The following is a 72,089-nucleotide window of genomic DNA, read 5'->3' on the forward strand; positions in this document are numbered from 1 at the left end:
CATTTCAGAATCACTTTTAAGTGCAAACTCAATATTTCTGAACTTTTTAAGCACAGCCATATTTTAGATTTTGTAAACTGTCCAGAGAAATTTGCACTTTCTGCCCATTTACATAATGAACAGTGAAGAATACAGTATATAGTGGCTTTTCAACAAGTTGTAATATATATCTACAGGTGCTCAATGTCTACATATCAATTCTCTCTATTGAGGCAGTTATAGAATTCATTCCTTAAAAGCGTCCAATTAGGTCATCCCACATGTCCAATAAGGTCCTACCACACTAGTGTGGAGTATGTAGAGTGTGGAGTATGTAGACCACTGACTTCAAGTGTGTCGGACGGAAATGGTCCTCCAAGAGTTTCTCTGTCAACGTGACACAAAAGACATTTGGTAAGGAATAGGAACGTTGGCAAAACCAGCCATTCTGGGGTAAATATCGGAGTCTGTAAACTGTGTCTGTGATGTCAGAACAAAATTTTGAAGAATGGATGTAAAGAACAGGAAGAGTTCCATGCGGGCCAAACCTTCTCCAATACATAATCTCTTCCCTGTGGGGAGAAAGAAGAAATAGCATCAAATATGCAGAAGAACTTTGTACTTTGTTATGTATAAAATATCTCATGACTCCTAGCATTGGGTCATATCCTTGTACAATTGACCACGGCCAACTGCCATATTTTGCTGTCATCGGCATTGTCACACATGGACACGTGACCATAGAGGTCAAACACCGAGTTATTCCACAGGGGGGACATTCCTCATGAATTGTTATCACAACTCTGGCCCTTCATTGACCATCACGGTCACTTATCCATCCAACACTTGAGCCGAGAGGTTTCCTGTCAATTCAGTGGACAATATCTTATACAGTATGTAGGATTTTATAAGCTATTTCCTTTGTTTACCAGCAATGAAGGAGCTTTATTAAAATGTGTACACATGACAGGGTTGCACTACTGTATCTCCTCTAAGAAGGTAGCACTTAGATCATCAACTGTGTGGACCTCAGCTAATATGGGGGGGTGACAAGTTCCCTTTAACTACTTTCTTTATAGCCCATAGTCATACATGTATATAAATGCACAGCCCATATTTATCCATGTAGCATTATGACTATAGGCACCATGTACTCACTGATTTAAAATTAAATAAATACTCACCTTGCTTCTGCTCCTCCTTCCGTGTGATGTCATCTTCAGAAGCTAGCAGCTGACTTCACCGTGCAAGCAACGGGAGCGTATGATGTCACTGCCATGCACCCCCAGTCAGATGCTGCCCTTCAGGGCCAGACTGGCCATCGGTTATTTCTGGCAAATGCCAGAAGGGCCTGTCTGGTCGTGAGCCACATTGTCTGCTACTTTGTTAACAGAATCGGTGTTCTCAAGACACCCATACTGCTAAGAGTTGTGACGGGAGTATCTTTAGAAATACTGGTTTTGTAGTATATTTTGCTTTCCTCCATGCAGGGTAATATTAGTAATATATCCCATCTGGTGCTTGGGGATAGGGACAGCATGGGTCTGTATGGTTTTAAATGCCAGGGATAAATTTCTACCTCAGTCCGTACCTGCTACCCTCTGATTAGCCGGCCGCGTGTATTGTGGCGCACAGAGCTGATGGGTCTGTGCACTGCAATATACTCCAGCTGAAGGTTCGTCTGAGGACGTGCATCCAGCTGAAGTAGGAGCTGGTGATGGCGGGTCCCTCACACCGGACTAAAACAGATTTGGGGATCAAAATAAATTAAAATGGATATGATGGTGTATAATTCTTACAATGCCCCCTACCCTTTTTTTTGCATATTCCATATGTCTACTTATTTGTGTGCTGCCATTTTTCCATTTTATAAGTCAGAAAAACAATTAGTAAGAAAATCTTGCCGATTCTGCATGGAAAGGGAGAAATATGCCGTACATTTTTTACTATTCAGCAAGAACATGAACGTCCTAAGAATTGAAAGTCTGACGCATGATCGTGTGTTTGTGCTGAATGGTATTTTTTAATGTAAAGATGGGATTTTAGAAACCATAGTCTCTTGCGTACTTACCTAAAGAAAATGGTACAAAGGCCTCATTTCTTTTAAAATTTCCCTCAGAATCCAAGAAATGGTTAGGATTAAATTTGCCCGGGGTAGAGAAGTACGTAGGATCTTCAAGTACAGAACACAGCAAGGCACAGACTCCCGTACCCTACAGCATAAAGATGGGAAAACTCATGAACTTTGTGCATTCTTGAATTCTGAGTCGTTAAATAAATCTGGACCAAAATTCATACTAAATAGAAAATACAATATTTACTTTATGTGATACCATTGTAAGGGGCAATTGTGTAAGATACTTCTACTCAGGCTTCCTTCACATAGAACTCACAACTCAACCTAGACTCATAAAATACTTATTTTATTATTAATAAACTTTCAAAAAGGATTACAGTCTTTAAGACATGATTTTTACAGTAAGTACACTGGCATGACTTGGTCTATGAAAACTATTTAATATTGTAGACTGTTTACAAAATGAAAATTGGTGACATGTAGGAAGTGCCATGAAAATGTGGAAGCACTTTTAAAAAATATGGATAAACTAATTTTCACTGGACAAAGAGGTTTCCTCACTTATGGATAGCAAAAACACTGCATATGTAAACCAGCAAAAGTTCAAGTGAATTTGAGTATTAATATTATATAATTTTCTCATGGTCACCTTTCTTGGCAGCTGTGCCCTGCAGAAGCTCTTGTTGGGCATTTTGCACAATTTGCAGTCTACTCCCTCATTTACAGCTTTACAGTTTCTGACACACAGATACTTGCATTGCTGGATACAGCAACACATGCTCCTCTCTAGCAACTAGTTTCCTGGGATGGCACATCAATTGGCAAGTGTTACTCTTCTTCCTTCTAAACTTCAATCTACACTGTGTGTAGAATTATTAGGCAAGTTGTATTTTAGAGGATTATTTTGATTATTGATCAACAACTATGTTCTCAATCAACCCAAAAGACTCATACATATCAAAGCTTAATATTTTTGGAAGTTGGAGTGTTTTTTTTTTTTTAGATTTGGCTATCTTAGGAGGATATCTGTTTGTGCAAGTAACTATTACTGTGCAGAATTATTAGGCAACTTAATTAAAACCAAATATATTCCCATCTCACTTGTTTATTTTCACCAAGTAAACCAATATCAGTGCACAAAATTTAGAAATAAACATTTCTGACATGCAAAAACAAAACCCCAAAAAATTAGTGACCAATATAGCCCCCTTTCTTTATGATGACACTCAACAGCCTTCCATCCATAGATTCTGTCAGTTGCTGGATCTGTTTACGATCAAGAATGTGTGCAGTGGCCAACACAGCCTCCAGACACTGTTCCGAGAGGTGGACTGTTTTCCCTCCCTGTAGATCTCACATTTTATGAGGGACCTCAGGTTCTCTATGGGGTTCAGATCAGGTGAACAAGGGGGCCATGTCATTAGTTTTTATTCTTTGAGACCTTTACTGGCCAGCCACTCTGTGGAGTAGTTGGAGGCATGTGATGGAGCATTGTCCTGCATGAAAATCATGTTTTTCTTGAACGATACTGACTTCTTCCTGTACCACTGCTTGAAGAAGTTGTCTTCCAGAAACTGGCAGTAGGTCTGGGAGTTGAGCTTCACTCCATACTCAACCCGAAAAGGTCCCACAAGTTCATCTTTGATACCAGCCCATACCAGTACCCCACCTCCACCTTGCTGGCGTCTGAGTCGGAGTGGAGCTCTCTGCCCTTTACTGATCCAGCCTCTGGCCCATCCATCTGGCCCATCAAGAGTCACTCTCATTTCATCAGTCCATAAAACCTTTGAATAGTCAGTCTTGAGATATTTCTTGGCCCAGTCTTGATGTTTTATCTTATGTTTCTTGTTCAAAGGTGGTCGTTTTTCAGCCTTCCTTACCTTGGCCATGTCCCTGAGTATCGCACACCTTGTGCTTTTTGTTACTCCAGTATCGTTGCAGCTCTGAAATATCGCAAAACTGGTGGCAAATGGCATCTTGGCAGCTTCATGCTTGATTTTCCTCAATTCATGGGCAGTTATTTTGCACCTTTTTTGCCCAACACGCTTCTTGCGACCCTATTGGCTATTTGCCATGAAACGCTTGATTGTTCGGTGATCAAGCTTCAAAAGTTTGGCAATTTCAAGATTGCTGCATCCCTTTGCAAGACATCTCACAATTTTGGACTTTTCAGAGCCCGTCAAATCTCTCTTCTGATCCTGGAAAGGAAGTTGCCTAATAATTAAGCACACGTTATATAGGGTTTTGATGTCATTAGACAACACCCCTCCTCATTACAGAGATTCACATCACCTGATTTACTTAATTTGTAGTTGGCTCTCAAGCCTGAACAGCTTGGAGTAGGACAACATGTATAAACAGTGTCATGTGATCAAAATACAACTTGCCTAATAATTCTGCACAGTGTATGCTTGTAACTCCTGCTAACTTCAGTCTGCTCCTTCAAACAACAGACTTTAATTAACATGGGCACCCTCCTTCACCCAGACATAATCTCTTTGCCTCTTTCAGAGTTCAGCATCCAAACACCATGCTGGTCATGGCCCTCATTCAAAGGTCACATCTCTTGGCGCCAGTGCCTGGCAGTAACTTTTGACTGGCAACTTGGGCAATTGTGGTCTACGCACTCAGATACCGCTTCACAGTTCCACACATGCAGGTAGTTGTGCTTGACTGTCTTGACTTGATTGTGTTAATTCTCTTCACAGTATTAAAATACTTCTTAAGGGGCTGTCAAGCCTCAGGCTCCAAACCAGCAGTCACTCAATGGGACTATAGAATGTTACATTTTCACATCTAGCACACTGTGCACTGTGAGGAGTAGCAGGCGCGTGATTGCAATGATTGCGGTGATTTGCATACAAGCGGTCACATGCCGACAAGCATGCCCTAGTCTAGTCTACTATAGTCAGATTGTTGCCATAAGTATGCAAATCGCATATTGGCGGTCACATGACAGCCTGCTCCCAGCGCTGGCACTAGAGAATCTTCACAATGCACAGTGGGCACAATGTCAGGATTCACAAGTCTTCAGTCACATGTAGTGACTGCAGACTTGCAGCCTAAGGCCAGACAACCCTTTAAGACTGAAAGCCAAAATAAATATCTATCATTGTCACTGGATATGCTCTTCTCAACAATTAGTAGGTATCATCTGCAGTGCTGTATCTTTGTCGGTGAATATGCACTTCATTAACAGGAATACATTTCTTTGCTCTACTTTGTGGTTACAATTCTCACCCGCTATCTCTGTAAGGCCGGGGTCACACTTGCGAGTTCAATCTGAGAAACTTACACATCAAGTCCCGGCACTGCCTCCGGCACTCGGACCTGAGTGTGCTGATGCATGTATTTCTATGCAGCCACAAGCTCCGGTCCCAAGTGCCGGTGGAAGTGCCGGGACTTGATGCCAGAGACTCGTGTGAGTTTCTCGCATTGAACTCGCTAATGTGACCCCGGCCTAATAGCAGCTCTCTTATCCATTAGGATTTATCTCTTCCTAATGGGTCAGACTATAACCTCTACAGTGCAGGATGCCATATAACAGTTTACCATCATTTCATGTGATACCTTAGGAATAGTGTGCCCTCTAAAGTTTGTGTCCTTGGTAGCTGAATGGGGTGCATTCATGGGGATCACACTACTGAATCTCTGAATCTCATGTATCACAGCGTCTGTGTACGGCATCTTGCTACGGTCGTCAATGTTTGGCTGACGACCCCGTCCAATTATTTCATCTATTTCTTTATGTATCTTAGCTTTAAAAAAAAAAAAAGAAGAACGGTTACTTTGCAATATTAAGACAACTCAATAAAAATTTTATATTAAATTGTCATGTAACGTTAAAGGACAGAGAGGGAAGTCCTTTGTTTGGGATCTCTTTTCATATGAGAAGTGGATAGCTACTGCACAGAACGTTCAGAATTCTTGCCTGGTGTTTCCTCTACATACCTTGTATATCCAGATAACGGAGGAGCACAAGAAATGCTTTAAAGCGGTGGCAACAGTCTCACCGTCAGCAATAAATAAATTATTGAGAGTGAGAATCAGATTTCTCATGGGGAATTCTGCTTCAGGATTGTCTTTTTCCATCAGGACCTGTTGAAGTGTTGGATAATGCGAAACGGACCTAGGCCATTACGATACTAGCAACCATTTTTATGTCTTCTAAGTGAAGTAGTAAATGATCAATTTAACGGGATGGTGAGTGCTACTTTTACCCTTTCTAACTCCGGTCAGAGTACTTTTCAGAGCTGAGCACCATGAGATCCCTATGGCGTCAAGGTGAGTTTCAGAGACTATTCAAAGGTGCCAATTTTTTGCAGAGTACCGAATCACTTTTTCGTATGCTACTGCACAGAATGTACAGAATTCTTGCTTTGTGTTTCCTTTTACATACCTTGTATATCTGGATACCGGAGCAGCACAAGAAATCCATGCTTTAAAGTTGTAGACACAGTCTCGCCACCAGCAAAAAACAGATTGTTGAGAGTGAGAATTAGATTTCTCATGTTGAATTCTGATTCAGGGTTGTCCTTCTCCTAAAAATGCAAGATAGGATTTCAGATGTCACATACATTTTGTACAGAAACCTCAACAAATTAAAGGGAATTCCAATGTACAAAAAGTAGATAGGCAGTAATTACTACATTAGTGTGAATCCTAACTATAAAACCTCTACTACTTATGTTACTCTTTCTGCCCCTGACGAAGCTACCTGTGTGTAGCGATACGCGTTGGGCTTCGGCCCCCCTCCTCTCTCCTGACTGACACCCTGGCTTCAGCTCCGTCACACCTCCTGGCTGCCTGCGGCTCTGCAGCACCTGTGTAACGTATATACCCTCTGTATCTCTTATTTGTCTCCCACTTGCTCTGATTTAAGGCCCCGTCACACATAGCGACGCTGCAGCGATACCGACAACGATCCGGATCGCTGCAGCGTCGCTGTTTGGTCGCTGGAGAGCTGTCACACAGACCGCTCTCCAGCGACCAACGATCCCGAGGTCCCCGGTAACCAGGGTAAACATCGGGTAACTAAGCGCAGGGTCGCGCTTAGTAACCCGATGTTTACCCTGGTTACCATCGTTAAAGTAAAAAAAAAACAACCGCTACATACTTACCTATCGCTGTCTGTCTCCGGCGCTCTGCTTCTCTGGTCTGGCTGTGAGCACAGTGGCCAGAAAGCAGAGCGGTGACGTCACTGCTCTGCTTTCCGGCTGACCGGCGCTCACAGCCAGACCAGAGAAGCTGAGCGCCGAGGACAGACAGCGATAGGTAAGTATGTAGTGTTTGTTTTTTTTTACTTTTAGGATGGTAACCAGGGTAAACATCGGGTTACTAAGCGCGGCCCTGCGCTTAGTTACCCGATGTTTACCCTGGTTACCAGCGAAGACATCGCTGAATCGGCGTCACACACGCCGATTCAGCGATGTCAGCGGGACCTCAACGATCAAAAAATGGCCCAGGCCATTCCGACACGACCAGCGATCTCACAGCAGGGGCCTGATCGCTGGTACGTGTCACACATAGCGAGATCGCTACTGAGATCGCTGTTGCGTCACAAAACTCAGCGATCTCGCTAGCGATCTCGCTGTGTGTGACGGGGGCTTTAGACATTGGTCGTGCTCACTGTTCATTATTTATGTGTGCAGGTAGCAGACATTATACTATCAGTGTGAGATAGGGTTATTTGCATTTCATTAGTCCGACGGACTCTCAGGTGGTATGTGTTTGACCGCTTCATGTTAGATTACTGCATATTGGGGATAGGAGCTTTAGTTTAGTGTTTATGCACTCAGCACCTGCATGTATACCTTCCTGGGTTGTAACTTTTGCCAGATCAGCGGGAGTGTTCAGTTTGGATGGGGGGAGGAGGGGGATTTCTTACTATCTACAGGGCATTGTTTTCATGTATGTGTTTTTTAAGTGGTTTTATTGTACTGTTTTTCTGTGTGCACTTTTCTAATAAAAGCCATATTTTGTAATTGTTTGGTGATCTCCCTATCAGCGTATTCTTTTCTCTTTGCGTATTGCTCTACTACTTATGTCCTCAATTCTTCCTTGGTCTCAAGAATATGACCGGGAAGTGCGGAATTGGAGAGTTGGTCATGCATATGGCCTGCTGCTCTGCTCGTCGTTGTGTATCAGAGTGAAAATAATTGCCGATGGAAGCACTGTAAATAGGTGTACAGTAGGTGTAGAAGGGCAACACGTTTCTGATCTAAAACAAATGGCATTTTTTCACTTAGTGTGTTTCTCATATTTTTCTGGAATATGGAGCTCAACAACGTCTCCCGAATTTTTATTCGCACAATCCTTTGCATGGCTGTAAAAAAAAAAATGGCTGCAACAGGAACCTCACCCAATGCCCTGTCTGTAGTAAGACAAAAGATAACCAAGTTCTACAATGTTGATTAGAAAAGCAAAGTTTCAGTTGACCACTAGATAAAAATAGTGATGAGCAGGAGGTCTCTTCAATGTTTCTGTAAAGGTACCGTCACATTTAGCGACGCTGCAGCGATCTAGACAACGATGCCGATCACTGCAGCGTCTCTGTTTGGTCACTGGAGAGCTGTCACACAGACAGCTCTCCAGCGACCAACGATCCCGAAATCCCCGGGTAACCAGGGTAAACATGGTGTTACTAAGCGCAGGGCCGCGCTTAGTAACCCAATGTTTACCCTGGTTACCATTGTAAATGTAAAATAGAACAAACACTACATACTTACATTCCGGTGTCTGGTAACGTCCCTCGCTTTCAGCTTCCCGCACTGACTGAGCGCTGGCCGTAAAGCACAGCGGTGACGTCACCGCAGTGCTTTACGGCCGGCGCTCAGTAAGTGCGGGAAGCTGAAGGTGAGGGACGTGACAGACACCGGAATGTAAGTATGTAGTGTTTGTTCTATTTTACATTTACAATGGTAACCAGGGTAAACATCGGGTTACTAAGCGCGGCCCTGCGCTTAGTAACCCGATGTTTAACCTGGTTACCAGTGAAGACATCGCTGAATCGGCGTCACACATGCCGATTCAGCGATGTCAGCGGGAGATCCAGCGACGAAATAAAGTTCTGGACTTTCCCCAGCGACCAACGATCTCCCAGCAGGCGCCTGATCGTTGGTCGCTGTCACACAAAGATTTTGTTAACGATATCGTTGCTACGTCACAAAAAGCAACGATATCGTTAACGATATCGTTATGTGTGACGGTACCTTTAGGCAAACTTGTAGAAACTGCTGAACACTAACAGCAAACAAAAACAGCTATACCTTCTTTAATTAAGGGGAAAGTGTCACGTAAAAAAAATGCTTTTACCTGCATACCTAATATAGTAGCATTCTGACAGAGTGTGGCCACCGCACTGAGAGCCCTTCTGTCGGGAGGAAATTAACTTTATTCCCCTCTGGCTGGCTCGCTCTTTTAGTCGTAGGGGTAGCGCTGGCACAGTTTTAGTCAACATTCTGTAACCATGCCCACGGGACTAACTGACAGGTGGCCCTAATGCTGATCCTGCTGTCGGTCAGTGCCGGGGGTGAAGTTACAGCGGCTGCTGAATATACACTGAGCGGTGATTGAAGCTGCACTGGCCCACCACTATGAGGCTGCAGGGGGAATAAAGTTAATTTCCTCCCTGGCAGTGGGGCTTTCAGTCCAGCGACCACATGGTATTAGAACGCTACTAACCTGTAGATATGAAGGTTAATAGTATTTTTTACATGACAGGTTCTCTTTATGCAGTCATTCTAGGTTTAGCATATTTTAAATATAATTTTCTAAACCAATCTCATACACCGAAATTGATAAGAAGAGCCTTGTTTCAGGTACCTCTTGCATTTTCACGAGGAAGCAGTCTATGTAATCCCTGGGGCTCTGTTGATCCAAAGTCTGTTGGTTTAGCTTGACTTGCTCAGCAATGAAATCGTTCAGCTCTTCCAATAATAGGGTGATTTTCTGATGGGGTCCAGGGATATGGTTCATTATCATTGGGATCATGTCTTGTATCTGGAACAAAGAATAATCTATGGTATTACTTGAAGTTAAACAGTCATTATGGGCAGATATTCTGGCGTAAAGAGCTTTGAAAAGTTGCAGAATTTTGGCACAACTGGAAGCTGCCCTAAAATTATGCAACTTTTGGAGTCACGCCATATTTCTTTAGCTCTGACAAAGTCATCAAATTTAAGACGAGCGGCGGCATTCATTGTGCAAAAAATCTTGCTTCAGCAGGGACTGGAGTAAAATTTGTGGTGAGGTGCACACAAAGGTGTCTGCCGCTCGACCCCATAGTTCCTGATTCATGGAGAGGCAAACACCTCTTCATGAATCAGGAGCTTCTGACTTGAAGACATCTCCTCATCAAGACAATGCTACTCTTGATTAATTGAGCCTTACATACCTGTCTTAAATAGGTATTCTCGTCTTTGACATTTATGATTTATCCTCAGGATATGCCATAAATGTCTTATAAATATGGGTCAAATGTATCAGAAGAACGGGACACTGTTTCAAGCTGCAGGGGGAAGGGTGGTCACAGCAGTTGTATGGAAGTTCGAAAAATCACAGAGCAGGATAAATGATGAATATTGGACAACTTCTTTAAGGGGAATCTATTACTAGATAAATGCCTACTGAATAAATCATTTTTTTAACTTAAATATCAAAAAATCTTGCAGTCTTCACAATAGGTTAATAGGCTTTTTGTGTACACCGGGACCAGCAGCAGGGTCGACTTTTGAGCATAGGTGGTAAACACACCTCATCTCCTCTTCCCTCCTTGCCTTCTTTTCAGAATGACTACTGCTCTTGACACAGTGAATGCTCCCTATCATGGGTGTCAATAGGCCACTATTCATGTCACTGAGCATGCTCACTACACAACATGATCACTACAAAGCATGCACACAACACCCTTTAATAGAAGTCAATAGGAAAGACTGCTCTCACAGTAACTGAGGCAAGATGGCTGCTTCCATAATCATGTAAGGAATCCCAAATATAAAAATAGAAGATCATAAAAAGAAAAAGTAAAATACTTAAAGGAAGGCTATTACCGCCAAAAAATGCAATTTAATCAAGCTCTACAGTGATATAGCCCATATGAAAATCAATTTAACACTGTACCTGTTACTAGTACTTGAGAAAATAACTTTTAATTTTGCGCACCCTTGACATGGTCAAGAGCTTGGTGCAGCATTATGCCCCCTCATTTAATTGCTGGAATTTGCTAGAATTTGGTCTTATGATGCAGTAGTCTTGTAGTCTCCGATTCAAGGATTTTATACTTCTTATCATATACAGTGGGGCAAAAAAGTATTTAGTCAGTCAGCAATAGTGCAAGTTCCACCACTTAAAAAGATGAGAGGCGTCTGTAATTTACATCATAGGTAGACCTCAACTATGGGAGACAAACTGAGAAAAAAAAATCCAGAAAATCACATTGTCTGTTTTTTTATCATTTTATTTGCATATTATGGTGGAAAATAAGTATTTGGTCAGAAACAAACAATCAAGATTTCTGGCTCTCACAGACCTGTAACTTCTTCTTTAAGAGTCTCCTCTTTCCTCCACTCATTACCTGTAGTAATGGCACCTGTTTAAACTTGTTATCAGTATAAAAAGACACCTGTGCACACCCTCAAATAGTCTGACTCCAAACTCCACTATGGTGAAGACCAAAGAGCTGTCAAAGGACACCAGAAACAAGATTGTAGCCCTGCACCAGGCTGGGAAGACTGAATCTGCAATAGCCAACCAGCTTGGAGTGAAGAAATCAACAGTGGGAGCAATAATTAGAAAATGGAAGACATACAAGACCACTGATAATCTCCCTCGATCTGGGGCTCCACGCAAAATCCCACCCCGTGGGGTCAGAATGATCACAAGAACGGTGAGCAAAAATCCCAGAACCACGCGGGGGGACCTAGTGAATGAACTGCAGAGAGCTGGGACCAATGTAACAAGGTCTACCATAAGTAACACACTACGCCACCATGGACTCAGATCCTGCAGTGCCAGACGTGTCCCACTGCTTAAGCCAGTACATGTCCGGGCCCGTCTGAAGTTTGCTAGAGAGCATTTGGATGATCCAGAGGAGTTTTGGGAGAATGTCCTATGGTCTGATGAAACCAAACTGGAACTGTTTGGTAGAAACACAACTTGTCGTGTTTGGAGGAAAAAGAATACTGAGTTTCATCCATCAAACACCATACCTACTGTAAAGCATGGTGGTGGAAACATCATGCTTTGGGGCTGTTTCTCTGCAAAGGGGCCAGGACGACTGATCTGGGTACATGTAAGAATGAATGGGGCCATGTATCGTGAGATTTTGAGTGCAGACCTCCTTCCATCAGCAAGGGCATTGAAGATGAAACGTGGCTGGGTCTTTCAACATGACAATGATCCAAAGCACACCACCAGGGCAACGAAGGAATGGCTTCGTAAGAAGCATTTCAAGGTCCTGGAGTGGCCTAGCCAGTCTCCAGATCTCAACCCTATAGAAAACCTTTGGAGGGAGTTGAAAGTCCGTGTTGCCAAGCGAAAAGCCAAAAACATCACTGCTCTAGAGGAGATCTGCATGGAGGAATGGGCCAACATACCAACAACAGTGTGTGGCAACCTTGTGAAGACTTACAGAAAACGTTTGACCTCTGTCATTGCAAACAAAGGATATATTACAAAGTATTGAGATGAAATTTTGTTTCTGACCAAATACTTATTTTCCACCATAATATGCAAATAAAATGTTAAAAAAACAGACAATGTGATTTTCTGGATTTTTTTCTCAGTTTGTCTCCCATAGTTGAGGTCTACCTATGATGTAAATTACAGACGCCTCTCATCTTTTTAAGTGGTGGAACTTGCACTATTGCTGACTGACTAAATATTTTTTTGCCCCACTGTATGTTCTCAATAGCCAGCCACAACATGTTCTGGGTATGTGGGAAATAAAGGGGTTAACGGGGGTAATGGGGGGGGGGCTACATGAAATACATTGAGTTACATTTGTTGTAAATGGTATAAAATGCTGACTCTTGCTCAATTAGATCAGATAAAGTGATTTTGCTCACAACATGTGTGCATTTTCCTTTTTCTCCAAGCGCGCTTGTCAATGAAGGGCGTAACTTCCCGATTTGGCCTCACTGGTGATCTGGCATATCTGCCATTGGGTCAGAACGCAAACAGCTACGACACAAGTGACAGATGTTCATGTGGCAAGGCTCGTTTAAGAGTCACTATTGACCTTTAGGAGTGCTACTTCCAGTTGGTGGCACTAGAGTTCAAGTCCTCTTCCTCTCTAAAGGGGCAATTTCCATGTTTAACTTCCCAGAGGAGCATTGCATGGTCTATAAGTCTCCTTACATCACAATGTCAGGCCTTTTACTCTCCACAAGAAAGGAAAGATGCTATCCTTTAGACCACACATATTCTTTTGTCAGTCACAACAGCATGACTGTGGCAATACCTTTACATATGACATAGCAGTGCAATGAGTAGCCTATTGTTGGTATATGATGAATTCTTCGAATGGCTAGAAAACACAAGATCAGAATTGTTCTTTATTTTACCTGTGCCCAGCTCGAACTCATGAGCTCAAAGGTTTCATAAAAAATATCCAGCATTCTATGGAACCGAGCATCATCATACTGGAAGCGCCTCCCAAACACTACGGAGCAGATGACATTGGAAACGGCTTTGGTGATGATTATTGCCGCATCGAACTCACGACCTGAAGAAAAATTAAATATTAAAAAAAATGGGAAAGTGGTATGCACATGACCTCTCTTCTAGGTGGTGTCTCCAGAAGAAGAAAGGGTATCCACTAACACTCCATCAAAAGCCTTTCAGACATTCAACCAGCTCCTTGATCTGCACTGATGAAGGGCAAAAATCCAGGAACAACTGTGTGAATATGGTTGACTCTTACTTCTTGTAAAGATTCTGGTTTGGATTATATCCTTAGTCATGTGGCAAAGTTTATGATTTATCTTGTAGCTTTCTGTAATAGAAGTATTAGAGAACCAGCTTTTTTACTTAGTGGGTCGGGGGGACTAATTTAAATTCCCAGAGGAGCATTGTATGGCCTTTAAGTCTTCTTACTCAGAGGTGTAAGGTATGTCACTTTTCACAAGGAGAAACGTTACCCCTTAGAACCCAGATGCTCCTTAAGGATTGTTACTTCCAGTAAATGGTGCTAGAGTTTTAGTTCTGTTCCTCTGTGAGGAGGCAATTTTCATATTTATTTTTCCCAGAGGAGCCTATTCGTGGTATATGATGAATTCTTCGAGAGGCTAGAAAACACCTGTTTCCTAGTTTGTTTTGCCTGGTCTATAAATGGCTGCTGGTGTCCAAATGGAGTATCTATTCCCAATAACATAGTATAGTAGCCAATAATATGTAATTTACCTTTGTATGATGTTAGTTCCTCCACTAAGATGCTGCATTCTTCCTTTATCCTGTCCTCAATAGTCCGCTTTCCCACTCCAAAATTTCTCAGTGTCGTGAGGGTAAACCGCTTAAGCTGACGCCACCGATGTCCTTCACTTGTAATTAAACCTGAAAACAATAATGGTGTCGCTATTCGCCTGATTTCTCAAGCATATATGATGCTGGTGTATTTGCGGATTTGGCAACAGTCCTAATTTTCCAAAACATTAGGCCATTTCTCAGGACTAAAGGGGGACCTTGTTTGAGCAAATGTCTCATTAAGGTTGGTGTAAGTCTATGTCTGAACCTAAACAGCCATTTTTTACCGACGGTAATGCCGTTTGCTCTTTTTCATGCTGCACCCCAGATTATTAAAGCTCACCAATGGTATTGATAGCTATAGAGCCTTGCATTAATGAGAAAATTTCGGGCTGATATGTACAGTTTCAGCACTAGGGGTGTATCATATCACTTTAAAGGAATTTTCACTCAAGACATACAAAAAAAAAAAGTTAGAATGATTGTCAAAGTTCATTTTTCACATTTGTTTCCCGTCGGAAATATTGGTACTTTTCCTTGTTAAGATTATGGTGACTATATTATTAACAGTAACTAAAAGAAGTGCACCCATATTTCTTTTTTTTTGGTTTGGTTTTCAGAATCAAATTGTATCTGAGAAGATAATTAACATCAATATGACTATACTTGGTGTGGTGTCACTTTTAACAACCTGAGAAGAAAAATGCCAATATCTCTATAAGTAGCTAAAGCATGATAACCAGACTCCAGACACTGCTCCAACTTTCGATTGACTAGTACATAGTCTATTTTAATTTTTGGACACGGTACCAAGATATATAGAATTTTTGGACAGAAATTCACTCGAATGCAAATTATTTTTGTCTGCAGTAATCAGCTTCTTTTGAAAAAAAAAAGTGTGGAAAAGTAACTACAAGTATATAACAATTATATATAGCATTGTTTTGGCACTGGATGATATTTTTATAGTATATCACTATGATAGGCCGGTGCTCTATTCTACCCGAATTGCTCTTGCAGGAGGTGACTCTGGCAATTACACTGAACCTTTGCTTTAAGTTCAGTTGGCTTACCAGCATGGACAACAGGATTGTGCAGGAGTTGGCCTTCAAACTTCACTAATGATCCTTACAATCGGATTGCACACTCAACAAAAGTCAACCGAAATAGGTATTTTCAACCATAATGAAGAATCAGTGGCTTTCTCCGTTGAATGAACGATCGCTCATTTCTACCAATGACCGACTGACTAACGTTGACTGTTTGGGAAAAAAAAACCAGTAAGACATTTTGGATATTTTGTGGTTGATGGTGGCATCATCGAGAAAAATCCATCCTTGGTAAATGTAATCTCAAATCAATTGTATTTTAGGCTGCTGGCAAACGATTGTTTTTGCGACAAACAAATGATCATTCATTGACTTATTTTCATGCAATGTGTAAAGGTGCCGAGAGGTCCCCTCTCAAATATGCTGAGACTATTCCTATCCATATTTCTTTGATTATACATTTATTGCGTATATTGTATAAAAGGAATTATTTCACCATTTTCTTGCTATGTAATCTAAGAGCAGCATAATACAGGGGAAAAGACCCTGATTCCAGCGATGTGTCACTTACGACTCCCTGGTACAGTTTTGTGAAAATCGCTGTTTTATCTGCGGCAGATCTGTTAGTTCTCTGAATATTGAGCTGTGTATAACTCCGCCCGCACCACTGAATGGAAGCTTTCAGTGTACACTGCTCATGGACAGAGATGGGGGCGGAGTTACACACAGCAGAAGGACTACATGGCACGTGTCAACTAGTCCTCTACTGATAATCAACTGCTGATAAAACACTGATTTTATTGAAACTACAACAAGCAGCCCAGTAAGTGAAACATTGCTGGGAAAAGGGTCTCTGTCCCTATATTATGATGTTCTCAGATTTATTAGCTAATACCTTTTGACAGATTCTTTTGAATATTGCTATTGGTCACATGATTCTCTGGTCCAGGTCCGAACGTTATTATAAAGCCCCTGAGAACCAGGTGCTTTATAGCTCGGTCATGCCATGCTCAATGTGATGCTGCCTGAGGACTCATGGGCATTTATATATTTATACATTGACCTTTGGCAAGAGTTTACAAAAGGAACTGCTCTCTCTCTGAAGGAGAGCATAGAGGTAATCCTCCATTGCCTACATGGACCTCAGCAGTAATGTAGCCCCTAATGAAAAAAATCGGAAGATTGTGGGAAGTTGACTGAGCTGTAAATGTATGACGCTCATAATGCCCCACAAGAAGAGCTGTCCTGACTGCCAACTTTGTTAAGAGACACTTGTTTTATTTCAATATGGGTTGGTTGGATGACACTTCTGAAAGCCACTTTACTAAAGTTTCAATTTTACACTGAAGTTTACTGTGTTGCCGCATTTATCTGTGTTTTCTTGTTTGGAGCTCTATCCAAATGTGAACGTTTTTGAGGAGTTGGGCTGTAATCTTAATTTTTTCTAATAATGCCATCACACTGCCATCATTATTATTTCTGGCACAGTGAACTCATTCAGGGCCAGCTGGAACATACTAGATATTGGCTTTCTATTAGTTCCCCCATCCGTATAATTACAACAGACACAGACTTTGAGCCATATGTTATCGTACCGGTAACGTTCATTATTCCACCTGTAGAGTGCAAAATTAATTATGCCTTCAAAGAATCCAGTTAGAAGTTTTATAAGATTGCTCTGAACAGCATTGGCATCAAATTGCACCCATTCATAGTACCAAGTAGAGTGATCTTATAGACAGACAGTACCCCATTAATGTACGCATTAAAGTGGTCCACTAAAAGTTTCACAGTAAATGTTGCCCTTATCATTAGAGTCATCAACCTGATCTTTCTGGAAGCTCAGCAGCAATACAAATATTATTGAAACAGTTTCATTAACCCCTTCCTACCGTTTTTGCACTTACAGGTGCTTCTCCCAAAATTAGAATATCATCATAAGGTTAATTTATTTCTGTTCTTCAATACAAAAAAGTGAAACTCATATATCTGTATACATAACTGTCTAAGGGGTACTTCCGTCTGTCTGTCTGTCCTTCTGTCACGGATATTTATTGGTCGTGGCCTCTGTCTATCATGGAAATCCAAGTCGCTGATTGGTCGCCGCAAAACAGCCACGACCAATCAGCGACAAGCACAGTCTGGAAGAAAATGGCCGCTCTATACTCCCCGCAGTCAGTGGCTGGCACCCGCTCCCCGCAGTCAGTGTCCCCGGCGCTCCGCTCCCCGCAGTCAGTGTCCCCGGCGCTCTGCTCCCCGCAGTCAGTGTCCCCGGCGCTCCGCTGCTTACTCCCCGCACTCAGTGTCCCTGGCGCCCGCTCCATACTCCCCTCCAGTCACCGCTAACACAGGGTTAATGCCAGCGGTAACGCATTCCGTTACCGCCGCTATTAACCCTGTGTGTCCCCAACCTTTTACTATTGATGCTGCCTATGCCGCATCAATAGTAAAATAAAGTAATGTTAAAAATAATAAAAAAACAAAAAACCTGCTATACTCACCCTCCGTTGTCCGCTGAGCCGCTCGCGCCTGCCACCATCTTCCTTTCCCAGCGATGCTTTGCGAAATTACCTATAAGACCTAGCAGTCGCGCGAGACCGCTAAGTCATATGGGTAATTTCGCAAAGCGTCCTGGGAACGCAAGATGGCGGCAGCTGCGCGCCCATCTGCACAGCGCCGTTGGATCCCAGGAAGCGGAGAGACGGGACGCTGAGGAGCAGCGACCAGAATGGTGAGTATGTTCAACTACAAGGGGCCCTCGGATCGTTAGGTGAGTATGTTTATTTTTTATTTTTTTAACCTGTGACATACGTGGCTCGGTAATATAGTACGTCACTGGGCAATATCCTACGTGGCTCTGTGTTGTATACTACAAGGCTGGGCAATATACTACATCGCTGTGCAATATACTACGTCGCTGTGCAATATACTACGTCGCTGTGCAATATACTACCTGGCTAGACAATATACTACGTGGCTCTGTGCTGTATACTACGTGGCAGGGCAATATACTACGTCGCTGTTCAATATACTACATGGCTCTGTGCTGTATACTACGTGGCTGGGCAATATACTATGTCCCTGGGCAATATACTACATCACTGGGCAATATACTACGTGACTGGGCAATATACTACGTGGCACTGTGCTGTATACTACGTGACTGGGCAATATACTACGTCGCTGTGCAATATACTACGTGGCTCTTTGCTGTATACTACATGGCTGGCCAATATACTACGTAACTGGGCAATATACTACGTGACTGGGGAATATACTACATCGCTGGGCAATATACTACGTCGATGGGCAATATACTACGTGGCTGGGCAATATACTATGTGGCTGGGCAATATACTACGTGGCTGGGCAATATACTACGTCGCTGGGCAATATACTACGTGACTGGGCAATATACTACGTGACTGGGCAATATACTACGTGACTGGGCAATATACGGTACTACATCGCTGGGCAATATACTACATGACTGGGCAATATACTACGTGGCTGGACAATATACTACGTGGACATGCATATTCTAGAATACCTGATGCGTTAGAATTGGGCCACCATCTAGTTATATTATATAAAGCATATATTATATTTATAAAGCAGAGTGACCTCTTTGAAATGCTTATTTCTGTTAATGTTGATGATTATCGCTTACAGCCATTGAAAACCCAAAAGTCAGTATCTCTTTAAATTAGAATAATTAACAAAAACTCCTACAAAGGCTTCCTAAGCATTTTAAAAGGTCCCTTAAGGTACCGTCACACATAGCGACGCTGCAGCGATACCGACAACGATCCGGATCGCTGCAGCGTCGCTGTTTGGTCGCTGGAGAGCTGTCACACAGACAGCTCTCCAGCGACCAACGATCCCGAGGTCCCCGGTAACCAGGGTAAACATCGGGTAACTAAGCGCAGGGCCGCGCTTAGTAACCCGATGTTTACCCTGGTTACCATCCTAAAAAGTAAAAAAACAAACGCTACATACTTACCTTCTGCTGTCTGTCCTCGGCGCTCTGCTTCTCTGGTCTGGCTGTGAGCGCCGGGCAGCCAGAAAGCAGAGCGGTGACGTCACCGCTCTGCTTTCCGGCTGACCGACGCTCACAGCCAGAGCAGGAGGAGAGCAGAGCACAGTGCTGGAGGACAGACGGCTGTAGGTAAGTATGAAGTGTTTGTTTTTTTACTTTTAGGATGGTAACCAGGGTAAACATCGGGTTACTAAGCGCGGCCCTGCGCTTAGTTACCCGATGTTTACCCTGGTTACCAGCAAAGACATCGCTGAATCGGTGTCACACACGCTGATTCAGCGATGTCTACGGGGAGTCCAGCGACGAAATAAAGTTCTGGACTTTCTTCCCCGACCAGCGATCTCCCAGCAGGGGCCTGATCGCTGCTGCCTGTCACACTGGACGATATCGCTAGCGAGGACGCTGCAACGTCACGGATCGCTAGCGATATCGTCTAGTGTGACAGTACCTTTAGTCTGTTTCAGTAGTCTCCATTGCATTTTGCAGTCTCATTTCCCTGAAGAAGCCTGCAATGGCGAAACATGTCGGGGTCAGCAGGTTGTTTTTAGATCAGATAGTCCACACCATTGCAAAGCGCCACTGGTCTGCGGCTACCAAGGCTAAAATATAATAATAATTGCTGTACTGAAAGCTTTTTACATGGGGAAGTACTAAAAATATTAACACCACAAAGGCTGATAGCCAGCTAAATGAATTACTATAACTTACATGAAGGGAGGAATTGAACAATACCTACCCTCATGTGAGACCATCTATCATTATTAGATCTATACACTAATAGCGAAATACTCTAAAATATCTATCACTGTAGTAATAGCCCCCAGCAGTTTACAATCACAGTGCTCGAGGAGGCATTACGTTGATGTATACCAGCAATAAATCAAATCAGGACATCAATAACTATTGTGGACTTTGTATTTTTAATGAGTACAATGTTTTCAATATTATTATAATTAATCATTAAAAGTTATATTTTATTGTCTAAGGAACTTTAGTTAGGGTCTATTTGCCATCCAGCAATTTGGTAATTATTATATTAAACCCTATGCTGATTCCAGCTGAACTGTATTGGTCACCTCATCAGTTGTTGCCTTCTCACCAAGCTGCTTGCCCATTGTCCTGTAGCCCATCCCAGCCTTGTGCATTTCTACAATTTTGTCCCTGGTGTCCTTAGACAGCTATTTGGTCTTGGCCATGATGGGAAGGTTAGAGTGTGATTGATTGATTATGTGGACAGATTTTTTTTTTTTTACAGGTAATGAGTTCAAACAGGTGCAGTTAATACAGGAAATGGGTGCAGAATAGGAGGGCTTCTTAAAGAAAAAAACTAGCATGTCTGTGAGAGCCAGAATTCTTCTGGTTGGTAGGTGATCAAATACTTATTTCATACAATAAACTGCTAATTAATTATGTAAAAATCTTACAATGTGATTTTCTGGTACTTATTTTCAGATTCTGTCTCTCACAGTTGAAGTGTACCTTCAATAAAAATTGCAGACCTCTCCATTCTTTGTAGGTGGGAAAACTTGCAAAATCTGCAGTGTATCAAATATTTATTTTCCCCACTTTTTATATACATGTATATATATATATATTAGTCATTCCAAAAATGGCACCCTGACAACACCCACTTGTGGACATTGGGTCCTCATACCACCCTCGTGTAGTCTGTTTCTGACAGTTTGAGCACACCCATGGATGGTAGTGGACTGCTGGATTTCATTTTGCAGGGCTCTTTCACTGCTCCTCCTGTTCCTCCTTTCACAAAGGAGATGGTAGTGGTCCTGCTGCTGGGTTGTTGTCCTCCTATGGCCCCCTCCATCTCTCCTGCTCTCCTGGTGTCCTGGACTGTCTCATGGTATCTGCCCCATGCACTGGACACTGTGCCGACAGACATATCTACTCTTCTTGCCACAGCTCGCATTGATGTGCCATCCTGGATGAGTTGAACTTCCTGAGCAACTTCTGTCAGTTGACACCACATCATGCTACTGTGTAGTACCTCTATGGGTGAGAGCAATGTCAGAATGCAAAAGTGACCAAAACAATAGCCAAAAAGGATGAGAACAGAGAAATGGTCTGTGGTCACCCTCTGCAGAACCACTCCTTTATAGGGGTTGTCTTGTTAAATGACCACCATTCTTACCTGTTATCTGTTCCTTTCGCAAAAAAGCAGGAAAAAATTGATTCACAGTCGGTGTTGCATCATAACTGGATAGCTTGATTTTGCAGAAGTGCGATTGCGTTGGAGTTACATTGTGTTGTTTAAGTGTTCCCTTTATTATTTGAGCAGTATATATACATATATATATATATATATATATATATATATATATATATATATATATATATATATATATATATATGTGTGTGTTACACTCCCCCTCCGTTAAATCCAGTACTCCCGGACTGGGAAAAAGAAAAACAACAATAACAGGTTAAACAAAGACAACATTTTGAATTGCATCTAACCGGTACAAACTTTTGCTTCCCTTTATAGGAGGTATTTACCTTAGAACATTACAGAACTACAGGTTATAAAATAAGTTTTCCAAAAATATAATTTTCTATGACATTGGGTACCAAATATTAACTACGAAGTGGCGATCACCATCTCTCTGTCAGGTAATCACAAACATGCAACATGTTCATGCTCCAGGCCAGAGAGGGAAGCTCTGATCCAGCTTGTGGGTGGCTCCTATATATATATATATATATTCTGGTCTGGAGGGAAAGTCAGTCAATGAAAGGGAAGCGGTCGTGTAGACGAGAGGATCTGCAGCTCCAGTGAGGAAAGTGAGGGCCCGTGCAACTCCTGGAAAGAGAAAGAAAGGAAAGCCGAACAGATTGTAGAGAGCATGAAGGGGAAATGAAGTGCAGGAAATTGAAGAGCTAGGGGGTTAGTTGCGACTTAGCTACTGCCCTACTGAGCACAGATTCCGGTAGCCGGTAGACTGTGTTTGTGAAGGACTCTATGTCTCACAGCAGAAACCGGCAGGACAGGTTGATTACCAGTCACCTGTCCACCCCAGAAGCCTGAGGACACAGTAGCAGATTGAGCCTGGGTTGTGATAGAGACCCTGTAAAAAGGCTCGAGCTACCTGTCATACTGGTATAGTCCTACCTGCAAGGGGAACAGAGATAACACTTGAGGACCTTATGAGAGGCCTAATCCTCTCTCACAAGGTAATCCCTCTAACCAGGTGGGGTTAGAAGCCTTCCTTCTATCACTGTGGTGTTGTAGTCCCTTGCTGCCTTAGGCATCACACAAGGTCCTCACATTTTCTCTCTGTCCCCATTGTTGGTAGGACACTATTCGTACGACAGGTAACTTGAGCTTTTTTACAGGATCTCTATCACAACCTGAGCTCTATGCGTTACTTTGTCTTCAGGTGTTTTTGCTGGACAGGTGACTTGAAATCCAGCTGTCCGCCGGTTTCTGCATGGGGCATGAAGTTACCCCCACAACCTCGGTATTCCAGCTACCGGTATCTGTGATTCAGCATGGAGGAAGCTCAGTCGCAGCTTGTGCCACGCTCTTCACTCTCCTTTGTTCCTTCCTCCTTCACGCTCTCTACAAACTGTTCCGTTCTTTCTTTCCTTTCCAGGAGCTGCAGAATGCGGTCTGAGCGACCCTTGATTTCCTCACAGGAGCTGCAGATCTTCTCGTCTGCACAGCCCCTTTCCTCTGTCCCTCTCACAGACTGACTGTAACAGACTCACTTACTTTCCCTCCAGCCAGAATATATATATAGGGGAGCCACCCACAAGCTGGATCAGAGCTCCCCCTTCTGGCATGTAGTAAGAAGATTTTGCATGTTTGTGATACCTGAAAAAAAGGAATCCTTTCTCTCCCTTCGCTCTCCTCTCATCTAACTCTAACTGCCTAGCAACTGCCTAGCAACTGACTCCTCCACCCGACCAGAGAGAGCAGCTCCCCTGAAGTCGCGTGTAGAGCTCACCCTTCTGTCCTGGAGTCATAACAGTGTTGTATGTGCTGAATACCTGTCAAAGGGTTATTGTCCTACCTAAAGGGGGACAGAGAGAACGTGAGGACCTTGTGAGAGGCCTAAGGCAGCAAGGGACAACAACACAGCACTAGAAGGAAGGCTTCCAACCCCACCTGGTTAGGGGGATTCCAGACTCGCTTCCAAGCTAGCCGGACCATACTTGTACCTGTGATCTGGTACCCTGGACTGTGGCTGCCTGAATTCTACAGGGGACCCAGCTTCACTTGTGGGAAGCCATATCATCCCTGCTGCCACATCACCCCAGAGGAAAACCTTTAAGCAGCGTTGGTCACTTCTGACTGAGTACCACAGGTGGCGTCACAAACTTTTATTATTTCACAAACCTCTTTAAAGACAAATCCTTTAACATGGGCGTTCAGGGCCAAGGATCGGGTCACCACCACCATGACACATCCCTTTAAGTACTGGACTCGGTGCCGAGTACCCCACGGCCCTGGCGGGCTTTATATATATATATATATATATATATATATATATATATATATATATATATATACGCACACATATTTTGATGTATATATATACGTACATATATATATATACATATATATATATATATGTATATATATACTAGATGGTGGCCCGATTCTAACGCATCGGGTATTCTAGAATATGCATGTCCACGTAGTATATTGCACAGTGCACATAGTATATTGGTCAGACACGTAGTATATTACGTAGTATATTGCCCAGTGATGTAGTATGTAGCACAGAGCCACGTAGTATATTACCCAGTGATGTAGTTTATTACCCAGCCACATAGTATATTGCCCAGCCACGTAGTATATTGCCCAGCCACGTAGTATATTGGCGAGCCATGTAGTATATTGGCCAGCCACGTAGTATATTACCCAGCCACATAGTATATTGGCCAGCCACGTAGTGTATTGCCCAGTCACGTAGTATATTGCCCAGCCACGTAGTATATTGCCCAGTAACGTAGTATATTGCCCAGCCATGTAGTATATTGCCCAGCGACATAGTATATTGCCCAGCCATGTAGTATATTGCCCAGCTACATAGTATATTGTCCAGCCATGTAGTATATTGCCCAGCGACGTAGTATATTGCCCAGCCACGTAGTATATTGCCCAGCCACATAGTATATTGCCCAGAGACGTAGTATATTGCCCAGCCATGTAGTATATTGCCCAGCGACGTAGTATATTGCCCAGCCATGTAGTATATTGCCCAGCCATGTAGTATATTGCCCAGTGACGTAGCATACAGCACAGAGCCATGCAGTATATTGCACAGCGATGTAGTATACAGCACAGAGCCACGTAGTATATTGCCCAGCTACATAGTTTATTGCCAGCCACGTATGTTACAGGTTAAAAAATAAAAAATAAACATACTCACTTTCCGATCCGAGGGCCCCTTGTAGTTCTAACATACTCACCATTCTTGTAGTTCTGTCGTCTGTGCGAGGTACAGGCGGCAGCTTCCAGTCCCAGCCTACTCGCGCAGGCGTGCATGGCCTGTGATGACGTCGCGGTAACATGACCGTGATGTTATGGCAGGTCCTGCTCGCCCAGGCACGCAATGCCTGTGATGATGTCACGGTAACCTGACCATGACGTCACGGCAGGTCCTGCTCGCGCAGGCGTGCAGGGCCTGTGATGATGTCGCGGACACATGACCGTGACGTCACGGCAGGTCCTTCTGCCAGACCATCTGTGCCAACGGAATGTGGCAGTTGCATCGCGAGGAGTGGTAAAGGCGGTGTAGGTGAGTATATAATCGTTTTATTTTTTTTAATTATTTTTAACATTAGATGTTTCTACTATTGGCGCTGCATAGGCCGCGTCAATACTAAAAAACTTGGTCACACAGGGTTAATAGCCGCGGTAAAGGAGTGTGTTACCCGCGGCATAACACGGTCTGTTACCGCCGGCATTAACCCTGTGAGAGCGGTGAGCGGAGGGGTGTATGCAGGCGCCAGGCAGTCAGTGCGGGGAGTAAGGAGCGGCCATTTTCTTCTGGACTGTGCGTGTCGCTGATTGGTCGCGGCAGCCATGACAGGCAGCTGACAAGACCAATCAGCGAACGAATAACCATTCCAGACAGAAGGACAGACAGACAGATGGAAGTGACCCTTAGACAATTATATAGTAGATATATACAGTACAGATAAAAAGTTTGGACACACCTTCTCATTTAAAGATTTTTCTGTATTTTCATGACTATGAAAATTGTACATTCACACTGAAGGCATCAAAACTATGAATTAACACATGTGGAATTATATACTTAACAAAAAGTGTGAAACAACTGAAATTATGTCTTATATTCTAGATTCTTCAAAGTAGCCACATTTTGCTTTGATGACTGCTTTGCACACTCTTGGCATTCTCTTGATGAGCTTCAAGAGGTAGTCACCGGGAATGATTTTCCTTTCACAGGTGTGCCCTGTCAGGTTTAATAAGTGGGATTTCTTGCCTTATAAATGGTGTGGAGACTATCAGTTGTGTTGTGCAGAAGTCTGGTGGATACACAGCTGATAGTCCTACTGAATAGATTGTTAGAATTTGTATTATGGCGAGAAAAAAGCAGCTAAGCAAAGAAAAACGAGTGGCCATCATTACTTTAAGAAATGAAGGTCAGTCAGTCCGAAAAATTGGGAAAACTTTGAAAGTGTCCCCAAGTGCAGTGGCAAAAACCATCAAGCACTACAAAGAAATTGGCTCACATGAGGACCGCCCCAGGAAAGGAAGACCAAGAGTCACCTCTGCTTCTGAGGATAAGTTTATCTGAGTCACCAGCCTCAGAAATCGCAGGTTAACAGAAGCTCAGATTAGAGACGAGGTCAATGCCACACAGAGTTCTAGCAGCAGACACATCTCTACAACAACTGTTAAGAGCAGACTTTGTGCAGCAGGCCTTCATGGGAAAATAGCTGCTAGGAAACCACTGCTAAGGACACGCAACAAGCAGAAGAGACTTGTTTGGGCTAAAGAACACAAGGAATGGACATTAGACCAGTGGAAATCTGTGCTTTGGTCTGATGAGTCCAAATTTGAGATCTTTGGTTCCAACCACTGTGTCTTTGTGCGACATAGAGAAGGTGAACGGATGGACTCTACATGCCTGGTTCCCACTGTGAAGCATAAAGGAGAAGGTATGATGGTGTGGGGGTGCTTTTCTGGTGACATTGTTGGGGATTTTTTCAAAATTGAAGGCATACTGAACCAGCATGGCTACCACAGCATCTTGCAGCGGCATGCTATTCAATCCGGTTTGTGTTTAGTTGGACTATCATTTATTTTTCAACAGGACAATGACCCCAAACACACCTCCAGGCTGTGTAAGGGCTATTTGACCAAGAAGGAGAGTGATGGGGTGCTACACCAGATGACCTGGCCTCCACAGTCACCAGACCTGAACCCAATCGAGATGGTTTGGGGTGAGCTGGACCGCAGAGTGAAGGCAAAAGGGCCAACAAATGCTAAGCATCTCTGGGAACTCCTTCAAGACTGTTGGAAGACCGTTCCCGGTGACTACCTCTTGAAGCTCATCAAGAGAATGCCAAGAGTGTGCAAAGCAGTCATCAAAGCAAAGGGTGGCTACTTTGAAGAACCTAGAATATAAGACATTATTTCAGTTGTTTCACACTTTTTTGTTAAGTATATAATTCCACATGTGTTAATTCAATGCGACTGTAAATCAGTTTTTGTGTCAAACCACTACATAAATTTGTGAATGCAACCTATTAAAATGTTTCATTTCACGTTACATAAATATATTTATTTCAAGTAACTTTTTACCATATCCATTAAAGACTCTATCCACGGACGGTTGTTTTCCACGACCTATAAAGTCTTCTCCATGATCCACCAAAGCCTCTTTTACAGCTTCATAGCCACAGAAAACAACCACAGGGCGAGGCCCAAAGTAGAAGGTGTATACAGAGCCGTACTTCTTACCCAGCTGCAGAGAACAGTAACGACATGAGAGAAGATAGGATGTCAGCATGTGACTGTATACAATGATATGCTGAGGTCACCCTGGAAAGGAAAAGGATTCAAGCAATGTGCAATATATTGAATTATATAATGAGATTCAAAATGAAAACCCATTTAGGTATAAGATTAATACTTGCATACATTGTATAAATAATACTGCCATGTACATAGAAGAAAATGCTATCATGCAGGCACTACTTCTAAATAATAGCGTAATATTGTTACTGAATACTACCGCTATACTTTTAATAAATAATGCATGACACATTAACACTAACAATAATGTTAACTGTGGGAAGGATTTTTTTTGTTACTGGAAAGTTGTCCTGGTAAGGTGGAGAAGAACAGATTTTCTTTTTTTTTTTTGCTTTGGAAGCAAGCTGTCGATTGAAAGGAACCACTATATAAACTATTGAACAGCTGAATAATATCGTCATGCGGTGACTAAATAATACTACCACGATACAGAACTCTTCTGCAGATAAATCAGCATGTGCGTTTTTGACTATTTATTTTTGCAGTACATCCGCACCTTTTTGGCGGTATGTCTCTCCTCTGTGGGAACATAATCTCCCACTCCCAAGTGTTAATATTGGAGATTCCAGACTAATTTCTAAAAATTTTTAGTCCAAGGGTAGAAATCAGTTTGAAAATTGTCCAAGTTTCGTCTGGAAGACATTGAGAATTTTGATCTATAGTGTCATCCATGTGCCATCCGTGTGTCCATTTTTTTACATCCTAGTGACATCCGTGTGGCATCTGATTTTATAAATCCACAGTTTAAAATATACATGATCTAATGCTGTTTTGTATGTTTTTAATTACAACATATCCGAAAAAATCAGATGTGATACAGATGATCGATATGGGATCCAATTCCTTTTTTTACACACCCGTAGACTTGAATGGATGAGCTTCATCTGAGACTTGGAAGGGAATATTGCATTCTGTGAAAAACTGTCATCTGAAGAGTACTATTGAGCCCGATTTTTGCTCGGATAGCATTCATCCATATAAAAGGCACATGTGAACAAGCCCTAAGGATACTTTCACACTGGCGTCGTACGACGCACGTCGCAATGCATTGTTTTCTATAGTCCCCATAGACTAACATTAGCGACGCATTGCAACGCATTGCCACACGCCGCAACCGTCGTGCGACGGTTGCGTCGTGTTGTGGTGGACCGTCGGAACAAAAAAACATTGCTTGCAATGTTTTTTTGTGCGTCGTGTCCGCCATTTTCGACCGCGCATGCGCGGCCGGAACTCCGCCCCCTCCTCCCTGGAGCTCACAATGGGGCAGCGGATACGTTGAAAAACTGCATCCGCTGCCCCTGTTGTGCAGCGCTTTCACAGCATGCGTCGGTACGTCGCAACGACGCATTGCGTCATGCGTCGTACAACGCTAGTGTGAAAGTAGCCTAAGGATACGGTCATATGAACGCATTTTCTGTGTAAGCGCTGCCTGTGTAAAATATGCATATGAAGAGAGTCTTTATGAACAGCACCTTCCAGGAAATGCTACAAAATATCCTTTATATAATGATATAAAAATAGTGAGGCTCAGAGCAACACTAATAAAGTTTCTGTCAGAGGGTTCCCCTATGCAGAGTATCGGTTTGAGAATGCTCAGTCGGAAAGGTGAACATTAGTGATGAGCGAGTACGCTTGTTACTCGAGTTTTCTGAGCATGCTCCGGTGGTCTCCGAGTATTTAGTTATGCTCGGAGATTTAGTTTTCGTCGCTGCAGCTGCATGATTTGCGGCTGCTACACAGCTTGAACACATGTGGGGATTCCATAACAAACAGGCAAACCCCACATGTACTTATGCTGGCTAGCAGCCTTAAATCATGCAGCTGCGTCGACGTAAACTAAATCTCCGAGCACAACTAAATACTCGGAGACCACCCGAGCATGCTCAGAGAAACTCGAGTAACGAGCATACTCGCTCATCACTAGTGAACATCAAAGCAGAACATGTCAGAAAGAAGGATAGTAGCTAGCCAATAGTAGTCCCAAAACAGCTAGCCAGAGAGTAGACAAACAATCTAGAAGTCAGTAATGACTAAACAGCAGAATCCAGGGGCAAATTTAGGTAAAAAATTGGATCAGAACCAAGTAATAATCAATACAAGCTATCACAACCCAGAAGCAGGTAGCTCAAACTAAAGACCAATTATATGAACCGGAGAGATTCAATACAATTCTCAGTGATCTGGTCACATGACTTAACCACCTCATTGGCTGACAAATGCTTGCTGATAGACTTGCTGATAAGCCGGGTACACAAACGGACTAGGTGATCTGATCATGTGCAAATTGAACAAATTGTGGAAAAAGGTTGAACTTGATGGGCCTAGATCTGTTTTCAACCTATGCGACTATGTAGCTATGTAATTGTGCATGTGTCGTGCAGCATCACTATTAGCTCCGCTAGTGCGAAGTAACAACACCCAGGAGGTAAGTGTATTGCAGTCATTAAGGAGACTGTGGATCTTTGTTAAACACCTACCTCCATTAGTGTTTTCGCCATCTGTCCATTTCTGACTTCCATCAAATTTCCAATAAGTGGAAGAGGAGTTGGACCTGGGGGAAGTCTGTGCCTCTTATAGAGACGGTTCCATAGCAAATAAAATATTATAAGACCTAGGACAGCAGAGAACAGAATTGTCACACATCCCGGTTGCTCCATGTCTGTCAGCATTAGACCTGTAGATCACAGCTAGCAGAGCTGCAGCTTTTGTGTGTACATGGATGAGAGCCAAGAGGCCAGAATCCAGCAATAACCAGCTCTTCTTATCTGCTACTTACTCTTAAAACAAGAGCTAGGAAAAGGAGAGGGAGGGTCACATTCCTGTCTATGGAGGCCCAGTTACAAAAATGCAAATCGTGATGCACAAAATTATGCTAAATAAACTCACGTGGCACCCAAATTAAAAAAGTATTGGGAGGGGAAAGACTAAAAGACCTTTTGCAAAAGCTCTAGAATAGGTGTGTGAAAATCTGACTGAGAAATAGGTTGGAATTGTCCATAACTAAATAAATGGAGGTTTGATACTACCATTAAAAATGTAATATGAACAATACAAGACGGAGGTCAGGGAGAAATTGTACCAGGCATTCACCATGATAACAAAAGCCTGCTGTGCAAGAATTCTGTGTGAGTCCCTATTTTGGGGTAACAGGATATAGCTGTAGTGGCCTGAGTACAAAATCCCTTTGCCACATAAGAACAAAGCATATGGTAAATAGGGAACCCAAGATGAAACAATACCAAATGAGGGAAAGGTGGGATTCCCTAGATGCAAGTATGCGCCCTTGGTGTGATTCCTGTGGGGAAGCTTTGGTTGTCATTATACCAATAGTGGGGGCTCTGGGTGTGATTACTATAGATGAGTGAACTTGTTCGGAAAACAGTCACCTATCACAAATTCAGCATGAATGTACCTCATTTGGATTCGTGTTCAAATTCTCAAGCATTTTTCCTAAAAATAGGCAAAAGTTGGCCAAAGTTCGGTAAATTACGGAGTTCACTAAGGGCTCTTTCAGACTTAAGTGTTTCCGGGATCAGCCAGGGAACCAAAACGTCCCACACACGTGCACACTGATGATACATGGATAACATCCGTGTGTCATCAGTGTGACACATGCCGACACCTGGGAATCAGCGGTACTGTTCGCGCTGTTCCCCGGCGACGTATGCTGAAGTGAAGTCAGCTAACACCATTTTCCCTTGCTCGCACAGCGATCAACACTAGGAGGTGACAATGTTGAGAGTTGTATTCAACTGTTAAAAGTGAGAGCAGGAGGTGACTTATGGGAGTACACATCAGCCGTCACCTGCGGTATAAATATAAAACAATGATCTGGGGTTCCCCTGTATTTTTGATAACTAGCCAGGCCAAACTGAGACCTGCGGCTGCAACCCTCAGCTGTCAGCTTCACCAAGGCTGGTTATCAAGAATAGAGGGGTTCACACACTGTATATTTTAAATATTTAAGTAAATAATTTAAAAGAAATGGTGTGGTCTCACTCTCATTTTCGACAACCAGCCGAGCTAAAGAAGATATTGCCCCCACCTAGCCTAAAAATAGCAGCCCATTGCCGCCCCAGAAAAGGCGCATCTATTAGATGCGACAATTCTAGCGCTTTGACTGGCTTTGACTGGCTCTTCCCACTTGCCCTGTGACAGTGACAAGTGGAGTTCATATTTGTGGATTTGATGTTACCTTTGTATTGTGTGGTGAGTGACATTAAGCCCATGGGTTAGTAATGGAGAGGCATTTATGAGACACCTATCCATTACTAATCCTATAGTTATATTGTAAATAAACACACAGCCACAACAAAGTCTTTTAATTGAAAGATTGAAACAGACTCCTTTAATTAATCTAAATTAACCCATACTCATGTAATCACCCAGTCCACAAAAGCTATGGCCTCCTGTAACAAAACTAAAATATTAAACCACAATATTCCTTACTTTTCCACCAAAAAGATAATATTCAATTTGGCCAGCAGCATGTCTAGCGCTGACACATCTAGATGGCAGGTTGCATTGTTGCATCATGCGACTATACAACCTTCCATCAAGCAGAAACAATGAGCAGTGTGTGCTACCACTGCTCAGTGTCTCACGGTGTTATCCTATGACCTGACTGATGTCACCACAAGCGTGAGATGGTTCCCACGCTCATGGTACCATCAGAAAGGTCCTGGGAGTTCACAGCCAATTAACTCAGTTCAATTCACTGACATCAGTGCAAGCGCCGGTACAAATTTCCCCACGGCAGTCATTCTGATGTCAGTAAGTTGAACTGAGTTCATTGGCTGTGAACTCCCAGGACCTTTCTGACGGCACCGCTAATGTGAGAACTTTCTCATGCTTGAGGTGATGTCAGTCAGGTCATTTTCTGCAGACAAGTAAGGAAAATTGTGGTTTATTATTTTAGTTCGGATACAGGAGACAATGGCTTCTGTGGACTGGATGATGATGTTAGTATGGTTTAATTAAGCTCCAAAAAGGAGTCTGTGTCATTCTTTCAATTAACCCCTTTCCGACATCGGGCGTTATAGTACGCCGATGTCAGACTCCCTCCCTCTGATGTGGGCTCCGGCTGCGAGCCCACATCTTTCCCAGGACATGTGAACTGTTTTAAACATCTGACATGTGCCCGCAATAGTCGCAGGTGGAATCGCGATCCACCCGTGGCTATTAACCAATTAAACTATGCTGTCAAACTCTGACATTTAACAAGCGCTTCCAGCAATCGCCCTGGAAATACGCACACTGGTGACCCCATCACATGATTGCAGGTCACCGGTGTGTTGGCATGACAATCAGAGGTCTCCTGGAGACCTCTATGGTTGTCAGTGCCAGCTTACTGTGAACGCCACCCAGTGGTCAGCGCTCATTGCTAATGAGTAAATTTGCTATATAGAGGCGATCTGATCATCGCCTCTATGTAGCAGAGCCGATCGGGTTATGGCAGCTTTTAGTGTCCCATGGAGACTATTGAAGGATGCCAAAAGTAAAAAGAAAATATTTTTAAAAATATAAAAAAGTATAAAAGTTCAAATCACTCCCCTTTCGCCCCATTTAAAATAAAACAATAAAATAAACTCAAACCAAGGCCATGGCCTTTGAATTTTCAGATAAGTGTCCCGTTTAGTCTCTCCACTTTCCCACTACCTTGTGGTCTATATGGTGCATGATATGCTTGCTGTACTCCCAGGGCCTGCATGACTTCCCTCATTATTTCTCCCGTGAAGTGTGTGCCCCTATCGCTCTCTATGGTTTCTGGGCCACCATACCTGCAGATCAGTTCTTTCATCAGTTTGTCTGCAGTCGCTTTAGTATTTGCACATTTTACCAGATAGGCTTCCAGCCAACCAGAGAAGAGATCTACACATACTAGGATATTTTTCACACACTCCTACCTTGGGTAGCTATATGTAGCCAGTCTGCAGTCTCTGAAACGGGTAGAGAGGCCTGAGTGTCGCTTTCTTAGGGATTTTTACTGTTTTACCTGGGTTGTGCTGTGCACAGATGAGGCATGACTGTACGAGCTTTGCGGCTGCGTAACTGAAACCAGGAGCGATCCAGAAGGCATCTACCATGGACTTATGTGACATTTTGAGGTGTGAGTGGGGCCATGTGTTGCTTGCGCCATAATTAGGAACAGGGACCTTGGTATATACAATTTATCCTTATTCTCCCATACTCCTGAGTTCAGCTCAGCTCCCATTCTCCCACAGTGTTCCTTCTCTTTTTGGGCAGCTGGAGGGATTTCAGGACATCTAGGCTCAGTGTGGCTGGATTACGCTGACTCCCCACCACCGTCCACTGCTCCCTAGGCCGCCTTGCTGCTACTTTAGCAGCCTCGTCCGCCCTTCTGTTGCCCTCTACCACCACAGAGTCACCGATCGTGTGTGCTTTTACCTTGACGATGCCAACCTGGACTGGTGACATCAATGCCTCCACTAATTGTTTCACCAGCTCTGCATTTTTAATGGGCTTACCGGCTGATGTAAGAAACGTTCTGCTTCTCCAGATAAGGCAATAATCATGGGATATTCCCCATGCACAATTCAAATCTGTGTAAATATTAGCGACTTTACCTTTACTTTGAATTTGATTCACAAGATATCTTACCAAAAGAAAATTATATATATTAAAATATATAATTACGAAAGGTGCTGAGTCGGGTTGAGCGAAACGGATCGGACAAATTCAGAAATCGCCGACTTTCGGCAAAGTCTGGTTTCATGAAACCTGACCTGATCCTAGTGTGGGATCAGCCATGAGGTCGGCGATCTCCATGCCAAAGTCGCGTTTCGTATGACGCTTTCAGCGCCATTTCTCATCCAATGAAGGTGGACGCAGAGTGTGGGCAGCGTGATGACATAGGTCTCAGTCCCCACCATCTTAGAGAAGGGCATTACAGTGATTGGCTTGCTCTCTGCGGCGTCACAGGGGCTACAAAGGGGCGTTCCCGCCGACCGCCATCTTACTTCTGCCGATCTGAGCATAGGGAGAGGTTGCTGCAGCTTCATCAGAAGAAGGGATATAGTTAGGGAGGGAAGATTAACCCCGAAACTGCTTGTGCTGTAGCGATTTCCACTGTCCAACACCACCTTTTCTTTGCAGGAACAGTGGAGTTTATTTTTTGTGCATCAGCTCTGTAGCTTATTAGACTGCCCTATAAGGCTCCCTTATAGCTGCATTGCTGTTTGTACGCCGCTGTGCAAACCAACTGCTTTTTTTTTAAGCAAAAATCCTCTTGCTCCTTTCTGCACAGTTCTCTTCTTTGTCCACACTTTTGTGTGCAGCAGTCCTTTTTATTGCTGCCATACTTGTCCTGAGATCATTGTAGGGAGATTGAAATTGTACTACAGCCCTTGTATTTTTTCATATATCTTCCAGCCACATTCTGCCACTTACATTGTGTAGTGTAATACACTGGGCCTGAGTTTTGTTGCAGTCTCCCCCAAATAAAAGGGAGATTTAAATTGGCACTAAGTGGATCTACGCCACAGTTCTGTTAGTTTGTCGTACATCTTCCAGCCACGTTCTGCCACTTACATTGTGTAGTGTAATACACTGGGCCTGAGTTTTGTTGCAGTCTCCCCCCCAAAAAATGGAGATTTAAATTCTACACAAGTTTATATACACCTTCTACCTTGTTTCACAGTACCATATAACAGTTGTTATTTTGGTTAGATTTTTCCAAAACTGAGGAAGTCTGGTGGAAGAGGCCGTGGGCGTGCGTTGCCAGCTGGTACTGATGGTTGTGTTGGTGGTGGTGGAGCATCTGGTGGTAGTGGGAAAAGCAAAATAGCACCAAAGGCTCGAGGTGTTGAGCCAGCGTCATCATGTGGCTACACAAGGCCTCGAAGGCTCCCTTATCTGGGAGTAGGAAAACAGGTTTTAAAGCCGGAGCAGCAGGAAAAAGTTTTGGCTTTCCTTGCTGACTCAGCCTCTAGCTCTTTTGCCTCCTCTTCAGAAGGTTCGAAATCTAAAAGCAGCGAGTCGTCAGTGGATGCTCCCGGTTAGTAACAAGTTGCTTCCTTGTGTCCTTCACCCAAACCAAAAGTGAAGGATGCGGCAGGCGAAACTACAGTTTACTCCATAAAGCTCTTTACACATACCGTGCCTGGGTTAGAGAGGGAAATTGTTAAAAGCCCATTACAAGATGAATTGGACATGGAGTGCACAGATGCACAGCCACAGCTAGAATATTATGCTGTTCCATTGACTCAGATCACTACATTGCCCTCGCAGTGTACTGAGCCAGAATCTTACCTTGATGAGACTATGGTGCCCCGTCACGAACGCTATAGCACCTTACATGGTGACACAGAGAAAGGTGCACATGAAATTGAAGAGGAGGTGATAGATGACCCAGTTGTTGACCCAGATTGGCAGCCATTGGGGGAAGAGGGCGCCGCTGCCCATAGCTCAGAAGCGGAGGAGGATGATCCGCAGCAGCCATCTACATCGCAACAGCTTTCATCTGGCAGGCCAGTATCTGGCCAAAAATGTTTGTCAAATCCAAAAACAGTTTTAGGACAAAGTGGCCATCTGGTGAAAGTAGCACAGCGTGCAATGCCTGTAAAGGTAATCCATAGTAGGAAGAGTGTAGTGTGGCATTTTTTATCCAAGATCCGAATGATCAGTGCAAAGTTAACTGTAAGAAGTGCTCAAAGACCTTTAGCAGAGGGAAGAATCTCCTAAATTTAAACACAACGTGCATGCATAGACATTTAACCAGCATGCACTTGGAAGCCTGGACTAACTACCAAACGTCCAGTACCAATGGTGCACCTGCTCAGAATGAAGGTAGTCAGCAATGCTACATTGCTTCCCTCACAGTAAGCCCACTGGTTAGGACAACACCAGCAGCAAATGTGGTGGTATTGTCGCAAGGCCAAAGCAGTCAGGGAATCACAAGGTTCTTGGTAGGAAGCACTGTTGGTAGGCCAACATCAAGAATACCATCACCAACCCTCTCTCAATCTGCCATGTCCACCACCACCCCCGCTAGTTCCACCATATGCAGCTCTTCAGTCCAGCTCACCCTACAAGAGACTCTCATTAGGAAAAGAAAGTACTCATGCTGTCATCCGCGTACACAGGGTTTGAACGCCCACATTGCTAGACTAATCTCGTTAGAGATGATGCCCTACCGGTTGGTTGAAAGCGAAGCTTTCAAAGCCCTAATGGCATACGCAGTACCACGCTATGACCTACCCAGTTGACACTTCTTGCGAGAAATGCCATCCCAGCCCTCCACCAGCATGTCAAAGACCGCATTGTCCATGCACTGAAGCAATCAGTCAGTAGAAAGGTGCACCACACAACAGATGCATGGACCAGTAGGCATGGCCAGAGACATTACGTTTCCATCATGGCGCACTGGGTTAATGTGTTGGATGCAGGGTCCACAGGGAACAGCAATAGTGGGACAGTTCTGCCTAGCCCACGGTCTAGGAAACAGTTGGCTGTAGGCGTTCGCCACCCCTAATTCTACTCCTCCTCCTCCAGAAGTGAAAGCTTGTCCACAGAGCGCAGTCACACGACCACTCCATCCACAGCTGCCAGTGTTGCACACAAGATGTCTCATTATGGAACAGCTAGTGGTAAGCGTCAGCAGGCGGTGCTACAAATGAAGTGTTTGGGCGACAACAGACACACCGTGGAAGTACTGGCCGAGTACTTGCAGCAACAAACTCAGTCATGGCTGGGCAGTGTACATCTTGAGGCAGGCAAGGTAGTCAGTGATAACGGAAGGAATTTTATGGCTGCCATAGCCCTTTCAGAACTGAAACACATTCCTTGCCTGGCTCACACCTTGAACCTGGTGGTGCAGTGCTTCCTGAAAAATTATCCGGAGTTACCAGCCCTGCTCCTGAAGGTGCGAAGACTTTGCTCGCACATCTGCCGGTCTCCCATACACTCCAGCCGTATGCAGAACCATCAGCGATCGCTGAATCTTCTCCAGCACCGCCTTATAATCGACATATTACAAGGGGCCCCCAAGATATTATACAGGCCACAGAATGTTTAGTTCAAAACATATAATTTATTTATGATTCATGAATAAAAATTATTTCATTTCTTTTAACATCCATAATTTACATACATGTGCATGTACCTCCAATCCAACAAACTGGTCTTATACACCTGATAAATGATCCTGACGTATTGACAGACAATTATAAATATTACATAATTTGTTCAAATGTCAGATCTCTTTGTAGAGCATAAAACACAGGATCAAAAAATTCTTAGGGTAAATTTACTCCATAGTTGTAAGCTTCTAAAGTGCCAATGTGCATGATTTTGTAAACAAAACTGGCTATAATGGTATCTGCAAGTATATTGCTAGTTTTACTGGTTAACGAATGTTTCGTACCTTGAGCCAAAAAGTATATATATAGGGCTCATATGCAATCAACATATATACCGTTAGTAGATGTAATAAAAAATATACCGTATAACAGTTTTGCTATTTCAGAGACCTTATAAACAATCACTCTCTTGAGTCCAAGTATAGGACTCCTACATATTAAGCATATATACCATCAGCCAGTGAAGCAATAAAGGAATATCCCAGCATATTTACCTCTGTCAGTGCTTATAAGAACCAGGGGGAACCCTGGCAAAACTGTTATATGTTATATTTTTTATTACATCTACTAACGGTATATATGTTGATTGCATATGAGCCCTATATATATACTTATCATATCATATACACTTCTTATTTATGTGCATAACTTGTCACTTGAATGCCAATACCTAATTGTGTGTTTACACATTATTATTCTTATGATTTAGGCACTTTTTTGGTCCCCGTATTTTCATCATAGCCAATCTTATTCCACCAGCCCTTCCTTTTACACGATATATTTTCCCCCCTTTTTTCACACACATATATATATATTTATTACTAGATGTTGGCCCGATTCTAACGCATCGGGTAATCTAGAATATGCATGTCCCCGTAGTATATGGACAATGATGATTCCAGAATTCGTGGCAGATTGTGCCCGTCGCTGATTGGTCGAGGCAACCTTTATGACATCATCGTCGCCATGGCAACCATTATGACATCTACGTTGATACTGTGCTCGTCGCTGAATCAGGGATGTCTACGTCCTTTATGACATCATCGTCTCTGTGCCCGTCGCTGATTGGTCGAGGCCTGGGGGCCTCGACCAATCAGAGACGCGGGATTTCCAGGACAGACAGACAGACAGAAAGACAGACAGACGGAAAAACCCTTAGACAATTATATATATAGATTATTTATTTTATATTTTTTTATTTATTATTATTATTTTTTTTTTTTATTATTTTTTTTTTTTTTTTCATATTTATTATTATTATTTTTATATTTATTATTATTTTTATTTTTATTTATTACATTTATACATATTAATCTTATTTCTATTTTTTCTTTATTATTTATTCCACACTTCATCTCAGTTTTTGCCAACTTTTGTTCTGTATATTTATTTTCCCCTGTATTGATTATTAGCACTAGTCTTAGATTCACTGACAATTATTATCACTAGATTTACATTTATTTGTTATCCCAGTACTCCGTTATGTTCACCTTTTCCCTTTCAGGACCTGCCACATCACATGGTCTCATTTTTCCTATTAGTTTCAACACTCTGTCTAGATTTACTTTTACCCTTCCAGGACCTGCGGCATCACATGGTGTCTTTTATCCAATAACAGTGGGCCGGGTGAAACACACGCTGTCATTGCATCCCGGTTGGCTCCGCCCCCTCTCCCATGTTCCCCTGTGTCGCGTCAGCTGATCGCGGCGCCGGGGCTGCATGGGTTTGTGGGTCGGCACCTTCTGATGACCTCCTATGTCAGCGCGCGTCGCTCCACACCAGCTCCCCCTCTCATTGGCTGCCCATTACATAAATACCTAGCTTTCCTTGGATGTAGCCACCCCCTGACGAAGGCAGACGCCGAAACGCGCGTCGGGGTTCGGCACATCCCAGGGACGTTCATCCCATTCAGCAGGTAATACCAGGTGGCTTCTTTTTGACCTCTACTCTGATTTTTATTTTGTTTTTTTGGGCAATATTTTTTATTTTTATTTTTTTTGTTTGCTTACCCGCTGGGTGCTTTATAGCTCACTGGTCACTATGACTATTATACTATATACCGGCCGGATTTAGCGCCAATAGATTGCACCAATATTTATTATCAGCATCTCTATTTGGTCTCTTTTTTGCCACCAATTAATTAAATTTGCACATGCACTTTTATAATATTCATTTGGTAAATCTGCTTGCTATATATTTTATGGCTTATTGACACAGGTATGCACATATATGTTGTTCTTACACTGTGGTTATATATTTAACTTATTTTTAGTGCTGCCATATACATGTCCCTGGTGTTGTGCTTTTAATGGTATTTTTTCCCACCGTTACACTATATTATATATATTTTAATAAATATTGTAATTTATACTGCATTTTGGACTTTGTTTCGTTTTTTTTCTATGTTTTCCCGATTTCTCCAATACACCTTCCATTGGTGCACGTTGGTGGATATATATATATATTCTCTCCTCCCATGTACAATTGCTATGTGCACCGTGCCTTGAGATATATTTAAATATTTACCTTCTTATTTGGGCCTACTAACTGTGTCAGCCTCTCATTACAGTTGTCCTCCGCTGAACAAAGCAATGCCGCCAGTTTAGTCCAGTTAGCAATTTTAAACTGCATTTAGCCTACTTACTTTTTTGGGCCTACTAACTGTGTCAGCCTCTCATTACAGTTGTCCTCCGCTGAACAAAGCTATGCCGCCTGTTTAGTTCTGTTACCAATTTTGAACTGGATTTAGCCTACTTTCTTATTTGGGCCTATATCTGTGTTTCCTCTTCATCCTGCCTATTGCCCAGCCGCTGCTAGATGAGTCTGCTGGTACATTGACCCAGACCACTACATTCCCCTTGCACTCTACACAGCCAGAATCTGACCCTGCTGAAAGTCAAGTTCCCCTTCCTGCATACTATACCGCCTTACACGGGGACAAAGAGGAAGGTGCAGATGAAAGTGCAGGTTCCTTCATCAGGTGGGGGGCATACCCGTTGGTACTGGCACAGGGCCCCTCATAGTAATCAAAAGTGTCTCTGGCAGTGGGAGGTGCCGCCCGCCGTCAAACACACCGCCGTACTATGAGGGGCCCTGTGCCAGTGCTAACTAGTGCCCCCCCCTGCTTGCTCAGGATCACAGCACTTGCAAAGTTGAAATACTTACCTCTCCCTGCTCCACCGCCGTGACGTATTCTGCGTTTCCTGGGCCCACGAAAATCTTGAGCCAGCCCTACCCCCCCACAACTTTAGCCAAATGACCCCCAGTTTTCAATGCCTAACTATTATTATAAAGTAAATTAAGATGGACAAGCTTAAGTAACAAGAATTGATGTTTTTGGAATTAAAATGGGCACTGTAGGTGTTTTCCTTGTCCTCCACTCACTGCCGACTTTGATTCCCCATTGACTTGCATTCGGTTTCGTGTTTCAGTCGGCCCCCGACTTTTCGCAATAATCGGCCGATTTCGCGAAGCCCGACTTGATCCTAAAAAAGTAAAAGTCGTTCAACTCTAGTGCTGAGTCATAAAATGGTGAGCACAATGCCACAGGGCACAGCAAAGCACAAGCTTACTCTAAGAAAGTAGGGGCCCTATATAAATCCATAACCAACAGTTTCAAATAAACAGTGACTATGGTTTGAGCCAATATAATGAATGGCTAAAAAAAACTATATATCATATGAAGACAACCTAGAAATGCATGGTAACTATACCATCTTGTGTAAGGAAACTACTAAACTGGCAAATGAATGAAATTAACTTAAGTGTAACTATAATTGGGCATGATTTTCCTGTGGTATAATGTGCACGTGGAAGACCCTGGTGACCCTCTACCCCAAGTGTTTAAATGAAAGGGGACTTGTGACTGTAATACCCTCAGGAGAGTACTGTATGGTGGCCTAGACAGCACTCAACTCTGCTCCCAGCAAATTCATAGGGGTACTATCACTAACAATAAGTTTGTAAGCACCTCTTGGCTGTCCCGTGATTCTAGTCTTATTTGTTTAGTCATAGGGGTTTCAGTCGCTTGTCTCCCTACCCTCACGTATTCCACAGTCTCGTCAGTAATCATGTCTGGCATTATCAAGTCTTTGTGTACCACAGTCCCGGCTGCCCCAGTGTCGGTCAAGAATTCTGTCTATTTCCCTCCCAGCATTGGTATGGTGGTCATCAAGGCAGGACCAGGTCTGGAGGGGACAAGAACAGGGCACAAATTTGTCACTGGGTTGTCAGTTTCCTAGTCAGGAGGTGGAAGATTGGTCTGAGTGTCCATTTTCTCCACAATTCCAGCACTTCACTGTTTCTAAATCCTTAGGTCCCTTACTATGTCTCTACTGTTTTCCTTGTGTTCCAGCATGCATGACACGTCGTCTTATTGTCCAAATTTCTTCAACTCCTTTAGCAACCTTCAGGAGATCTTTTGGATCTACATTTCTCCATTCAGGTCTGGCTGTCTGTACTGCGTCTCGGTAGCCTTTGTTCATACCGTCAATGAAGGCATTTACCAATATTTTAACATCAAGTGGGTTTACTGGACTGTACCCCATGTCTGCCCATTTTAGCTGTAACCATCCAAAGTACATCTCTACACTCTCTCCTTTTGTTACATCTGTAATAGTCTTAATTTGCGTCCTAGTACGTCACCTGCTTTTATGCTCACCAAACTCTCTAGGTCTGCCCAGGTGCACTTATACATCCATCATATTGTCTTTATTTGTCTGTAAAATGGGAAAGGTTGGTTCTCAGGGTCAGCCAATTGTTTTAGCGTAGCTAGCTAGTCAGAGGGCCTCCAGGGATAATATTTCTGTATCTGTCTTACCCTACTTGATGTTGTTGGTTCTCTGGTGGTGGGGGTGACTAGATGACCAGTTGTGGGTGACATGACATGCTGGTCTACAGCTCCTTCCCAAAAGAATTACTGTCAGCTTACTCCCAAAAAGTCAATGTCCCCACTACCCACGATCCTGTGTCAGCTTCTTATGTCACTACATGTGATCTTGTCTGGACAGGATTCAGTGCAATTCACTTAGGTCGGGTTGCAGCACAGATCATACAAGTATTTCTCCAGTCTGGGTTTGTCTGACCACAGTGTTTACAAGTCCATCTGTCTTGTCTTGGTCTCTGGTTATACTAAGGTCTGACGGTAGCAGTAATGTGTCGGTCATAGTCGGACTTTTGAGCATCAAAACATTCATAATACACCTTACTTCCGTCCTGCTGCACTCTCTCAGACGCCATTTATTCACTTGCTATTTTCCTCCCTTGTCTGTGCCTTTTTGTACATCCAAAAATCCACACACTGGAATTTTTGCCTTTTTCAATATTGGTCCCACATCTTTCACTGCTTCATTTTTCAAACTGTATAGCGGTTCTGGATCCCATTGGGGCCCTGACTGCACACAGAACAAGTTGCCCATGGCTTCAACTTATTCCTTAGACAGCTCACCTTTAATCTGCAAATGCCCTTTTTAGTGTGCCTTACCATCTACGGGCGGCCACACGTGACAAGTCAGAGCTAGTGTCGAGATTTAGCGAGAAGGCTAAACCACCTCTAACCCGGTAGACCTAAAGGATGTAACGGGAAGGCTAAACCACCTTTGACCCGTTAGATCAGCTGGCTAGATAAGAAAGGCCCAGATGTGTTAGGCCTCTAACCCTCCAGCTCAGCTTCATGGACGGGAACGCTAAACCACCTCTGACCCGTAACAAAAACCAGCTAACTGTAGCAAGAAGGCCCAGATGTGCTAAGCCTCTCACCTACTACATCAACAGTGCAGTTGGCTACCTCCTCCGTTGATCCTCAATTTGCTATATATCAATCACTCAACTTGAAGTAGGTGAATCTTTTTACCGATCTTTCAATCACACTGGTATTCAGCACAGATAAGAGCTTAGTGTTTTTCACATAGAAACAGAATGCAGCAGTTCTCAGACTTAATCTCTACAAAACATTCATCCTCTTGGAAATAAAAACAGTTTCTCTATACAGGCAGATCACTGCACAACTTGAATAAACTGATTCTGACCGCGTCCGGCCAAAACACATATAGAAACCTATCCAATGTCAAACCATATATAACACAGGTTTCACTGAATCTCAGATGTAAATTAAATGTACACTAAAAATATCCACAACTCATCCATCCTGGACCCTCAACAACAGTTAGATAAGTAATGATACTTATGTGATCATTCATACATACGTGCTCCTTCAGGTATTTTTTTTTTTCTTTTTCCTTTCACTTTTCAGTTGATTTTTACAAGAAGAAAATCCCCTATCTCAATCATTCCACCTAATTCAGCTCAAATTGAGCTGAATAATGTCTTCTGTCACATACAGAGGACTACACCTAATGGAACCCTTCATCAATCATGGATTTATTTATTTATCCCTTATACTCAATTTCTCTCCCCTCATCTCATTCAGAGATTCTCATATACATACATACAAGGTTCACACAGCCTGCCTATTTTGCACTTTGGAATTAACACAACTCTACATAAAAAAAACTGCAGCAGTGTCTACTGACACTTTGAAAGCACTTTAAAGCCAAAAAACAAACCACGGCCCTATCCAAAATACAGCTTCATATAATATACTGCCAATCCAAAATGACCAAAATAACAACACTGCACAGAGTCTATCCCAGCTCTGTACTTCACACTATACAAGTACACAACCAATTAGGATATTGACAGAAAATACAGATAACAATTATCATCTTATTACTCTATTATTCAACTCTCATACGGGCATAAACAGACAAAATACAAAACTCACTGGTGATGTAGGTTCTTTGAACCGTGTTCGCAGCTTTTACCTGAGATATGGAGAGATCCAGAAGAGAGATTGCAAGTGCAAAATAGAGTGTAAGAATAAAATTTCTCACCTTGCTGCAGCTGGTGTTTTGCATGTCCAATCTCCCAGGAAGCTCCCACATACAGATTCTGAATAGGCTGGTTACCACGACCCCCGTTCGGGTGCCAAAACTTTTGGAATTTTGTTCACCAGTTACATAAAAAAGAACCTAAACATGTTTGGTGTCTATGAACTCGTAATGACCTGGAGAATCATAATGGCAGGTCAGTTTTAGCTTTCAGTGTGGGACTGCACTTTTTTTGAAATTTCATCGCAGTTGGAATTTTGTTCCTCATTTTCTAGTACATGACATGGTAAAACCAATGGTGTTTTTCAAAAGTACAACTCGTCCTGCAAAATACAAGCCCTCACACGGCCATGTTGATGGAAAAATTAAAAAGTTATGGGTCTGGGAAGAAGAAGAGCAAAACACAAAAACGCAAAACTGAAAAAAGCTCTGGGGGTTAAGGGTTTAAAGGACTTTATTATGAGTTTTTTTTTATACAGTATCACTATGGGGTTGGTAAGGCTGGGTTCACATTTCGTTAAGTGCAGTCCGCTGACGGCATCCATTACATATCCGCACTAACGCTATGTAACGGATGCGTTAGCGCACCCATTGACTGCCATTATGTAGCGCATCGCTAACGCATGTCATAATCGGCATGTGTTAGTGATGTGCCATCATTCTGTGATGGACCCTCGTACGCAGTCTGCAGCATTTTCAGGTCCGTCACCGCTAGCACAGATAGAGCATCTGCGCGATCGCATAAACGCGATCGCATAAACGCGATCTTTTTCGGCACTTGCGTTAACGAAGCCCGTTAGCATATGCGCTGAACGGACTGCACTTAACGCAATGTGAACCTAGCCTAATGGGGGCGTCTTATGGACGCCTCTCCATTACTCTGCAGCGCTAAAACATGTAAACTTGAAAACACGAAATTTGAACTGCATTACTGCACTAGAAATATGAAAAATGAGAGCTTTTAGCGCATAAAAATGGCCAATTTTATGTGTACCTGGTAGCCCCTTTACGGCATCTCTCTTATACCAGGTCCTAAACTTGCCTTACCTCACTGAGAATAAACGTCTCCGTCTGAATGGGTACATGTGAAACCTCTTCTTAGACTAAAATTCTCTCTCTCTGTGGAGGGGTATTGGACCTGCTGTAATTAAAACACCTGAAGCTAAGAGGCGTAGTGCACGATCAGAAGGCTAAAGAATACATTTCAAAAACCTGAACGGCACATCCAAACATAGACTAAGTGTGTTAGGGGTCGAGTTCCCGCTTCTGCACAGGGGGAATCTCGAGCCACCTCCGCTGCGGTCTCCCATTCTTGTCCAGCCGCAGTGGAGTCTGCTCAGCAAGGACGTCGGTCCCAGCGTCTTGTTCATTCTCACTCTGTTTTGAGAGTTACTGCTGCTTCTCCAGTCTCTGCTATTAAAGTCTGTGCTGGTCAGCAGTGAGCGGACTTCTCTGGGACTAAGTCCTTGTCTGCACGTACTGAGCATGCCCAGCGTAAGGTCTCCCGTTGGAGATCGAGGGTCATGTGCTCAGGCTCTGCAGCACATTCCATTGGTCCTCTTGGTAGGTCCTAGAAGGGCAAAAGTGCTGTGGCCACTTCCTGTGCTGCTGCTATATAAACTGCGCATGACCGCACGGCCATGCGCTAGTATTGTCAAACAATTGCTAATGTGTGTATGTTGTGAGTGCAAGTCGTCCTTGGATATCCCTACCCTATAGTATGACTGTTCGCGGAAGGTGTATGGCTGCTACCTAGCGCCCGACTTATCCTACAGCACTAGTCACACATTATAGCGTCCAGTTGCTGTGACCGCCAGTACGGCGCCGTGCACTTCCTCTGTGCTTTCCTTACCCAAGCCTGGGTGGTTAGTGGCGTTCGTCAGTGCGGCACTGCATGCTCTTCTGTTTCATTTCACACCCAGTTGCGGTGTTGCGCCAGCAAGGGTCTAATCGGACTTCAATCCCAGTTGGGGTTGAGTTCGCTGACTACTTGCTCGCGCTTTAGGTGCGGTACCGCGGTCCTGTGCCTTAACAGGATTGCTTCTTTCACGCTGGGTGAGGTTAACCCACGCGTGTATACTCTAGCGTACCGCCATATAGTCTGCTAATTGCTAGCAGCAGGTTTTCACCTGCACGGTGGACCCCGGACTGCGAACGCATCTATACCATCTGTCTTGGTGCGTTCCGCCAGTCCTAACAAAGTGTGAACAGGTGCTGAACCTAGAGTCGCCAACTCGTATATAGTTAAGTAAAAAAGGCAGCACACTGCAGCGCTAAAACATGTAAACTTGAAAACACGAAATTTGAACTGCATTACTGCACTAGAAATATGAAAAATGAGAGCTTTTAGCGCATAAAAATGGCCAATTCATATTTCTAGTGCAGTAATGCAGTTCAAATTTCGTGTTTTCAAGTTTACATGTTTTAGCGCTGCAGTGTACTGCCTTTTTTACTTAACTATATACGAGTTGGCGACTCTAGGTTCAGCACCTGTTCACACTTAGTCTATGTTTGGATGTGCAGGTCAGGTTTTTGAAATGCCTCTCCATTACTAACCTCTGGGATTGATGTCAACTGACAATGCAAAGGTGACATAAGCCTCCCCAACTATCACATCAATTGCCACCAAACCAGGACAAGTGGGAAGAGTGTGGCTAAGTGTCAGATTTGGCGCATCTTATGGATGTGCCATTTCTGGGGCAGCTGAAAGCTGATGTTTTTACTCTGGGACGGGTCAATATCCATGACCCCTTCCTAGACTGTTAATATTAACCTGCAGCTGTCTGTCTTGCCTTTGCTATTTATTAAATATAGGGCTCTCCTACGTCATTTTTTGGGGGGAGAGGTAACCCATTTTATTAACCGGGAAAGGCTAAGTATACTGCTGTAAGCTTATATTAATCACCTGGGAACCTTTATGAATTTGCCCATTTCCCAGAACATTAATATTAGCCCTCAGCCGACGTCTTTCCCTCTAGGATTAATAAAATTATGGGGGACCCCATGCTTTTTTTTCAATTACTTTTTACATAATTATCAACAAGAACAGTAAGGTAATCTGAGATCATAGCAGCTGTTTCTCCTGCTTTGCCAGTGCCAGTGTCTATAAGATGCCTCTCCATTACTAATCCTTTAATTATAATGTAAATAAACACACAGCCGGAATAAAATCTTTTAATTGGAAGAATGACTCAGAGTCCTTTATTTAAATTAAATTACTAAGCTGTGTGCTTGGTGTAACCTGACAATACACTGGTGACATCAACCTGAGAAATATGAACTCCGCTTGACACAGCCATGGTACAAATGGGAAGAGCCAGGCAAAGCAAAAGAATTGGTTCATCTAATAGATGCATTTTTCTGGGGTGGCTGCGGGCTGCTATTTTTAGGCTGGTGTGGGCGAATATTCATGGCCCCTTACCAGCCTGAGCATATCAGTCTCCAGCTGTTAGCTTTAGACTTTAGCTTGGCTGGTTGTTAAAAATGGGGGGTACACACACACCATTTAAAAAAAAATATATATTTATTTAAATAATTGAAAAACAGAGTGGGGACCACTCATTCTCGAAAACCAGCCTTGCTAATGCTGATAGCTGAGGGTTGCATCATTTTTTTAAATTATTTATTTATAGCACAATTGATGGGTCAATTGATGCCACTTTACCTGGTGTCTTCCCCTAATTTTAACTGTTTTGGCAGCATTTGTTTTGTCTCCCATTGAAGTCAATGTAGTTCAGGTATGGTCGTTGAACCGTTCAGCGTACAGTACATCGAACCATCCGCCGATCCGAACTGAATCAAACCTTGAAAAGTTTGCTCATCTCTAGTCATTACTGTGGTTAAGGAAGGAGCTGGATGTCACCTAGGGTTGGACTGGCCCACACAGAAGACCAAAAGATTCTCTGGTGGGCCCAAGTGCTGGCACTGGCTACAGGCACAGTGGTAATGAAATCCCAGCTGATCGGAACAGTGTTCTGTTCAGTACACAACATGAACTGCAGTCTTCACGAAAGTTGAGATTCCCCAACGAGCGCACCGCTTGGCATGGTTGTTCCAGGTGCAGTATAGCAGTGATAAGGATCCAGAAGGATTGATCAGCATTATTTTCGGTATGACAAGTGAGCAGCAGTCTGAGTACTGCTGACTCCTCCCGGGATGCCTAATACTCTGAGGAGTCAGCAGTACTCAGTGCACTAGCACATGACCTGCAATCACGCCAGCACACACATGTTAGTGCTATTAATTACACAGGTTGCTGAATCTCTGCAGACTGCAGTTCACTTCTCATACAGAACTGTATGCTGATCAATCCTGTCCTGCTGGATCTTTAACTGCTATACCATGCCTGGGGCAACCAAGGCAGAGTGGAGCTGCTGTTGCTAATGCAACACCCGCTAGGGCCGTGGGGTACTCGGAACCAGGTCTCACGGCTCTTATAGGGGTGGTCATGGCAGCGGTGACCCAGACCATGGCCCTGGGCACGCAATAAAAATGAGAAAGGGGACGTTCATAAGGGATTGTATATGACGCCACCTGTGGTGTTCGGCAATAAATGGCTGACGCTGCTTAAGGAGACCAATGGTTATGCAGCTGGGATGGTTCTGCACCCCACAGGTGGAGCAGGGCCCCAGGGCTACCTGTACAGTTTTGTTAGGGATTTGTGGATATTGGGGTGCAGGACTGAGGGTGCAAGAATAACTAGAGGACACAAGGGTTGCAGTTTACTTTACCTTTAATCCCAGGTTGCAGGTGCATTTCGGGGCACAAGTCACAGCTGGTGATGGAGATCCGGGCAGCCTGAAAGCAATTTAGATTCCACCTAGCCAGGTGGGGTTGGAGGCCTTCCTACTGCGCTGTTATCTGGGTGCTAGTCCTCCTCAAGTCCCTCTCTCAGTCTGTCCACTAAATGGAACACTACCCACATGGTAGGTAGCCTGAGCCGGTTCTAGGTGTCACTCCCTCGTGGTTACTTTGGGCTCTCACATGCTGCTGTACCTCCGGGTGTCAGCTAGGGCCAGGAGACATGAAATTTCCTGTCCTCCGGATTTGGTTGCGGGGCCTGCAGTTCCCACACAACCATGGACTCCGATGTCTGGTCATCGGCGCTAAGTCCTGGGGTGAGCTCAGTCACAGCTCCTATCCCCAGATTCTCCTCACTTCTCTCCTTCCAGACTCTCACTTTCTGACTCTCCCTGACTCACTAACCCTGCCTCCAGACCAGAACTTATAGGGACGTTCCCCAGAAAGCCAGGTTAAAGCTCCCCAGTCTGGTCTGGAGTCAGAAAAGGTGTTGGATGCAGACATCAGCTGGTAAGGGGTCCCCTCTATGCTTCCAGGCATTGCATCACCCCCCTCCCTAAGGAAGGCAATACCACTGTGGCAACTGGACTACTGCCACACTAAGGCCAATACTAATTGTCAGCAGCCCATCCAATCAGTGTTAATTGTTTTGCGGGGCCTCTTCCCTGCGCTGACAGCACTGCACTGGTAATGAAGCTAATGATAGCTGTGCTATGGTTAGTAATCAGTGCTCCTTCCCCACAATTATTAAAAAAAGGAAGAAACACAAGATGTCTGTCAATATTCCTCAATCTTGGGCTCCATGCAGGATCTCGCTTTGTGGGGTAAAGAAGATTCTGAGAAAGGTCAAGAACCAGTCCCAAATTACAATGACCTGTGCTGTAGAAAGCTGGGACCACAGTGTCAAACAATACCATTAGTAACACTCTACACTGTCATGGATTAAAATATTGCAGGGCACACATGCTCCCCCAGTTCACTCCAGCACATGTTCAGGCCTATTTTTAGTTCGCAAATGAATATTTGGATGATCCAGAGGAGGCATGGGAGAAGGTCATGTGGTCAAATTAGATAAAAATAGAACTTTTTAGCATCAACTTTACTCGCCATGATTGGAAGAAGAAGTATGAGTACAACCTCAAGAACATCGTCACAACCATGAAGAATGTTGAGGGAAACATAATACTTTGGGAGTGCTTTTCTGCAATGGACGACTGCATAGAAATGAAGGAAGGATGGATGGGGTCATGTGTTTCGAAATTTTGTCCTACAACATTCTTTCAACAGTATGAGCATTGAAGGTGGGTTGTGGGTGTGTCTTGCAGCATGACAATGACCCGAAACATACAGCCAGAGCAACTAATGAGTGCCTCCATAAGAGCATTTCAGGGTCCTGGAGTGGCCTAGCCAGTCTCCAGACCTGAACCCAATAAGAAATCTTTGGAAGGAACTGAAACTCAAAGTTGCCCAGCGATAACCCCGAAACCAGAAAGATTTGGAGAACAACTGTACGGAGGAGTTGGCCAAAATCTTTGCTGCACTGTGTGAAACTTGGTAAAAAACTTCAGGAAACGTCTGACCTCTTTAATTGGAAACAAACATTTACGGGTAGACTTAAAATGCTATTTACCTGCAGTATCGGGGTCATGTATGATTTTTTTTAAATTGCTCCATATTATCTTGCAGCAAAGTTTCATAACATGAACATTTTATGCAATCAGTATGAAGACTATACATTTCTGTTCTGAGCAATGATTGTATTTCTTTTGTTTGGCCCCTTAATCCGCTTATCATAGCTAAATCCCATATAATATGATCTGATTCAAAGGCAAAATGCAATTCAAAGAACTTTGGGGCATTGGATTGGATCTAGTGGGACCTAACAACACCCACATACCAACGTTAAAAGAAGAAAGGAGTGAAAAAAGAACAGTCGTAATCAGCTGGAGTGAAAATCAGAGCCACGATGGACCAGCAGAATGTCATTGTTGTCTTGATTGGAGCTATCACCTTTATTTTGGTCTTCTTTTACTGGAAATATGCATGGGAGAGAAGAAAGATGCCCCCTGGACCATTCCCATTACCTATTGTAGGGAACTTTCTAAAGATTCAGAGAGATGGACTAATTCCAAGCTTAACAAAAGTAAGTTGGGTCTTAATATCGAAATGTAAAAGGACTGGGATCATCATTTTCTACGTGCATTTGAACACTGTAAAAGATGTGATGATTTGAAAAAATTGAGTTATCTCTTTTATTTGTCTTTAAAAAGGGTTGTCTACTGTTCTTTTCTCAGGATGCACCGCTCCTCTGCTTCTTGACTTCCTGCTTTCCAGAGATGGATACATTTCTGAAATCTATAGATTTTAAAATACTTTAGAGGGGAGAGGGTTTTTCAATAAGTCTAACAATTTTTTTAAATTTATTTATTGTTTTTTTTCCTATCTGCTTTTATTGACATTTTAAATGACAAACATATAACTGCAAAAACTAAGATATGGAGATACCTCTCAGGGTATCCCACAAGATATTAAAAGTGTTTTCCAGTCTTGGGCTCAAGTCTATAGTCAATTTATGTGATTGCAGACTTGTGAATCCTCATGCGAGCTGTTGGGATTCTCCAGTGCTGGAGTTCTAGTATGCAATTTCCATACATACTGTTACAGTGGTGAAAAAAGGTATTTAGTCAGCCACCAATTGGGCAAATTCTCCCACTTAAAAAGATGAGAGAGGCCAGTAATTGACATCATAGGTAGACCACAACTATGAGAGAGTCAAAATGAGAAAACAAATCCAGAAAATCACCTTGTCTGATTTCGCAAGATTTATTTTACAAATTATGCTGGAAAATAAGTATTTGGTCATTAACAAAAGTTCATCTCAGTATTTTGTGATATAACCTTTGTTGGCAATGACAGTGGTCAAACATTTTCTGTAAGTCTTCACAAGGTTGGCGCACAGTGTAGGTGGTATACTGGCCCATTACTCCATGCAGATCTCCTCTAGAGCAGTGATATTTTGGGCCGGTCGCTGGGCAACGCGGACTTTCAACTCCCTCCAAATGTTTTCTATGGGGTTAAGATATGGAGACTGCCTAGACCACTCTAGGACCTTCATATGCTTCTTACGAAGCCACTCCTTCGTTGCCCTGCAGTGTGCTTGGGATCATTATCATGCTGAAAGACCCTTCCATGTTTCATCTTCAATGCCCTTGCTGATGGAAGGAGGTTTGCACTCAAATTCTCGATACATGGCCCCATTCATTCTTTCATGTACACGAATCAGTCGCCCAGGTCCCTTTGCAGAGAAACAGCCCTAAAGCATGATGTTGCCATCCCCATGCTTGACATTAGGTATAGTGTTCTTTGGATGCAACTCAGCATTCTGTCTCCTCCAAACACGACAAGTTTTGTTTCCACCAAACAGTTTTGCTTTGTTTTCTTCAGACCACATGACATTCTCTAAATAATCTTCTGGATAATCCAAATGCTCCCTAGCAAACTTCAGATGGGCCCGGACATGTACAGGGTAAAGCAGGGGGAAACGTCTGGCACTGCAGGATCTAAGTCCCTGGCGGCATAGTGTGTTACTGATGGTAGCCTTTGTTACAGTGGTCCCAGCTCTATGCAGGTCATTCACTAGGTCCCTGTGTGGTTCTGGGATTTGTGCTCACCATTCTTGTGATCATTTTGGCCCAACAGGGTGAGAATCTTGCATGGAGCCCCAGATCGAGGGAGATTATCGGTGGTCTTGTATGTCTTCCATTTTTTTTATTATTGCTCCCACAGTTGATTTCATCACACCAAGCTAATTGCCTATTGCAGATTCAATCTTCCCAGCCTGGTGCAGGGCTACAATTTTGTTTCTGGTGTCCTTCAACAGCTCTTTGGTCTTCACAATAGTGGAGTTTGGAGTGTGACTGTTTGAGGTTATGGACAGATGTCTTTTATACTGATAACAAGTTCAAACAGGCGCCATTACTACAAGTAATGAGTGGAGGACAGAGGAGCCTCTTAAAGAAGAAGTTAGCGGTCTGTGAGAGCCAGAAATTTTGCAATTTTTTTAGGTGACCAAATACTTATTTTCCATCATAATTTGCCAAATAAATCTTATGAAATGAGACAAGGTGATTTTCTAGATTTGTTTTCTCATTTTGACTCTCATAGTTGTGGTCTACCTATGATGTCAATTTCAGGCCTGTCTCATTTTTTTTAAGTGGGAGAACTTTCACAATTGGTGGCTAACTAAATACTTTTTTTCCCCACTGCACATGTCAACTAGACATGCGTGTCTTCTCTCAATACAAGTAAATTGAGTGAGAATGGACATGTCTAGTTGAAATGTGGCTGGAAATTTGCAAAGTTCAAACTTATGGTCACCCTACCGCTTACTTCCAGTCCTAACACCAAAGAATCCTGATAAATTCTTCAAAAGTGGTCGCATTTACTATGCCTGAAATAGTTCTAGTCTTTTATTGAAGTAACATTTTTAGCGATATGCATGGAGGCACATGCCACTTCTGAAATGCACCAAATTGATTAAGCGGCGTGTGCTTGTCCAGGAATTTGGCACATCTTATTCCCGCACTCCCCTCATTAAGACTGACATACGGAACAACAGTCTTAATGTCGGGGTTATATGTGTCAAATCATTTTAATTTCTTTTCTCATGGCCTCCCAAAAATGGTACTATTTAGGCAGGTCATCTAAATGTGAGAGGTCCTACATTTGCTAGAGATACAGACTTTTTGCATCAGCGTGTGAAAAGCTTAAGGATATATGCACACAATTTCTTTTTCAGGAGGATTCCTGAACCGACTTTGCATGGGAAAACTTGGCGATAGTGAAGGCATCTAAATAACGCTAAGTTCACATAGCTTGAGGGAGTTTTCCTTGACCTTCACACATCTTGAGAAACCATGAAAGTTAGGCCTCATTCAGATGTCCGATTTTCCAATACGATTGCTTTCCGTGGTTTTCACGAATTGAACTCATACCTACTATGAGACCATTCACAGGCCTGTGCTTTTAATACAGGCCTCTGAGAGGTCTGTGGGAAATTGCTGAGAGATGCCCAGGACCAGTAGACGTGCAGGAAAATGCTAAACTATTGTCGTCCCACACATGTGCTCCTTCTCTTACTGTAACCAGTTTAAGAGCTATTTTTCTTTTTTAAAAAACATTGAATTTTACAGGAACGGTGAGTGCCCCAATTTATTCTTATTATGTGAGCACCTGGACCTGGTACCTGCAGGCTTGATTGCTCAGTCCAAAGGTGGGTTTAAGGACAGGTTAAAACACACAGGTTGAATGGTGTTGGCTTACATTTCTTTTTGTCTCATGCCCAATTTTGATATGAGAGTAGGATCAAAATCTATAATGCAAGTATATGGGTCCATGAAAAAATCGGATCAAACTCACCAGAGTATGGTCCCATTTTTAGGCTAGGGTCACGTTGCGTTAGTGCAATCCGTTTAGCACTAGCGCTAGCGGATTGCGCTAACGCAATGTTTTCTATGGGGCTGCGGTCGAGGTCGCGGTAACGTCCCCGCTCTCGCAGATCCCCGATCTGCGAGAGCGGGGAACGGACCGCGGGCGCGCCTCGGACGCTGCAAGCAGCGTCCGCGGCGCGCCAGGAATCACCGGCGCGTCGCTAGCACGTGTCGAACATGGCACGCGCTAGTGAAGCGCGTTCCCATTGCCTTCAATGGGCGCGTTAACGGACGCGTTGCACGGCGTTAATTTCGCAATGGGAACCCAGCCTTACGGATTGTCAGAAAGGAGAAGATAGAGAAACACTCTTTCCCATTTTCTTACAAAATATGGTATTGTTTTAGGAATCTCCTTAAAGCACCACTTACACACTATTTTCTTTATTTCACCATCGGAGTGGTATTATTAATGTTTCTGGTCTCTGTCCCGCTGCTTCGGTCCTGTTGTGTGACGGCAGCTCCTAACTGACCGGAAGTGAGAGGTAATGGTCACATGCTCTCAATGTAAGTCTATAAGATTCCGCATCTGGCCTCATTCTGACTCTCATAGATTTACATTGAGAAGTGACTTCTGGTCGGCCAGCAAGCACTAGAGCGATCCGGCAGGTCATAACCTGCAGAAGATGAACGGAGCAGCTCTGAGAACAGCAAAAAACAGCAGCTTCTAACTATTCTACTACACACATGAAACATACATTAGTGGTGCTTTAATGAGGGGAGCGTACATTTTTGAGATGGATTGGCCCTTGGCTGAAGAAGTAGACAGAAGCTTCTCAAGCTAAGTGAGGACTCAAAGTTGACATGTTGTAGTCCGTTGAAAGGTTCTGAAGGTAAATCTGAAAGACAATGATTACAGAAATGTTGGTTCTTTGCAATTGCCTTAGGAGAATAAATTTGCCACGTCAGATTCAGCACTCGCTTTTTTTACAGATACATTGCAATCCTTAACAGATGAAGCTGTATTTGGTTATGTAACTGTTAATAACTGCTGATGTAAAACTGATGCCATACTAATTGCATACTTACCACCAGAGGACTAACTATACAGTCATGGCCAAGTGTAGGAATCCTTGAAATCCTTGACATTCTTCCAGAAAATGAAGTATTTCTCCCAGAACAGTATTGTAATTCAAAAATACACAGTCATGGCACCAAGTGACTGTAGGTACTGTGTTTTATTCTTTGTAAGCCTCATTCCATTTTCTTTAAACAGTAAAATGATGTACTTTACCAAAAAGCTTTATCTTGCTCTCATCTGTCCACAAGACACCTTCACGGAAGGATTTTGGCTTACTCATTTACATTTTGGCAAAACTGCAGTCTAAGGGTACCGTCACACTATACGATTTACCTACGATCACGACCAGCGATATGACCTGGCCGTGATCGCAGGTAAATCGTAGTGTGGTCGCTGGGGAGCTGTCACACAGACAGCTCTCCAGCGACCAACGATGCCGAGGTCCCTGGGTAACCAGGGTAAACATCGGGTAACTAAGCGCAGGACCGCGCTTAGTAACCCGATGTTTACCCTGGTTACAAGCGTAAAACTAAAAAAAAAAAAACAGCACATACTTACATCTGGTGTCCGTCAGGTCCCTTGCCGTCTGTTTCCCGCACTGTGACTGCCGGCCGTAAAGTGAAAGTGAAAGCACGTCACCGCTGTGCTCTGCTTTCACTTTACGGCCGGCAGTCACAGTGCAGGAAGCAGACGGCAAGGGACCTGAAGGACACCAGAATGTAAGTATGTGCTGTTTGTTTTTTTTTAGTTTTACGCTTGTAACCAGGGTAAACATCGGGTTACTAAGCGCGGTCCTGCGCTTAGTTACCCGATGTTTACCCAGGTTACAAGCGAACGCATCGCTGGATCGCATCGCTAGATCGCTAGATCGGTGTCACACACACCGATCTAGCGATGACAGCGGGAGATCCAGCGATGAAAGAAAGTTCTAAACGATCTGCTACGACGTACGATTCTCAGCAGGATCCCTGATCGCTGCTGCGTGTCAGACACAGCGATATCGTAACGATATCGCTGGAACGTCACGAATCGTACCGTCGTAGCGATCAAAATGGTATAGTGTGACGGTACCCTTACTTTTTATGTCCCTGTGTCAGCAGTGGGGTCCTTCTCAGTCCTCTGTCATAGTGTTCAGTTTAATTCAAAAAATAAAGATTATTATTATTATTATAATTGTGTAGGGATAGTTCTTGCTGACACTGATGCACCCTGAGCATGCGGGACAGCTTGAATTTTTTTGATTGGGGCTACTTATCCACCATCCGGACTATCCTGCATTGTAAACTTTCTTTGATTTCTCTCTGCCTTCAACGTTCACGGAGATTAGCTACAGTGTCATAGGTTGTAAACGTCTTGATTATGTTGCGCATGGTGGACAAAGGAATATTCAGATCTCTGAAGATGAACTTGTAACCCTGAGATTGTTGATATTTTTCAAAGCAAAGAAAAAGTGAATAGCACTAGGGTATACAAATTACCACTTATCAGACTCAGATCCACATAAATCTGAACTCCGCCGTAGAGTAATAGCTGGTATTGGTGCTTACACGAATCCAGGGCAAATCCAAGTAAACAATATACAGAAAAAAAGTGTAGCACTCACCAGCATGAAGAAAAATCCAATAGTTCTTTATTCACATATGTGCCACGGAAAAAGGTTAGACATACAGGACGTGTGAGACATGCGCATGTCAGCTCCAAACACCCAACCACTTACAACAACACTAGGGAAGGGGATAATTAGGAGCTTTCACCAGATAACATACACGCATCCACACACACACACGATATTAGGCTTATACTAGTGCATGGCCGAGGGGTCATGTGAGCCTTTAATAGATGTAGCCTTCTGGGACCTTTCTAGTGGTCCAATCGGAGCCGCTACAGGACCTGAGCAAGTGACCTCCGACCTCCAATGAGAGGTCGTCCCACGGGCATGCTCAATAGACGAAAAGCAGGACTTAGTCCCTGGAACATCTGCTCGCTGCTGATCATAGCTGGTTACAAAGGCAAAACCTGGGGCAGCAGCTGTAACCAGACGCACAGTATCAGTTTGAGCCAGATGCTGGGACCAACGTCTCTGCTGAGCAGGCTCCACTGTGGCTGGGGAAGAATGGGAGACCACAGAGGACTTGGATCGAGGTTCCCCCTGTGCAGTGGCGAGCACTTGACACCTAACAGATGTTTACCTACAATTTTGTCAAGGTGCCAACAATTTTGACTCATTTGGAGTTTTGGGTGAAATTATGTCAAGTTTGCTTTTTTTTTCTCTGTTTTTTTTGTGTTGTTCCAATACACACAACAAATAGATATGTGTATAAAAAAAAGTGATGTCATAATTTTCTTAAGAAAAATTCTTTATTTTGTGGAACCACTTCAAGGGTGCCAACACTTTCGGCCATGATTGTAATAGGTGCAGAGTTTAGGGGCTCTTAAGGTCTCTTTACCCCATATGAAAAGACGATCACTATTAAAGATCTACTTTAGCTGAGGGCCCCATTGAAGATTTTGCAATGGAGCCCACAAGTTACAACTTATGCCATTGCTGATTTAAGTTTAAGGGTATGTGCACACGTCCGGATTTTTAGCGTTTTTTTTGCGGAATTTCGCTATAAAAACGCTATAAATCCGGTAAAAAAATGCTAACATTATGCATCCTATCTTTTAGAATGCATTCCGCATTTTTTGTGCATATGTTAGCGTTTTTTTCCGCAAAAAAAACGCATACCGCAAAAAATCCGCACATGCTCTATCTTTTTGTGGATTTTTTGCGGATTTCCTATCAAAAAGGACATTCCGGAAAATAAAAAAAAAACGCAAAAAATCCGCAAAAAATCTGCGCAAAAAACGCGCAAATTCCGAGAAATCCGCATGAAAAAAGCACGCGGATTTCTGGCAGAATTCTCAGGATTTTGTCAGGAAAAAATCCTGACGTATGCACATACCCTAAAAATAAGCAAATAAGTTGAACATTTCAGATTCACATTCCATCACCAAATCAAATGGTCTTAAGATATGTTTGACTCCATGTGAATGCCTCTTTTAAAATACTGTCGATTTTGACAATTTCACAGATGGCAAGAACATATGGCCCCATTTATACTGTCTACTTTGGCACAAAACCTATTGTAGTTCTCACTGGATATCAGATTATAAAAGAAGCACTTGTTGACATGGGAGATGCATTTTTGAATCGTGGTGCCATTCCATTGGTGGAAAGTATTTTGAATCATGCTGGTAAGTCATAAATTAGTTATCAGATTGGATATAATACCGACTGCAGAATTGCAAGCTGCTGTCTTAGATATTGATGTCTGACATCTATTATAGGTGTATAATAATAGATAGACTGAGAGTGGTCTGACCCACAGAGCCATAAAAGTTATAAGGTCACTGATATTTCAACAAACTTTGCATCAATCAAAATATGCTTCTTTCTCCAATCATGAGCAACTTCTTCTCCACCTCTGCCTGCCTGAACACATCATTTTGACTGGAAATTCCATTTGCATCTAAATATTTTAAAGGGAAGGTGCCGCAATTTTGTTTTTGTATTAAAAATGATTGTTTATAGAAACAATTATTTTTAATACAAAATTATTTTTTTTAACTTTAATATCTTTTTTATGATTAATGTTTTTTGCAGCCACTGGGCGCCGCCATTTTGCTTTGCAGCAGTGTAAGAGTCCCAGCACGACACTTACACTCTGCAAATATGGCTGCCCTGGACATAGACATCTGCAGTCGGGAGGCGACCCCATAGCTAGTAATGCATTATAAGCTTCTCTCTGCTCTGATGTGGCCACGCCCCCTGGGCTGTCTCCACATCACAGCAGAGGCAGGAGATCGGCGCCATCTTGCTTCAGCCTACAGTGGAGTGTACCTGTGAGCTCCACTGTGACTGAGAGCTGTGCTGTTGGAGGGGCAGCTCCATCTGTCTCCCCTCACACTGTCAGCGGCCGTTCCCTGTCCTCTTCTCTGCCTGGTGTGTGGCTGTAATCTCTAGAATTGCTAGAGAGGGTGAAGGAATGCTGCGGTCTGATGTCCTCTATCAGGAGCTGCAGAGAGGTAACAGAGGGGGATGGGGAAGGCTCTGTGCTGCTCGACCTCTCACTGCAGCTCCATACAGGACATCAGACCGTGCATCTATCACTATACTGTGCTGAGCCATGTATCTAATCCTCTCCTGTGTGATACTGTCTGGTGAACCGTGTATCTAATCCTATCCTGTGCTGACCTGTGTATCTAATCCAGTGGAATACTGACTGCTGAGCCGTGTATCTAATCCTCTCCTGTTTGATACTGTCTGGTGAACCATGTATCTAATCCTATCCTGTGCAGACCTGTGTATCTAATCCTGTGGAATACTGACTGCTGAGCCGTGTATCTAATCCTCTCCTGTGTGATACTGTCTGGTGAACCATGTATCTAATCCTATCCTGTGCAGACCTGTGTATCTAATCCTGTGTGATATTGTCTGCTGAGCCATGTATCTAATCCTCTCCTGTGTGATACTGTCTGGTGAACCATGTATCTAATCCTATCCTGTGCAGACCTGTGTATCTAATCCTGTGGAATACTGACTGCTGAGCCGTGTATCTCATCCTCTCCTGTGTGATATTGTCTGCTGAGCCATGTATCTAATCCTCTCCTGTGTGATACTGTCTGGTGAACCGTGTATCTAATCCTATCCTGTGCTCACCTGTGTATCTAATCCTGTGGAATACTGACTGCTGAGCCGTGTATCTAATCCTCTCCTGTGTGATACTGTCTGGTGAACCGTGTCTCTAATCCTCTCCTATGCACTCCTCTCCTCCCTGCATATCTTTCCCCATTGCACACACAACTCAATGCGTGCGATAACAGGAGCTGCGGGCGTCATGCTGTATTATGGCAATATGTGAGATCTATATGACGGTATTTTGTGATCTGTATGGTGGTATTATGCTTGATCAGTATTGTGAGAATTATATGGTGGTATTGTGTGTGATCTATATGGCGGTATTGTGTGAGAACACTGGCAGCATTATGTGTGATATATATCGCGGTATTATGTGAGAACACTATGGCAGTATTATGTGTGATCTATATGGCGGTATTATGTGAGAACACTATGGCAGTATTATGTGTGATCTATATGGCGGTATGTGAGAACACTGGCGGTATTATGTGTGATCTATATGGTGGTATTATGTGAGAACTGTATGACAGTATTGTGTGATCTATTTGATAGTATTGTGTGTGATCTATATGGCGGTATTATGTGAGAACACTATGGCAGTATTATCTTCAGAAAGTGGACCCATTCTATGGTGGTTCTGGCTGAGCACCTGCACGCGGGTCTGGGGTAATAGAGGGGGCAGCATGACCTCCAGTTAGGTGTAGTCAGGGGAAGGCTGGTGAGGCAGCTGAAGAGAGGGGTCTCATTTTTATCGTTACTATATGGCTACATTTCCTTCCCAGCATCACCCCGGACTTCGCCTGTCGCCTCGCTTTCACACATTGCCAGGACAGGATGGAGAAGACAGGATCTGAGGAGGGGAATGGGGTCTGCATGCAAAGTCTGGATCAGAACAGGCCGTCAATCCGCAGAAATGTTTCCTGGATTTCTGTGGAGCAGACAAGTAGACGGCCCATCCATGTGTATAAAAGACAGCGCTCTATGTACAATCCCTGGCTGCTCCGTGCACCAAACAGGGGGCCCCTATAGACCAGCACACTGCTCTCCTGAAATACTCTGTGCTGCTGTCAGCCTGCTCCCTCCACCACATATCTCCCAGAATCCTTGCTGCCTGCCATCCTCGGTGACCGTCTACTTGTCAGTATAAGGCTGCTTTCACACTAGCGTCGGTACGGGCCTTTCACAGTGCGTCGTACCGACGTATGCTGTGAAAGAAATGTCCGATGTTGGCAGCAGAAGCAGCCTTACGACGCTTCCGCTGCCCCATTGTTAGGTCTGGGCAGGAGGGGGCAGAGTTTCGGCCGTGCATGCGCGGTCGAAAATGGTTGACTCGACGCACAAACGTTACATGTAACTTTTTTGTGGTGGCGGACCGCCAAAACATGACGCAACCGTCGCACGACAGTTACGACGTGTGGCAATACGTCGCAATGCGTTGGTAATGTTAGTCTATGGTGAAAAAACGTATCCTGCAGACAACTGCAGGATGCGTTTTTTCTCCTGAATGACGCATTGCAACGTACAGCCAAAAACGTGAAAGTAGCCTAAGGCTGCCGTCCACTATCAGTATTTGGTCAGTATTTTACCTCAGTATTTGTAGCCAAAACCAGGAGTGGGTGATAAATGCAGAAGTGGTGCATATGTTTCTATTATACTTTTCCTCTAATTGTTCCACTCCTGGTTTTGGCTACAAATACTGAGGTAAAATACTGAACAAATACTGATAGTGTGACGGCAGCCATACTCTGCAGTCACCAACAAAATGGCTGCTCACTGGGTTCCTGAATATCATCCTCTCTAATCCCTTAGCAAACACCCATAAGGAGAGGAGACATCACACACGTCAGCAGACTCCGCCCATAATTACTGCAGTGCTGTAATGTGAGCTAGTTGTACACTAGGTTTTTCTGAAATTTCAGCAGCTGCTCCCCCTAGTGTTGAAAAGTGGAAATTCCAAAACTTTTCAAATTATGTTTCATATTTTACTAAATTATAAACAAATTATAATATTTTTTAAGAAAATGTAATCATTAATTCTTTACATTTTTATAATTTCTGAAAAATTTTTTTTTTTGATGGCACCTTTCCTTTAATGGGAATTGAATATTTTAATCCTTGCATAAGCACACCCATTAAAATTTTTATTGGTAAAATCTGGGTAAATATACTGTATATATAGGGTCATTTACAGTGGGTACGTTAAGTATTCAGACCCCTTTAATTTTTTCAATTTATGTTTAGTGTTGAGCATTCCGATACCGCAAGTATCGGGTATCGGCCGATACTTGCGGTATCGGAATTCCGATACCGAGATCCGATACTTTTGTGGTATCGGTATCGGATCCATAGGGATGTGTAAAATAAAGAATTAAAATAAAAAATATTGATATATTCACCTCTCCGGCGGCCCCTGGACATCACGCTGGTGACCGGCAGGCTTCTTTGTTTAAAATGAGCACGTTTAGGACCTGCGAATGACGTCGCGGCTTCTGATTGGTCGCGTGCCGTTCATGTGACCGCCACGCGACCAATCAGAAGCCGTGACGTCATTCGCAGGTCCTAAATTCCTAGAATTAGGAGTTTAGTGTATGAGAATGACGTCGTGGCTTCTGATTGGTCGCGTGGCGGTCACATGAGCGGCACGCGACCAATCAGAAGCCGCGACGTCATTCGCAGGTCCTAAACGCGCTCATTTTAAACAAAGAAGCCTGCCGGTTACCAGCGTGATGTCCAGGGGGCGCCGGAGAGGTGAATATATCAATATTTTTTATTTTAATTCTTTATTTTACACATTAATATGGATCCCAGGGCATGAAGGAGAGTTTCCTCTCCTTCAGACCCTGGGAACCATCAGGATACCTTCCGATACTTGGTGTCCCATTGACTTGTATTGGTATCGGATATCGGTATCGGCGATATCCGATATTTTTCGGGTATCCTCCGATACTATCCGATACCGATACTTTCAAGTATCGGACGGTATCGCTCAACACTATTTGTTTCATTGCAGACATTTGGTTAATTCAAAAAAAGTTCTTTTTTTTCACATCAATGTACACTCTGCACCCCATCTTGACTGAAAAATTACATAAATGTAGTAATTTTTGCAAATTTAATTAAAAAGAAAAGCTGAAATATCAAATGGTCATAAGTTCTAATCCCACCCAGGACAACATCTGCAAAGAGTTTGTATGTTCTCTCCGTGTTTGCGTGGGTTTCCTCCGGGTACTCCGGATTCCTCCCACATTCCAAAGACATACTGATAGGATATTTAGATTGTGAGCCCCATCGGGGACAGTGATGATAATGTGTGCAAACTGTAAAGCGCTGCGGAATATGTTAGCGCTATATAAAAATAAAGATTATTATTATTATTATTATTAAGTAGGGTTGAGCAAAACAGATCGGCACTTTTCAAAAGTCGCCGACTTTTAGCAAAGTCGGGTTTCGTGAAACCCAACCCGATCCCAGAGTGGTCTCTACCGAAAAGTCGGGTTTCGTTATATATATTGTAGCATGGCTAAAGGGTTTGTAGTCGATGGGAGGTATGTGCCACATAAGTGCCTGGTTGCTGTAATGTAGCCCGGAGTATTCCTTTCTTGCACATAATCTTGTATATGTGTTTCAGGACCTGTGGTAATGTCAGACCACATGGCTAATCATGTGATGGGTTACTGGGTGGGGTTAGCTCTTTATAAGACTGGCTAATCCTTTACACAGCAGATATGTGTGGAGGTGAAACCCTCCTGAGTGTGTTACGGCTTCAGGACTGAGCCGGATGAACTGGACACTTGCTTTTCTTTGCCTGAACCAAAGGCCCATTTTGCTTTCTGTTATTTGCCACATGGTTTATGAAGCAATAAACCCAGTGAACTTTAAAGGAACACGTCTCCTGAGTGTCAGCCGTCGCAGCTGAGTGAGTGAAATCCTTACAATTGGTGGAGAATGCGGGCAGCGTTCCCAGCGGAGACGTGAGTTTATTTTTGAATGTCCTGGGTCAAGGCTGTTGCAAGCCAGCAAGCATTGCCGGAGAAAATGGAGGACTTGCTGATACACTTGGTCCAGATGCAGTCACAGCAGGAGAAAAGGCAGAGCCAGCAGGAGCAAAGGCAGCAAGAGACCAACAGGCTGTTGATGCAGCAGATACAACAGAGCCAGCAGGAGCAACGGCAGAGTCAGCAGGAGCAATGGCAGCAGATGCAGCAGAGCCAGCAGGAGCATCAGCAGCAGATGCAGCTTCTGGCAACCGCCATCCAGGGCAAGGCGAGCGCCCCAACCCCAGGTTTGGCTGTTGACACCCACGTCCGGAAGACGGTAAGACGCGCATTGCAGAAAATGACTCCCGGGGATGATGTTGAGGCCTTCCTGACGGTGTTTGAGAGGGTCGCTGAGAGGGAAAAACTTCCGCCAGAGCAGTGGGCAGAGGTACTTGCGCCATACCTGACGGGAGAACCCCAGAAGGCGTACTATGATTTGACCTTGCAGGATGCCAAAGAGTATCACAAATTGAAAGCCGAGATTCTCGCACGTTTGGGGGTGACACTGACTGTCAGGGCACAGCGAGTTCACTCCTGGGGCTATCACCGGGACAAACCACCTCGTTCCCAAATGTTTGATCTGTTGCACCTGGTCCAGAAATGGCTGCAGCCAGAATCCTCTGCGCCTGCACAGATGGTAGAACGGGTGATGATGGATCGGTTTGTCCATTCCCTCCCGAGGCCTATACAGTCTTGGGTTGCCCAGGGTGATCCCCAGAATGCCGACGAGCTGATCGGACTGGTTGAGAGATACCAAGGGTTGGAAGGCTCCTTCGGGAGGCAGCCCATGCCGTACTGGGGGTCCCAGAAGGCAGCTGAGTCCCAAAAAGGGGTGGTGCGTCCAAGGTCACAAAGGGCGGGGGAGGTGGTGCCCAAGGTCCCCACGGGTGATATTATTTGTTGGAGGTGCCACAAGCCAGGACATATAGCTGCCCGTTGTTCCCAAACCACTGAGCAGATGGACTGCAGCATGGGACGCCGTTGTTCATACTATGCGTATCCAGCCTGTAGTGTGAACTCTCCATCCAACGAGGGACCTCAAGCGTGTCCCGTAAAGGTGAACGGTCGAGCAGTAACGGCACTGTTAGACTCGGGGAGCCTAGTGACCCTGGTGAGGGCCACTTTTCCTCTCCACCTGCTCCCAGGAAAGAAGGTCGGAGTGCGGTGCATACATGGTGATGCAAAGGACTACCCTATGGCCAGGGTGGACATTGAAACGGCATGTGGCACTGAGTCCCACATAGTCGGCGTGGTTCAGGACTTGTTGCACCCTATAATTATTGGCCGGGATTTCTGTTTGTTTTGGGATTTGTGGGGAAATGGTTCTGAGCTCCCTGGCAGGGAACCAGTGAACCCTGGAAGGGTATCGCCACACCCAGAGGCAGACAGTTTTCCTTTTTGTGTTCTGGTTGGGGATGAGGAGGAAGTATCCCCTACATCTGACATTCTGGAGTTAGAAGTTACCGGTGAAAATTTTGGGACTGCCCAACATAGGGACCCCACTCTGAGGGAAGCCTTTAATAATGTCACAGTTATTGACGGGGTGGTACAGGAGCCGGGGGCAGACACAAGATTTCCCCATTTTCTGTTGAGGGGGGAGTTGTTGTACCGTGTCACGAAAATACGGGAGGAGTTGGTAGAGCAGTTGATAGTGCCGGGTCCGTATAGACGGAAAGTGTTGGACATGGCCCATTCACACATCTTGGGTGGACACCTGGGGGTGGAAAAAACGCAGGAACGGGTTGTGCAGAGGTTCTATTGGCCTGGGTGTCACCGGGAAATAGTGAACTATTGCAGGTCCTGCCCTACATGTCAGCTAACTGCTCCTACTCCTCATTTCCGGAACCCCCTTGTGCCACTGCCCATTATTGAGGTACCGTTCGAGAGAATTGCCATGGACTTGGTCGGTCCCTTAGTTAAATCAGCTCGGGGCCATCAGTATATATTAGTCATCCTGGACTATGCCACACGCTATCCTGAGGCAATTCCCTTGAGAAATTCTTCCTCAAAAAGCATAGCCCGCGAGTTGGTCCATGTCTTTTCCCGGACAGGTCTGCCAAAGGAGATCCTGACTGACCAGGGTACACCTTTCATGAGCAAGGTGATGAGGGAGTTATGCAAAGCCCTGAAGATCTCCCAGTTGAGGACCTCGGTGTACCATCTCCAGTCAGATGGCATTGTTGAGAGGTTTAACAAGACACTAAAGAGCATGCTGAGAAAAGCTATAGAGAAAGACGGTAGAGACTGGGATTGTCTCTTACCCTATCTGATGTTTTCCATTCGTGAAGTTCCACAGGCCTCCACAGGGTTCTCACCGTTTGAGCTTCTATATGGCCGACATCCACGAGGACTCCTGGATATAGCCAAGGAAACCTGGGAGGCCGAAGTCACACCCCACAGAAGCGTCATTGAGCATGTGGCCCTGATGCAGCAGAGGATTGCAAAGGTGATGCCTATCGTGAAAGAACACCTTCTCCAAGCACAAGAAGCTCAAGCCAGGGTCTACAACCGGTCTGCAAGAGTGAGGCAGTTCAATCCGGGAGACCGAGTTCTTGTGTTAGTTCCAACGGTGGAAAGCAAGTTCTTGGCCAAATGGCAAGGGCCATATGAGGTTGTCGAGAAACTTGGTGAGGTAAATTATAAAATTCACCAACCAGGAAGACTGAAACCATTCCAAGTTTACCATGTCAACCTCATCAAGGCATGGCAAGATAGAGAGCCGACAGCAACTCCATCATTGTTAAGCAACCCAGAAGGTGAGGTTGGAGCGGTTACTATAGCAGAGACGCTATCAAAGACCCAGAAACAGCAGTGCCGGGAGTTACTCCAGAAAAACAGGGACCTGTTTTCAGAATTGCCAGGATACAGGAAGGTCATAGAGCACGAGGTCCTAACAGAGCCACATGTGCGGGTGAATGTGAAACCTTATCGTATTCCTGAGGCTCGTCGAGAAGTTATCTCCAAGGAAGTGGAGCGTATGTTGAGGCTTGGGGTCATTGAGGAATCCAAGAGCGGTTGGTCGAGCCCAATTGTCCTGGTCCCAAAACCTGATGGAGAGTGGAGGTTTTGCAACGACTATCGGAAGTTGAATGAAGTCTCCAAGTTCGAAGCTTATCCCATGCCCCGTATTGATGAGCTCATCGAAAGGCTTGGGCACGCCAGATATATATCCACCTTGGATTTGACAAAGGGGTATTGGCAGATCCCCATGGCACAGGAAGCCAAGGAGAAGACGGCCTTTTCGACACCTGATGGATGCTTCCAATATGCCCGGATGCCGTTTGGCCTACAGGGAGCTCCGGCGACCTTCCAGAGGGCTATGGATAGAGTCCTTGCACCCCATAAGGCCTACGCTGCTGCGTACCTAGATGATATCGTCATCTTTAGCCCGGACTGGGAGAGTCATCTGGAGAAAGTCCAAGCGGTGTTGGATGCTATAAGAGAGGCCGGATTTACTATAAACCCAAAGAAGTGCGCCTTGGGTAAAGAAGAAGCTAAGTACCTTGGATACATAGTGGGTCATGGAGAAATAAAACCCCAAATCAATAAAGTGGAGGCAATCCAAACATGGCCAAAACCAGTTTCCAAGAAACAAGTTAAAGCCTTCCTGGGAATCGTGGGATATTACAGGAGGTTCATCCCAAACTTCGCCACGATGGCTGCGCCTCTGACTGACCTGCTAAAAGGGACAAAATCAGTAATGGTTAAGTGGTCCGAAGAAACAGAGTCAGCCTTCCAAGAAATGAAAAACGCTTTGTGTAAGCAACCCGTTCTGATGGCCCCAAACTTCAAGAAAGAGTTTATTCTTCAGACAGATGCCTCAGATGTTGGGGTGGGAGCAGTCCTTTCCCAAGAACTACATGGGGAGGAGCATCCTGTTCTCTATCTGAGTAGGAAGCTGTCCTCATCTGAAAAGAACTACTCAGTCGTTGAGAAGGAGTGCTTGGCCATAAAATGGGCAGTGGACACATTGCGGTACTATCTGCTGGGACATAAATTTAGACTGGTATCTGACCATGCCCCGCTTAGGTGGATGAGAGAAACGAAAGGAAGAAATGCTAGAGTCACCCGTTGGTTCTTAGCCCTGCAGGACTTCAGTTTCCATGTGGAACATAGGGCCGGAAAGCTGCACGGTAATGCGGATGCCCTATCGAGAATCCCTTGTTTAGTGGGGGAAAGTGCCAAGCCCCACGGCTTTAGGCAGAGGGGGGAGGTATGTAGCATGGCTAAAGGGTTTGTAGTCGATGGGAGGTATGTGCCACATAAGTGCCTGGTTGCTGTAATGTAGCCCGGAGTATTCCTTTCTTGCACATAATCTTGTATATGTGTTTCAGGACCTGTGGTAATGTCAGACCACATGGCTAATCATGTGATGGGTTACTGGGTGGGGTTAGCTCTTTATAAGACTGGCTAATCCTTTACACAGCAGATATGTGTGGAGGTGAAACCCTCCTGAGTGTGTTACGGCTTCAGGACTGAGCCGGATGAACTGGACACTTGCTTTTCTTTGCCTGAACCAAAGGCCCATTTTGCTTTCTGTTATTTGCCACATGGTTTATGAAGCAATAAACCCAGTGAACTTTAAAGGAACACGTCTCCTGAGTGTCAGCCGTCTCAGCTGAGTGAGTGAAATCCTTACAATTGGTGGAGAATGCGGGCAGCGTTCCCAGCGGAGACGTGAGTTTATTTTTGAATGTCCTGGGTCAAGGCTGTTGCAAGCCAGCAAGCATTGCCGGAGAAAATGGAGGACCTGCTGAAACACTTGGTCCAGATGCAGTCACAGCAGGAGAAAAGGCAGAGCCAGCAGGAGCAAAGGCAGCAAGAGACCAACAGGCTGTTGATGCAGCAGATACAACAGAGCCAGCAGGAGCAATGGCAGAGTCAGCAGGAGCAACGGCAGCAGATGCAGCAGAGCCAGCAGGAGCATCAGCAGCAGATGCAGCTTCTGGCAACCGCCATCCAGGGCAAGGCGAGCGCCCCAACCCCAGGTTTGGCTGATGACACCCACGTCCGGAAGACGGTAAGACGCGCATTGCAGAAAATGACTCCCGGGGATGATGTTGAGGCCTTCCTGACGGTGTTTGAGAGGGTCGCTGAGAGGGAAAAACTTCCGCCAGAGCAGTGGGCAGAGGTACTTGCGCCATACCTGACGGGAGAACCCCAGAAGGCGTACTATGATTTGACCTTGCAGGATGCCAAAGAGTATCACAAATTGAAAGCCGAGATTCTCGCACGTTTGGGGGTGACACTGACTGTCAGGGCACAGCGAGTTCACTCCTGGGGCTATCACCGGGACAAACCACCTCGTTCCCAAATGTTTGATCTGTTGCACCTGGTCCAGAAATGGCTGCAGCCAGAATCCTCTGCGCCTGCACAGATGGTAGAACGGGTGATGATGGATCGGTTTGTCCATTCCCTCCCGAGGCCTATACAGTCTTGGGTTGCCCAGGGTGATCCCCAGAATGCCGACGAGCTGATCGGACTGGTTGAGAGATACCAAGGGTTGGAAGGCTCCTTCGGGAGGCAGCCCATGCCGTACTGGGGGTCCCAGAAGGCAGCTGAGTCCCAAAAAGGGGTGGTGCGTCCAAGGTCACAAAGGGCGGGGGAGGTGGTGCCCAAGGTCCCCACGGGTGATATTATTTGTTGGAGGTGCCACAAGCCAGGACATATAGCTGCCCGTTGTTCCCAAACCACTGAGCAGATGGACTGCAGCATGGGACGCCGTTGTTCATACTATGCGTATCCAGCCTGTAGTGTGAACTCTCCATCCAACGAGGGACCTCAAGCGTGTCCCGTAAAGGTGAACGGTCGAGCAGTAACGGCACTGTTAGACTCGGGGAGCCTAGTGACCCTGGTGAGGGCCACTTTTCCTCTCCACCTGCTCCCAGGAAAGAAGGTCGGAGTGCGGTGCATACATGGTGATGCAAAGGACTACCCTATGGCCAGGGTGGACATTGAAACGGCATGTGGCACTGAGTCCCACATAGTCGGCGTGGTTCAGGACTTGTTGCACCCTATAATTATTGGCCGGGATTTCTGTTTGTTTTGGGATTTGTGGGGAAATGGTTCTGAGCTCCCTGGCAGGGAACCAGTGAACCCTGGAAGGGTATCGCCACACCCAGAGGCAGACAGTTTTCCTTTTTGTGTTCTGGTTGGGGATGAGGAGGAAGTATCCCCTACATCTGACATTCTGGAGTTAGAAGTTACCGGTGAAAATTTTGGGACTGCCCAACATAGGGACCCCACTCTGAGGGAAGCCTTTAATAATGTCACAGTTATTGACGGGGTGGTACAGGAGCCGGGGGCAGACACAAGATTTCCCCATTTTCTGTTGAGGGGGGAGTTGTTGTACCGTGTCACGAAAATACGGGAGGAGTTGGTAGAGCAGTTGATAGTGCCGGGTCCGTATAGACGGAAAGTGTTGGACATGGCCCATTCACACATCTTGGGTGGACACCTGGGGGTGGAAAAAACGCAGGAACGGGTTGTGCAGAGGTTCTATTGGCCTGGGTGTCACCGGGAAATAGTGAACTATTGCAGGTCCTGCCCTACATGTCAGCTAACTGCTCCTACTCCTCATTTCCGGAACCCCCTTGTGCCACTGCCCATTATTGAGGTACCGTTCGAGAGAATTGCCATGGACTTGGTCGGTCCCTTAGTTAAATCAGCTCGGGGCCATCAGTATATATTAGTCATCCTGGACTATGCCACACGCTATCCTGAGGCAATTCCCTTGAGAAATTCTTCCTCAAAAAGCATAGCCCGCGAGTTGGTCCATGTCTTTTCCCGGACAGGTCTGCCAAAGGAGATCCTGACTGACCAGGGTACACCTTTCATGAGCAAGGTGATGAGGGAGTTATGCAAAGCCCTGAAGATCTCCCAGTTGAGGACCTCGGTGTACCATCCCCAGTCAGATGGCATTGTTGAGAGGTTTAACAAGACACTAAAGAGCATGCTGAGAAAAGCTATAGAGAAAGACGGTAGAGACTGGGATTGTCTCTTACCCTATCTGATGTTTTCCATTCGTGAAGTTCCACAGGCCTCCACAGGGTTCTCACCGTTTGAGCTTCTATATGGCCGACATCCACGAGGACTCCTGGATATAGCCAAGGAAACCTGGGAGGCCGAAGTCACACCCCACAGAAGCGTCATTGAGCATGTGGCCCTGATGCAGCAGAGGATTGCAAAGGTGATGCCTATCGTGAAAGAACACCTTCTCCAAGCACAAGAAGCTCAAGCCAGGGTCTACAACCGGTCTGCAAGAGTGAGGCAGTTCAATCCGGGAGACCGAGTTCTTGTGTTAGTTCCAACGGTGGAAAGCAAGTTCTTGGCCAAATGGCAAGGGCCATATGAGGTTGTCGAGAAACTTGGTGAGGTAAATTATAAAATTCACCAACCAGGAAGACGGAAACCATTCCAAGTTTACCATGTCAACCTCA

The 72,089-nt window shown here is 44.2% G+C and overlaps 2 protein-coding genes across 2 annotated transcripts in view; one reads left to right on the plus strand and one right to left on the minus strand.

Annotated features, from left to right (window-relative positions):
* Window positions 1-245: 245 nt before the first annotated feature.
* On the minus strand, window positions 246-30,398 carry LOC138661789 (cytochrome P450 2G1-like). Its single transcript, XM_069746707.1, has 9 exons — window positions 30,116-30,398; window positions 27,405-27,567; window positions 14,459-14,608; window positions 13,621-13,781; window positions 9,881-10,057; window positions 6,456-6,597; window positions 5,627-5,814; window positions 2,051-2,192; window positions 246-551 (listed from the first exon to the last, which is right to left on the minus strand). The coding sequence occupies exons 1-9, from the start codon at window positions 30,305-30,307 to the stop codon at window positions 370-372; spliced, it is 1,497 nt and encodes a 498-aa protein (XP_069602808.1). The 5' UTR covers window positions 30,308-30,398; the 3' UTR covers window positions 246-369.
* A 20,862-nt stretch (window positions 30,399-51,260) lies between these two features.
* LOC138661790 (cytochrome P450 2C23-like) overlaps window positions 51,261-72,089 on the plus strand; it is a 71,652-nt gene continuing 50,823 nt past the window's right edge. The window contains exons 1-2 of the mRNA XM_069746708.1: window positions 51,261-51,568; window positions 59,007-59,169. Coding sequence (XP_069602809.1) covers window positions 51,392-51,568; window positions 59,007-59,169 — 340 coding nt within the window. The 5' untranslated portion in view covers window positions 51,261-51,391. The remainder of the gene's footprint in view (window positions 51,569-59,006; window positions 59,170-72,089) is intronic.

The sequence above is a fragment of the Ranitomeya imitator genome, chromosome 2 (genome assembly GCF_032444005.1).
Source record: "Ranitomeya imitator isolate aRanImi1 chromosome 2, aRanImi1.pri, whole genome shotgun sequence".
Lineage (NCBI taxonomy): Eukaryota > Metazoa > Chordata > Amphibia > Anura > Dendrobatidae > Ranitomeya > Ranitomeya imitator.

Excerpts from the sequence above, each read along its gene's own strand:
- LOC138661789 (XM_069746707.1), bottom strand. The coding sequence starts at position 30,307 with ATGCTGACAGACATGGAGCAACCGGGATGTGTGACAATTCTGTTCTCT. Across the intron at positions 10,058-13,620 it reads TGAGTTCGAGCTGGGCACAG|ATACAAGACATGATCCCAAT; the intron begins GTAAAATAAAGA and ends TCTTTGTTCCAG. Across the intron at positions 5,815-6,455 it reads CCGGTATCCAGATATACAAG|CTAAGATACATAAAGAAATA; the intron begins GTATGTAAAAGG and ends TTTTTTTTAAAG.